Source organism: Moschus berezovskii, chromosome 4 (genome assembly GCF_049115385.1).
Source record: "Moschus berezovskii isolate FMDL1 chromosome 4, NW_MosBer_1.0, whole genome shotgun sequence".
NCBI lineage: Eukaryota > Metazoa > Chordata > Mammalia > Artiodactyla > Moschidae > Moschus > Moschus berezovskii.
The window spans coordinates 111,715,275-111,776,222 of NC_142463.1; the positions used below are offsets into that span (position 1 = coordinate 111,715,275).

Genomic DNA, 60,948 nt, shown 5'->3' on the forward strand with positions numbered 1-60,948 from the left:
TCAAGAGGCAGGTCAGGTGGTCTGGGATTCCCATCTCTTTCAGAATGTTCCACAGTTTATTGTGATCCACACAGTCAAAGGCTTTGGCATAGTCAAGGAAGCAGAAATAGATGTTTTTCAGGAACTCTCTTGCTTTCTCCATGATCCAGCGGATGTTGGCAATTTGATCTCTGGTGCCTCTGCCTTTTCTAAAACCTGCTTGAACATCTGGAATTTCATGATTCACAGCCTCCAAACTCAAATTGCCTGTGGGTTCTCAGTCCCTCTGCCAGATCCCCAGGTTGGGAAATCTGTTGTGGATCCTAGAACTTTCTTAACAGTGTAAGAATTTATTTGGTATAGTTATTATGCAGTTTGTGCATCATCTGCTCGGCAGCTCTATGGTAGGGGTTACTGGCGGTCTCCTCCAGGAGGGTTTATGCCACATGCTGTGTTACCCAGGTCTGGTGCACCCAGAGCACCTGTCCCTGTGACAGGCCAGTGCTGTCCTGTCCCTCTGCAGGAGACACTCTAACACTCAAAGGCACGGGTGGCTTAGTCTCTGTGGGGCCTCCGGGTCCTGGTGTACACAAGGTTTTGTTTGAGTCCTCTGAGCATCTAGGGGGTGGGTATGGGGTTTGATTCTAAACGTGATTTTGCCCCTTCTACCATCTTGCTAGGGTTTTTCCTTTGCTCCACCATGGCCAAGATGTTGGAGTAGAAGGCGTGCACTCATCTTCTCCTGCTGCTGCTGCTGCTGCTTCTAAGTCACTTCAGTCGTGTCCGACTCTGTGTGACCCCATAGACGGAAGCCCATCAGGCTCTCCCTTCCCTGGGATTCTCCAGGCAAGAACACTGGAGTGGGCTGCCATTTCCTTCTCCAATGTGTGAAAGTGAAAAGTGAAAGTGAAGTCGCTTAGTCATGTCCGACCCTTAGCGACCCCACGGACTGCAGCCTACCAGGCTCCTCCATCCATGGGATTTTCTAGGCAAGAGTACTGGAGTACACTCACTGCTGAGCAACCATTGACAGGAGAATGTTGCATCTTACCAAAAAATCATACCCCACATCCAAGGGCAAAGGAGAAGCAAAGAAGACATAACAGTTTTAAATATTGCACCCAACCTGGGAACACCTTATACAAAAGGCAAATACTAACAGACATAAAAGGGGAACTTGACAATAACTCAGTAATATTAGGGAAATTTAACACCCCACTTTCACCAATGGACAGATTATCAAAACAAAAAATTAATAAGGAAACACAAGCCTTAAATGACACATTAGACCTGATGGACATGATTGATATCCTCAGCAGATTCCATCTAAATGCAGAATACACTTTCTTCTCAAGTGCACATAGAACATTCTCCAGGATAGACCACATCTTGGGTCACAAATCAAGCCTCAGTAAATTTAAGAAAATCAAAATCATATCAAGCCTCTTTTATGACCACAGTAGTAGGAGTCTAGATTTCACTTACAAGGAAAAGAATAATAAAAAACCAAAGACATAGAGATTAAACAATACACTTCTAAATAGTAAATGGCTTACTGAAGAAATAAAAAGGGAAATAAAAAAATTCCTAGAAACAAAGGACAATAAAACACGATGATGAAAAACCTATGGGATGCAGCAAAAGCAGTTCTAAGAGGAAAGTTTATAGCAATACAATTCTACTTCAAGAAACAAGAAGATCAACAGGTAGACATGCAGATGGCTATTAAATAAAAGAAGAGATGTTCCATATTGCTCATTATTGGAGAAATGGAAATCAAAACTATAACTACAAAATCACCTCTCACTGGCCAGAATGCCCATCATCAAAAAATCCACAATCAATAAATGCTGGAGAGGGTGTGGAGTAAAGGGGACCCTTTTACATTGTTGGTGGGAATGTAAATTGATACAGACACTATGGAAGACAGTACGGAGATTCCTTAAAAAGACCTAGGAATAAAACTATCATGTGTGCGTGTGTAAAGTTGCTTCCGTTGTGTCCAAATCTTTGCAACCCTATGGACTGTAGCTCTCCAGGCTCCTCTGTCCAGGGAATTGTCCAAGCAAGAATACTGGAGTGGATTGCCATGCCCTCCTCCAGGGGATCTTCCTGACACAGGGATCGAACTTGCATCTCTTACATGTCCTCCATTGGCAGGTGGGATCTTTACCACTAGTGCCACCTGGGAAGCCCAATATGACCCAGGAAGCTCACTACTAAGCTATACCCTGAAGAAACCAAAATTGAAAAAGATACATGTACCCTAATGTTCACTGCAGCACTATTTACAGTAGCTAGGAAACGGAAGCAACCTAGATGTCTGTCAACAGATGAATGGATAAATAAGCTGTGGTACATTAATACAATAAGATATTTCTTAGATACAGAAAGGAAAGCATTTGAGTCAGTTCTAATGAGATGGTTGAACCTAGAGCCTATTATACAGAGTGAAGTAAGTCAGAAAGAGAAAAACAAATATAGTATATTAATGCATGTATTTGGAATCTAGAAAGATGGTTCTGATGAACCTATTTGCAGGACAGCAATGGAGAGGTAAACATAGAGAACAGACCTGGATGGGGGGTGGGGAGGGGTGAAAGGAGAAGGTGGGACAAATGGAAAGAGTAGCATGGAAATATATACACTATCATATATAAAATAGATAGCCAATGGGAATTTACTGTATGATTCAGGGAACTCAAATCTGAGCTCTGTAAACCTAGAGGGGTGGGAAGGGGTGGGAAGGGGTGGAAAGTAGGAGGGAAGTTCAAGAGGGAGGAGACATATATACGCCTATGGCTGATTCATGTTGATGTATGGCAGAAACCAACACGATATTGTAAAGCAATTATCTTTCAATTAAAAATAAATAAAATAAGAAGAGGAAGAAAAAAGAATATGCTTTTTTCCCCAATACTTAAAAAAATTTATTTATTTTAATTGGAGGCTAATTACTTTACATTATTGTATTGGTTTTGCCATACATTGACATGAATCTGCCCCGGGTGTACATGTGTTCTTCATCTTGAACCCCGCTCCCACCTCCCTCCCCATCCCATCCCTCTGCTTCATCCCAGTATACCAGCCCCAAGCATCAATGGCACTGAAACATATATATTATCATATGTGAAACGAATCAGGAGTCCAGGTTCGATGCATGATACAAGAATATGTTCTTGCCAGAAATAGCTCCTACTGTGGGCTGAAACCATCCACATACTTAGATCTGCCTCTGAGTCTCGTCAAGCCTCTGAGTCTCTTCAAGCTTGTCAAGCGAGCTGGCCTTTGTGCACTCTAATAATGTTACTATGTGACACCGTTTAGCTTTTTGTTCTCCTGAGCCTTCTGCTAGGGAATATATGGAGGAGGGAAGTCGAGTCCACTCCACAGTCTCTGTAGGGTTGGTGGATCTAAGAGTATTCTTTTATCAAAATCTAGGCAATTGATCAACATCTCCATCCCCACTTGTAAAACATATCTACCACTAATTGTTCTGCCTGGATATCACTATATTTTGGCTTTTGGAATAGTTTTGATCCATATTCTAAAACTAGCCTCACTAAAAGCCAAAAAATTGCAAGCATATCTGTGCAGAGAGTGCAGCTGGTGGGCAGAGGCTGAGGCGTGTGTGGCCTTTGGGGTTTCTCTCCTTGCACCCTAGAGTGGGCACCACTGTGGGCCCTTCAGGTGGGCACCAGTCTCTGGGAGCTGCGAGTTGGGGGCAGACCGTCGAGGATCCAGGACCATGGAGCTGCACACCTAGGCACTGTGCCACTTCAGGTGGAAGAACTTGAACGTGATCTTGTTGTGGGAGGATGAGGTGCTGAGCTTGTACAGCTAGTGGGACATTGAGGGCTGGCTCAAGGGGATCAACAGCCTTGGGGACCCGGGTTTCTTCTTGGCCTCGTACGTGAAGGTGATCCATGCCCCTTAGCCTGGCCTAACAGGTGACGGCGGCCTGGGCCTAAAATTGCCTTCAATGCAGATACCTAGGAAGCCACTGGTGAGCTCTCAGAGCAGGCCAGGAAGTACCTGGACACCATCATGGACATGTTAGTGCTGTATCAGAGGCACTTGGTCAATTTCCCTGACATCATCCAAGTTCAGAAAAGAGCTCTTACCAAAGTAAAGGAGAGTTGGCAACACTTGGAAGAAGGAAAGATAGAGGTGCTGATGGCCTTGAGTATTGCTGTTACACTGTTTCTTTTTGCCACTTTGGCTGAAATCATCACTTTCATCAAATTCCAATAAAAGACTTTAAACCACAGCTGCAGCATTTCTTACAACAACACATATTATTTTTCCCAAAAGTGACACAGAAGTTAGAAGAGACTCTTCATAAATATGGTAGTATTTCATGACTGGACTTGTATTGTAGACTGTTTTCCAGTTCAAGGATAACTTCTACAGTAGAATAAAATCTGCTATCAAAGAGCTATTACCAGCTATCAGCAGTGGTACAAGGATGAATAGATAATTATGTAGGAAAAAATCAGTTAATATGTTTATATAATAGAAACGGTACCACACATTGTAACTGAATTATACTGTGCATGCCTACACCACTTTTGCAACTTTCAGAATAATGATTATACTATTTGTCTTATTGCTTTTTGAAGTAAGGTGCATACTTTGTAGACTTCAAAACCCATGGAGGGTCTCAAAGAAGCTGGCTGGTTAAAAGCCTACTGTGGATGCGTTTTTACTCCCACCAGTTCAGTTCAGACGCTCAGTCATGTCCGACACTTTGCGACCCCATGAATCACAGCACGCCAAGCCTCCCTGTCCATCACCAATTCTGGGAGTTCACCCAAACTCATGTCCATCGAGTTGGTGATGCCATCATCGCATTCTCTGTCGTCACCTTCTCCTCCCTTTCCCAATCCCTCCCAGCATCAGAGTCTTCCAGTGAGTCAACTCGTTGCATGAAGTGGCCAAAGTATTGGAATTTCAGCTTTAGCATCAGTCCTTCCAATGAACACCCAGGATTGATCTCCTTTAGAATGGACTGGTTGGATCTCCTTGCAGTACAAGGGACTCTCAAGAGTCTTCTCCAGCACCACAGTTCAAAAGCATCAATTCTTCAGCGATCAGCTTTGTTCACAGTCCAACTCTCACATCCATACATGACCACTGGAAAAACCATAGCCTTGACTAGATGGACCTTTGCTGGCAAAGTAATGTCTCTGCTTTTTAATATGCTATCTAGGTTGGTCATAACTTTCCTTCCAAGGAGTGCCTTTTAATTTCATGGCTGCACTCACCATCTGCAGTGATTTTGGAGCCCCCCAAAATAAAGTCTGACACTGTTTCCACAGTTTCCCCATCTATTTCCCATGAAGTGATGGGACCAGATGCCATGATCTTTGTTTTCTGAATGTTGAGCTTCAAGCCAAACTTTTCACTCTCCTCTTTCACTTTCATCAAGAGGCTTTTGAGTTCCTCATCACTTTCTGCCATAAGGGTGGTGTCATCTGCATATCTGAGGTTATTGATATTTCTCCTGGCCATCTTGATTCCAGCTGGTGCTTCTTTCAGCCCAGCATTCCTCATGATGTACTCTGCATAGAAGTTAAATAAGCAGGGTGACAATATACAACCTTGATGTACTCCTTTTCCTATTTGGAACCAGTCTGTTGTTTCATGTCCAGTTCTAACTGTTGCTTCCTGACCTGCATACAGGTTTCTCAAGAGGCAGGTCAGGTGGTCTGGTATTCCCATCTCTTTCAGAATTTTCCACAGTTTCTTGTGATCCACACAGCAAAAAGCTTTGGCATAGTCAATGAAGCAGAAGCAGATGCTTTTCTGGAACTCTCTTGCTTTCTCCATGATCCAGCGGATGTTGGCAATTTGATCTCTGGTGCCCTTGCCTTTTCTAAAACCTGCTTGAACATCTGGGAGATCGCGGTTCACATATTGCTGAAGCCTGGCTTGGAGAATATTGAGCGTGACTTTACTAGTGTGTGAGATGAGTGCAATTGTGCGGTAGTTTGAGCATTCTTTGGCATTGCCTTTCTTTGGGATTGGAATGAAGACTGACCTTTCCCAGTCCTGTGGCCACTGCTGAGTTTTCCAAATTTGCTGGCATATTGAGTGCAGCACTTTCACAGCATCATCTTTCAGGATTTGAAATAGCTCAACTGGAATTCCATCACCTCCACTAGCTTGTTTGTAGTGATGCTTTCTAAGGCCCACTTGACTTCACATTCCAAGATGTCTGGCTCTAGGTCAGTGATCACGCCATCGTGATCATCTTGGTCGTGAACATCTTTTTTGTACAGGTCTTCTGTGTATTCTTGCCACCTCTTCTTAATATCATCTGCTTCTGTTAGGTCCATACCATTTCTGTCCTTTATCGAGCCCATCTTTGCATGAAATGTTCCCTTGATATCTCTAATTTTCTTGAAGAGTTCTCTTGTTCTTCCTATTTGGTTGTTTTCCTCTATTTCTTTGCATCAATTGCTGAGGAAGGCTTTCTTATCTCTCCTTTCTATTCTTTGGAACTCTGCATTCCGATGCTTATATCTTTCCTTTTCTCCTTTGCTTTTCACTTCTCTTCTTTTCATAGCTATTTGTAAGGCCTCCTCAGACAGCCCATTTTGCTTTTTTGCATTTCTTTTCCATGAGGATGGTCTTGGTCCCTGTCTCCTGTACAATGTCACGAACCCATCAGGCACTCTATCAGATCTAGTCCCTTAAATTTATTTCTCACTTCCACTGCATAATCATAAAGGATTTGATTTAGGTCATATCTGAATGGTCTATTGGTTTTTGGCAATAAAGAGTTCATGATCTGAGCCACAGCCAGCTCCTGTATAGAGCTAACTGTATAGAACTTCTCCACCTTTGGCTGCAAAGAATATAATCAATCTGATTTTGGTGTTGACCATCTGGTGGTGTCCATGTGCAGTGTCTTCTCTTGTGTTGTTGGAAGAGGGTGTTTGCTATGACCAGTGCGTTATCTTGGCAGAGCTCTATTAGCCTTTCCCCTGCTTCATTCCTTGCTCCAAGGCCAAATTTGCCTTGGAGCACCTGTTTCTGCAATGGTAAATGGGGTTAATTCCTTAATTTCTCTTTCTGATCATTCATTGTTAGAGAATAGGAATGCAAGGGATTTCTTTATACAAATCTGTATTCTGTGACTTTACTAAATTCATGGATTAGTTCTAGTTGTTTTCTAGTGATATTTTTAGGATTCTCTTTACATACCACAGTCATTGGCAAACAGTGGTAGATTTATTTCTTCTTCTTTGTTATTTTATTTTTTTTCCAATTTAGGTTTTTTTTACTTTTTTTTTCTTTTCTGATTGCTGTGGCTTGGACGTTCAAAACTATGTTGAATAATAGCAGTGAGAGTGGACACCCTTTTCTTGTTCCTGATCTTAGAAGAAATGCTTACAGTTTTTCACCATTGAGAATGTTTATTTTGTTTACTTACCCCTCTCCCCGGAGAAGGAAATGGCAACCCACTCCAGTACTCTTGCCTGGAAAATCCAATGGACGGAGGAGCCTGGTAGACTGCAGTCCATGAGGTCGCTAGGAGTCGGACACGACTGAACGACTTCACTTTCACTTTCATGCATTGGAGAAGGCAATGGCAACCCACTCCAGTGTTCTTGCCTGGAGAATCCCAGGGATGGGGAAGCCTGGTGGGCTGCCATCTATGGTGTCACACAGAGTCGGACACGACTGAAGTGACTTAGCAGCCGCAGCAGCACCCCTCTTCCAAGGTAAGGAGCAGTGGCTGTGCTTTGCTGGAGCGGCCGTGAAGGGATACCCTTAATCAAGGTAAGAGAAACCTAAGTAAGACGGCAGGTGTTGTGAGAGGGCATCAGAGGGCAGACACATTGAAAGCATAATCACAGAAAACTAGTCAATCTGATGACAAGGACCACACCCTTGTCTAACTCAATGAAACTAAGCCATGCCCTGTGAGGCCACCCAAGATGGGAGGGTCATGGTGGAGAGGTCTGACAGAATGTGGTTCATTGGAGAAGGGAATGGCAAACCATTTCAGTATTCTTGCCTTGAGAACCCCATGAACAGTATGAAAAGGCAAAATGATAGGATACTGAAAGAGGAGCTTCCCGGGTCAGTAGGTGGCGAATATGCTACTGGAGATCACTGGAGAAATAACTCCAGAAAGAATGAAGGGGTGGAGCCAAATCAAAAACAATACCCGGTTGTGGATGTGACTGGTGATAGAAGCAAGGTTTGATGCTGTAAAGAGCAATATTGCATAGGAACCTGGAATGTCAGGTCCATGAATCAAGGCAAATTGTAAGTGGTCAAACAGGAGACGGCAAGAGTGAATGTCGACAATCTAGGAATCAGCGAACTAAAATGGACTGGAATAACTGAATTTAACCTAGATGACCATTATATCTACCTGTGGTCAGGAATCCCTTAGAAGAAATGGAGTAGCCATTACGGTCAACAAAAGAGTCTGAAATGCAGTACTTGGATGCTATCTCAAAAACGACAGAATGATCTCTGTTCATTTCCAAGGCAAACCATTCAATATCGTGGTAATCCAAGCCTATGCCCCAACCAGTAATGCTGAAGAAGTTGAAGTTGAATGGTTCTATGAAGACCTACAAGACCTTTTAGAACTAACACCTTAAAAAGATGTCCTTTTCATTATAGGAGACTGGAATGTAAAGTAGGAAGTCAAGAAACACCTGGAGTAACAGGCAAATTTGGCCTTGGAGTATAGAATGAAGCAGGGCAAAGGCTAATAGAGCTTTGCCAAGAGAATGCACTGGTCATAGCAAACACCCTCTTCCAACAACACAAGAGAAGACTCGACACATGGACATCACCAGATGGTCAGCACCGAAATCAGATTGATTATATTCTTTGCAGCTAAAGATGGAGAAGCTCTATACAGTTAGCAAAAACAAGACCAGGAGCTGACTGTGGCTCCAATCATGAACTCTTTATTACCAAATTCAGACTTAAATTGAAGAAAGTAGGGAAAACCACTAGACCATTCACGTATGACCTAAATCAAATCCCTTATGATTATACAGTGGAAATGAGAAATAGATTTAAGGGACTAGATCTGATAGACAGTGCCTGATGAACCATGGATGGAGATTCATGACATTGTACAGCAGACAGGGACCAAGACCATCCCCATGGAAAAGAAATGCAAAAAAGCAAAATAGGCTGTCTGAGGAGGCCTTACAAATAGTTGTGAAAAGAAGAGAAGTGAAAAGCAAAGGAGAAATGGAAAGATATAAGCATCTGAATGTAGAGTTCCAAAGAATATCAAGGAGAGATAAGAAAGCCTTCCTCAGTGATCAATGCAAAGAAATAGAGGAAAACAAGAGAATGGGCAAGACAAGAAATCTCTTCAAGAAAATTAGAGATACCAAGGGAACATTTCATGCAAAGATGGGCTCGATAAAGGACAGAAATGGTATGGACCTAACAGAAGCAGAAGAGATTAGGAAGAGGTGGCAAGAATACACAGGAGAACTGTACAAAAAAGATCTTCATGACCCAGATAATCACGATGGTGTGATCACTCACCTAGAGCCAGACATCCTGGAATGTGAGGTCAAGTGGGCCTTGGAAAGCGTCACTACGAACAAAGCTAGTGGAGGTGATGGAATTCCAATTGAGCTATTTCAAATCCTGAAAGATGATGCTGTGAAAGTGTTGCACTCAATATGCAAGCAAATTTGGAAATCTCAGCAGTGGCCACAGGACTGGAAAAGGTTAGTCTTCATTCCAATCCCAAAGAAAGGTAATGCCAAAGAATTCTCAAACTACAACACAGTTGCACTCATCTCACATGCTAGTAAAGTCATGCTCAAAATTCTCCAAGCCAGGCTTCAGCAATATGTGAACCGTGAACTCCCAGATGTTCAAGCAAGTTATAGAAAAGGCAGAGGCAGCAGAGATCAAATTGCCAACATCTGCTGGATCATGGAGAAAGCAAGAGAGTTCCAGAAAAACATCTGTTTCTGCTTCATTGACTATGCCAAAGCCTTTGACTCTTTGGATCACAATAAACTGTGGAAAATCCTGAATGAAAGGGGAACACCAGACCACCTGACCTGCCTCTTGAGAAACCTGTATGCAGGTCAGGAAGCAACAGTTAGAACTGGACATGAAACAACAGACTGGTTCCAAATAGGAAAAGGAGTACATCAAGGTTGTATATTGTCACCCTGCTTATTTAACTTCTATGCAGAGTACATCATGAGGAATGCTGGGCTGAAAGAAGCACCAGCTGGAATCAAGATGGCCAGGAGAAATATCAATAACCTCAGATATGCAGATGACACCACCCTTATGGCAGAAAGTGATGAGGAACTCAAAAGCCTCTTGATGAAAGTGAAAGAGGAGAGTGAAAAGTTTGGCTTGAAGCTCAACATTCAGAAAACAAAGATCATGGCATCTGGTCCCATCACTTCATGGGAAATAGATGGGGAAACAGTGGAAACAGTGTCAGACTTTAATTTTTTGAGCTACAAAATCACTGCAGATGCTGATTGTAGCCATGAAATTAAAAGACACTTACTCCTTGGAAGGAAAGTTATGACCAACCTAGATAGCATATTAAAAAGCAGAGACATTACTTTGCCAGCAAAGTCCGTCTAAATAAGGTATGGTTTTTCCCGTGGTCATGTATGGATGTGAGAGTTGTACTGTGAAGAAAGCTGATCGCCGAAGAATTGATGCTTTTGAACTGTGGTATTGGAGAAGACTTTTGAGAGTCCCTTGGACTGCCAGGAGATCTAACCAGTCCATTCTAAAGGAGATCATTCCTGGGTGTACATTGGAAGGACAGATGCTAAAGCTGAAACTCCAATACTTTGGCCACCTCATGCGAAGAGTTGAGTCATTAGAAAAGACTCTGATGCTGGGAGGTATTGGAGGCAGGAGGAGAAGGGGACGACAGAGGGTGAGATGGCTGGATGGCATCACCCACTCAATGGACATGAATTTGAGTGAACTCCAGGAGTTGGTGATGGACAGGGAGGCCTGGTGTGCTGCAATTCATGCGGTTGCAAAGTATCAGACACGACTGAGGTATTGAACTGAACTATGTTTTAAATATGACCTTTATTATGTTTAGGTAGGTTCCTTCTGTGTTCACTTTTGGAGAGTTATCTGTAATGGGTATTGAATTTTGTTGAAAGATTTGTTGCTTTTGTTGAGATGATCACATAACTTCCATTCTTTAATTTGTTAATATGGGGTATCACATTGATTGCTTTGTGTACATCAAAGAATCCTTCATCCCTGCCATAAATCCCACTTGATCATGGCATATGATCCTTTTAATGTGTTAATAGATTCATCTTCTAGTATTGTATTGAGGATTTTTGTGTCTATCTTCATCAGTGTTGTTGGCCTGTAATTTTTTTGTTTATGATATTTTTGGTCTTGCTATAAGGGTGATGGTGGTCTTATTGTATGAGCTTGGGAGTTTTCCTTTTTCTGCAATTTTTGGAAGAGTTTGAGAACGATAGATGTTATTTGTTCGCTAAATGGTTGACAGAACTCACCCGTGACCATCGGGTCCTGGACTTTTGTTTACTGGATGATTTTAAATCATAGTTTCAACTTAATTATATTTGATTGTTCTGTTGGGATTTTCTATTTCTTCCTGGTTCAGTGCCTTTTTAAGAATTTGTCCATTTCTTCCACCTTTTCCATTTTATTTTCATACATTAGTGGTGGCAAAGCTCATAGGAGTCTTTTATGATCCTTTGTATTTCTGCAGTGTCAGTTGTAACTTCTTTTTCATTTCTAATTTTATTGATTTGCAGCTTCTCCCTTTTTTCTTGATGAGTCTTGGTGATTTGTCAATTTTATATATCTTCTCAAAAAATCAGCTTTTAGTTTTATTGATCTTTGCAATTTTTTTTTCATTTCCATTTCACTTATTTCTGCGCTAATCTTCTCAATTTCTTTCCTTCTACTAACTTTGGGCTTTGTTTGCTCTTCTGTTTCTAGGTGCTTTAGACATAAGGTTAGAGTGTTTAGTTTGGATTATTATTGTTTCTTGAGATAGAACTGTATTGCTATAAACTTCCCTTTTAGAATTGCTTTTGCTGCATTCCATAGATTTTGGTTCATTGAATTTACATTTGTTTCTAGGTATTCTTTTATTTCCTCTTTTATCTCTTCAGCATTCTTTTGGTTTATTAATAGCACATCATTTGGTTTCCATGTGTTTGTGTTTTTTACATTTTTTTTCCTGTAATTAATTTCTAATCTCATAGTGTTGTGGTCAGAAAAGACGTTTGATATGATTTCAATATTGTTTATTTTACCAAGCCTTGATTGTGACTCAAGTTGTGATCTATCCTGGAGAATGTTCTGTGGGCACGTGAGAAGAAAGTGTATTCTGCTGCTTTGGAATGGAGTGTCCTGTAAACACCAATTAAGTCTATTTGTTCTAATGTGTCATATAAGGTTTGTATTTGCTTGTTAATTTTCTGTCTGGATAACCTATCCATTGGTGTAAGTGGAGTGTTAAGGCCCCTCATTATCATTGTGCTACCATCAGTTTCCCCTTTTATGGATATTAGCATTTGTCTTGTATACTGAGGTGTTCTTATATTAGATGCATAAATATTTACAACTGTATCTTCTTCTTGGATTGATCCTTTCATCATTATGTAGTGTCCTTCCTTGTCTCTTTTAAAGAGACAAAACTCATAAAGATATGAGTTTTGCTACTCCAGCTTTCTTTTGATTTCCCTTTGCATGAGATATCTTTCTCCATCCCCTCTCTTTCAGTCTCTGTGTGTCTCTAGGTCTGAAGTGGGTCTCTAGGAGACAACATATATACTGGTCTTTTTTTTCGTATACATTTAGCCAGTCCACTTCTTTTGATTGGAGCATTTCATCCATTTAAACTTAAGGTAATTATCAATATGTATATTCCTATTACCATTTTCTTAATTGCTTTTGGTTTGTTTTTGTTGGTCTTTTTCTTCTCTTGTATTTCCTACCTAGAGAAGTTCTTTTAGCATTTGCTGTAAAGTCGGTCTGGTGGTGCTGAATTTGCTTAGCTTTTGCTTGTCTGTAAAGCTTTTTATTTCTCTGTCAAATTTGGATGAGAGCTCAGCTGGATGGAGTAATCTTTGTTGTAGGTTTTCCCCTTTCATCATTTTAAATATATTCTGCCACTTACATTTGGCCTGTAGAGTTTCTGCTGAAATATTAGTTGATAACCTTATGGGGATTCTCCTGTCTGTTATTTGTTGATTTTCCCTTGCTGTTTTTAATATTTTTTCTTTGTATTTATTTTTTGATAGTTTGATTAATGTGTGCCTCAGCATGTTTCCCCTTGGGTTTACCTTGTATGGACCTCTCTGTACTTCCTGGACTTGATTGACTATTCTCTTTCTTATGTTAGGGAAGCTTTCTACAATAGTCTCTTGAACTATTTTCTCAGATGCTTTCACTTTGTCTTCTGGGAACTCTATAATTTGAATGTTGGTGCATGTAATGTTATTCCAGAGGTCTCTGAGGCTGACGTCAATTCTTTTTTTCTTTTCTTTTTTTTTCTGCTCTGTGACAATTATTTTCCCCTTCTATGTATCCATCGTTTTATTCAGCTCATTCATTCTACCTCAATTATTCTGCTATTCGTTTCTTCTAGTGTATTTTCAATTTCAGTTATTGTGTTTTCATCACTGATTGTTTGTTCTTTAGTTTCTCCAGACTCTTGTTAAATGTTTTTAATATTTTCTCCATTTTATTTTCAAGATTTTGAATCATGTTTCCTATCATTACTCTGAATTCCTTTTCAGACGAGTTGCCTAGTTCCTCTTCATTTATTTGGCCTTGTCAGTTTTTACCTTGTTCCTTCATCTGCAACATATTTCTCTGTCTTCTCATTTTGTCTAACTTATTGTATTTGAGGTCCCCTTTCTAAAGCCCACAGGTCAGTAATTCTTTTTGCCTCTGGCACCTCATTCCAGTGGGTGAGACTGGTTCAGTGGCTTGTGTAGGTCCCTGGTGGGAAGGACAAGAGCCTGTTTTCTGGTGGTTCAAACAAGATCTTTTCCCTCTCAAGGGCAGGGCAATATCAGAGGGTGTCTTTTGGGGTGTCTGTGGATTTGTAAGCAGCCTGTCTGCTGATTGTTGTGTTTGTGTTCCTATCTTGCTTGCTGATAGCATGGGACATTTATCACTGTGCCTGAAGATAGTTGGGTGGATCTTGGAGTTGAGATGGAGACTTCTGGCAGGGCTCTCACAGATTAATATTCTCCGTGGCTTGAAATTCTCTGGTGTTCCAGTGTGTTGGACTCAGTGCTTCCACCTCAGAGGCTCAGGCTGGACCCCTGGCCTGGGAACCATACGTGGAAAACTGCACAGCTTGGCAAAGAAGGGAAAAAGGAAGATAAGTATGGGATTAAAACAAACAAAGTCCAAGACAAATAGCAAAGACAAAAATAAGCAAACAGGAATGATTAAAAATAAAAGAGACAAACAATACCCCAGAAAAATGGTAAAAACAAAAGCAAACAAAAGCAAAAAAGCCCCAAAGAAACAGATGCACAGTCAAAATAAGAAACAAATATGAAAACCCCAAAATGAAATCAAATAATTAAAAACAAAATTATCAAAATAAAAAACAAAAACAGAACGCAAACTGAAGAAAAAAAGCAAACAAAGCAAAGCAAGCACAAAAATGATTTAAAAATAAAAGAGAGAGAGAGATAGGGATTTCCCTGGTGACACAACAGTAAAGAATCTGCCTGCAATGCAGAAGACCCATGGGTCAGGAAGATCCCCTGGAGAGGGAAATGGCAACTCACTCCAGTATTCTTGCCTGGGAAATTCCATGGATAGATGAGCCTGGTGGTTATAGTCCATGGGTCATAAAGAGTCGGACACCACTTAATAATTAAACAGCAATGACAGAAACACATAGGACAAAGAAAAAAGATATAAAACAAAGTAGAACAAAAGAAAGAAAAAAACAAGGAAAAACTCAGATGAACTAAAAAGTAACATTGAGATAGAAATATAGAAAATATATTAAAACTTAAAAAACTAAAAGTAAAAACAAATAATGATAAATATCAATAATATAGCAAAGCAAAACATGAAAAGGCAATAATTATATTTTCCTGGTATCTTACTGTCAGTGTACTTGTCCCCACAGTGAGTCACAGTCAACCTTTGTCTCCCCAGGAGGCCATCCAAACCTCTAGGTAGGTCTCTGGTCTCTCTGTGTGCATTACAAGGGCAGCTTAGACCTGGTCCTACTCCCACATGTACCAGTCCCCCAAATCCACAGCTGCTAGAGTTAGATTGGTTTCATTTGTGGGGGCACTCATTGTCTGTTCAGATATTCCAAGGATGTAAGGTTTACTAAGGTGATTCGGGAATTTAAGCTGTGGTTTTTGCAACTGCACAGAAAGATTTTTGTTCCTCTTCCTTAGTCACTCCACCCCTGGGGCTCAGCTCTGGTTTTAACCCCACCTGTGTATGGGGCCCAGTCACAGAAGTCTGCTCCCAAGACCGTCCTGGAGCAGTCTGCTCTGGTGAGGACAGGATGCAGGAGTGGCATGACTGCTTGGGTCATGGGGCCTCAGTGGCAATAGGTGTGCAGGAAAACCAGCAGCTATGGGTGCAAGAAATCTGGTCCTAGGGGGAGACTTTCCTAGATCCTGGCAGCCAGCACCAGAAGGCCAGACATGGTGGGGGCTTTTCCTAGCACCTGGTGGGTCAGGTGGCTGTAATGTAGGGAGAGTGGGGCTGCAATGATGGCTCCATCCCCTGCATGTGATGTCATTCAGCAGTGGTGCCTTGCTTCTGTGGCAGTCTGGGTTTCTTTCACAAGGATTCCTGGCTGTGAATTTCCTCCCTTTCATCCCCTCTGGCTGTCTCCTCATAGCTAATAGCAATCTTCCCCTTGAGTTTGGTCTCAAATCCCCATGTTCCAGCTTTCAGCCCCCACTGTGAACTGGCAAACACATGTCCCAGTCTTGGTTGTACAAGGCTTTGGCACAGATTGTCTGTAGGTCTCACTCTGTTCTGTCTGTCACAGATCAGCTGTTTCATCCTCCTTCAGTAGCTTCAGATGCTCCCCTCTGTCCCAACTGATTTCCTCATCAGTGAGGGGGCTTCCCTGGGTGCAGGATCCTCTCTTACACTTCAACTCCTCACAAGGGGAACAGATTCTGTCCGGCTTCCTCTCCTTTCTTTCTCTCTTCTCCCTTCAGTGTTGATTTCCTTTAGGACTGACTGGTTTAATACCCTTGGAGTCCAAGTGACTTCCAAGAGTCTTCCCCAGCACCACAGTTCAAAAGTATCAATTCTTTGGCACTCAGCCTTCTTTATAGTCCAACTCTCACATCTGTACATGACTACTGGATGAATCATAGCTTTGACTATACAGACCTTTTTGGAAAATTGGTCTCTGCTTTTTTTTTTATTTTAGGAATGCTAATATCTTTTATTGGAGGCAAATTATTTTACAATATTATATTGGTTGGTTTTGCCATACATTGACATGAATTCTCCCCGGGTGTACATGAGTTCTCCCTCCCGAGCTCCCCTCCCATCTCCCTCCTCCCCCTATCCTCCCTCTGGGTCATCCCCGCACGCCAGCCCCGAGCATCCTGTAACATGCATCGACCCTGAACTGGTGATTCATTTCACATATGGCAACATACATGTTTCAATGCCATTCTCCCAAATCATCCCACCCTCACCCTCTCCCACAGAGTCCCAAAGACTGTTCTACACATCTGTGTCTCTTTTGCTGTCTCGTATACAGGGTTATCATCTGCATCTTTCTAAATTCCATATATATGCTTTAGTATACTGTATTGGTGTTTTTCTTTCTGGCTTACTTCACTCTGTATAATAGGCATCAGTTTCATCCACCTCATTAGAACTGATTCAAATGTATTCTTTTTAATGGCTGAATAATACTCCATTGTGTATGTGTACCAAAGCTTTCTTATCCATTCGTCTGCAGATGGACATCTAGGTTGCTTCCATGTCCTGGCTATTATAAACAATGCTTCAATAAACATTGGAGTACATGTGTCTCTTTCAATTCTGGTTTCCTCGGTGTGTATGTCCAGGAGTGCGATTGCTGGATCATATGGCAGTTCTATTTCCAGTTTTTTAAGGAATCTCCACACTGTTCTCCATAGTGGCTGTACTAGTTTGCATTCCCACCAAAAGTGTAAGAGGTTCCCTTCTCTCCACATCCTCTCCAGCATTTATTGCATGTAGACGTTTGGGTAACAGTCACTCTGACCGGTGTGAAATGGTATCTCATTGTGGTTTTGATTTGCATCTCTCTGATTATGAGGGATGTTGAGCAATTTTTCATGTGTTTGTTAGCCATCTTTATGTCTTCTTTGGAGAAATGTCTGTTTAGTTCTTTGGCCCATTTTTTGATTGGGTCATTTATTTTTCTGGAATTGAGCTGCAGGAGCTGCTTGTATATTCTGGAGATTAATCCTTTATCAGTTGCTTCATTTGCTATTATTTGCTCCCATTCTGAAGGCTGTCTTTTCACCTTGCTTATAGTTTCCTTTGCTGTGCAGAAGCTTTTGATTTTAATTAGGTCCCATTTGTTTATTTTTGCTTTTATTTCCAATATTCTGGGATGTGGGTCTTGGAGGATCCTGCTGTGATTTATGTCGGAGAGTGTTTTGCCTAAGTTTTCCTCTAGGAATTTTATAGTTTCTGATGTCTCTGCTTTTTAATACACTATCTATGCCCCAACCAATAATGCTGGAGAAGCCGAAGTTGAACAGTTCTATGAAGACCTACAAGACCTTTTAGAACTAACACCCAAAAAAGATGTCCATTTCATTATAGGGGACAGGAATGCAAAAGTAGGAAGTCAAGAAACACCTGGAGTAACAGGCAAATTTGGTCTTGGAGTACGGAATGAAGCAGGGCAAAGGCTAATAGAGTTTTGCCAAGGGAACACACTGGTCATAGCAAACACCCTCTGCCAACAACACAAGAGAAGACTCTACACATGGACATCACCAGATGGTCAACACCGAAATCAGACTGATTATATTCTTTGGAGTCAAAGATGGAGAAGCTCTATACAGTTAGCAGAAACAAGACTGGGAGCTGACTGTGGCTCAGTTTATGAATTCCTTATTGCCAAATTCAGACTTAAATTGAAGAAAGTAGGGAAAACCACTGGGCCATTCAGGTGTGACCTAAATCAGATCCCTTATGATTATACAGTGGAAGTGAGAAACAGATTTAAGGGACTAGATCTGATAGATAGAGTGCCCAATGAACTATGGATGGAGGTTCGTGACGTTGTACAGGAGACAGGGATCAAGATCACCCCCATGGAAAAGAAATGCAAAAAAGCAAAATGGCTGTCTGAGGAGACCTTACAAATAGTTGTGAAAAGAAGAGAAGTGAAACACAAAGGAGAAAAGGAAAGATATAAGCACCTGAATGCAGAGTTCCAAAGAATAACAAAGAGAGATAAGAAAGCCTTGCTCAGCGATCAATGCAAAGAAATAGAGGAAAACAACAGAGTAGGAAATACTAGAGACCTCTTCAAGAAAATTAGAGATACCAAGGGAATATTTCATGCAAAGATAGGCGTGATAAAGGACAGAAATGTTATGGACCTAACAGAAGCAGAAGAGATTAGGAAGAGGTGGCAAGAATACACAGAAGAACTGTACAAAAAAGATCATGACCCAGATAATCACGATGGTGTGATCACTGACCTAGAGCCAGACATCCCGGAATGTGAAGTTAAGTGGGCCTTAGAAAGCATCACTACGAAGAAAGCTAGTGGAGGTGATGGAATTCAGTTGAGCTATTTCAAATCCTGAAAGATGATGCTGTGAAAGTATTGCACTCCATATGCCAGCAAATTTGGAAAACTCAGCAGTGGCCACAGGACTGGAAAAGTCAGTCTTCATTCCAATCCCAAAGAAAGGGAATGCCAAAGAATGCTCAAATTACCGCACAATTGCACTTATCTCACACACTAGTAAAGTCATGCTCAAAATTCTCCATGCTAGGCTTCAGCAATACGTGAACAGTGAAATTCCAGATGTTCAAGCTGGTTTTAGAAAAGGCAGAGGCACCACAGATCAAATTGCCAACATCCGCTGGATCATGGAAAAAGCAAGAGAGTTCCAGAAAAATACCTGTTACTGCTTTATTGACTATGCCAAAGCCTTTGTCTGTGTGGATCACAATATACTGTGGAAAATTCTGAACGAGATGGAAATACCAGACCACCTGACCTGCCTCTTGAGAAACCTGTATGCAGGTCAGGAAGCAACTGTTAGAACTGGACATGGAACAACAGACTGGTTCCAAATAGGAAAAGTAGTACATCAAGTTTGTATATTGTCACCCTGCTTATTTAACTTCTATGCAGAGTACATCATGAGGAACGCTGGGCTGGAAGAAGCACAGGCTGGAATCAAGACTGCCGGGAGAAATATCAATAACCTCAGATGGCAGAAAGTGAAGAGGAACTCAAAAGCCTCTTGATGAAAGTGAAAGAGGAGAGTGAAAAGCTTGGCTTAAATCTCAACATTCGGAAAGCTAAAATCATGGCATCTGGTCCCATCACTTCATTGGGAATAGATGGGGAAACAGTGTAAACAGTGTCAGATTTTATTTTTTTGGGCTCCAAAATCACTGCACATGGTGATTGTAGCCACGAAATTAAAAGACGTTTACTCCTTGGAAGGAAGTTATGACCAACATAAACAGCATATTAAAAAACAGAGGTATTACTTTGCCAACGACGATCTGCCTAGTCAAGGCTATGGTTTTTCCTGTGGTCATGTATGGATGTGAGAGTTGGACTGTGAATAAAGCTGATCGCCGAAGAATGGATTCTTTTGACCTGTAGTGCTGGAGAAGACTCTTGAGAGTCCCTTGGACTGCAAGGAGATCCAACCAGTCCATTCTAAAGGAGATCGATCAGTCCTGGGTGTTCATTGGAAGGAATCATGCTAAAGCTGAAACTCCAATATTTAGCCACCTCATGTGAAGAGTTGACTCACTGGAAAAGACTCTGATTCTGGGAGGGATTGGGGGCAGGAGGAGAAGGGAACGACAGAGGATGAGATGGCTGTAATGCTTCACCGACATGATGGACATGAGTCTGAGTGAACTCCTGGAATTGGTGATGGACAGGGAGGCCTGACATGCTATGATTCATGGGGTCACAAAGAGTCGGACACGACGGAGGGACTGAACTGAACTGAACTGAACTGATGTTTGACATAGTTTTTTTTTTTTTAAGAGATTTTCTTTTTAAAAAATTTTTATTGGAGGCTAATTATTTTACAGTATTATATTGGTTGGTTTTGCCATACATTGACATGAATCAGCCCCGAATGTACATGAGTTCCTGTCCTGAACCCCCTTCCCACCTCCCTCCTCCCCTTATCCTCCCTCTGGGTCATCCCCATGCACTAGCCCTGAGCATCCTGTAACAGGCATCGACCCTGAGCTGGCGATTCGTTTCACATAGGATAATATACATGTTTCAATGCCATTCTCCCAAATCATCCCACTCTAGCCCTCTCCCATAGAGTCCCAAAGACTGTTCTACACACCTGTGTCTCTTTTGCTATCTCGTATACAGGGTTATCATTTCCATCTTTCTAAATTCCATATATATGCGTTAGCATACTGTATTGGTGTTTTTCTTTCTGGCTTACTTCACTCTGTATAATAGGCTTCAGTTTCATCCACCTCATTAGAACTGATTCAAATGCATTCTTTTTAATGGCTGAGTAATACTCGAGTTTGTCTTTTAATTTCATGGCTGCACTTACCATTGCAGTGATTTTGGAGCCCAAGAAAATAAAACCTGCCACTGTTTCCACTTTTTTCTCATCTATTTCCCATGAAAAGATGGGATCAGAGTCAATGATCTTTGTTTTTTGAATGTTGAGTTTTAAGTCAGCTTTTTCACTCTCCTCTTGATAGCTTACTGTGAATGACGTAGGATTCACATCTCTGAAGAAGATTTATCTTTGGGGCTAGGGACCAGGCTTGATCACTAGAGGACTTTTGTGTAGCAGAATTTTATTTAAGTGAAAACTTCTGACACAGACATCAGAAGGGCTACAGAGAGTGCCCCTCTCTAGTCCTAGCAAGGGAACTATATACTTTTTCAATTGGTTATTACAATAAATGAAAAGAGTGTCTCAAGTTTGTAAAGGTCTTACCAGACCCACTTCCACAATATACATTTTAAGACAACAGGATTAATGCTAAGAATAGCAAGATCTTACCAGACTCACTTCCATGCTATACATTTTAAGATGACAGGATTAGTCAGAAGTTTCTCAAGATGGAGAAACATGTCCTCAAGCAGCATACATTGTTGTTATATAATCATTGGTACAGAGTTTAAGGGAAAACACATCCTTGAGCAAGATTAGTTGTTTTGTTGTGCAATCATCAGCTCTGGGCTTATTGAAAAAAAAAAGTTTGTCCTTTTCTCCTCCTTTAGAACTCCAGACCCCTATCTCTTCCTCAGGAGCCCCGGACTGGTTTCTCCTCCTTTGGGACCCCAGACTTCTTATCAACCTGCCTAGGAATTGATTGTCTCACCTTTCATCTCCATCAAGAGGCTCTTTAGCTCTTCTTCAACTTCTGCCATTAGAGTGGTATCTGAGGTTGTTGATACTTCGCCTGGCAATCTTGATTCCAGCTTGTGATTCATCCAGCCTGGCTTTTAAACGATATACTCTGAACAGAAGTTAAAGGAGCAGGGTGACAATATACAGCCTTTTCATACTCCTTTTCCAATTTTGAACCAGTCAGTTGTTCCATGTCCGGTTCTAACTGTTGCTTCTTGACCTACATACGGGTTTCTCAAGAGACAATAAGGTGATCTGGTACTCCCATTAATTTAAGAATTTCCCACAGTTTGTTGTGATCCACACAGTCAAAGGCTTTAGTGTAGTCAACGAAGCAAAGGTAGATGTTTTTCTGAATTCCTTTGCTTTCTCCATGATCTGATGAATGTTGGCAATTTGATCTCTGTCTCCTTTCAAACACTGTAACTCCCCAGTTTTCCCTTATAAGAGTTTAATTAGTCTATAGTTTGCATTAACTGTTATTCAGTACTTTGGACAGCTCAAAGGAATACCCCTTGTTAGGGCAAATACAGATTTTTTTGAAGTGGGATCCTCAGGAATACCAACAGGTATGTCAAATCATGACAGATTTATTGGGAATGAAACTCTGAAATGGCTCTCTCTGGTGGTTGCAAGATTTCTGTGTTCACCAAGAATACAGGCTATTCTTCTTCAGGTGAATTGTGCCACTTGAGAACATAGAGCAAATTAAAACACCACAACATTTCCTGTCCTTATTGAGATTCTGTTGTTTTTCTTAAATAAATGCCCCATCAGATTACTGTGTGTCATAGTTATTTTCCAGAGTTCTGAAAAAGTGATTTTCAAGGGGAGTCATTTTTCTCATTTATTTTATAAAGGAGAGAATTTTATTACTGTGAGATTTTATACCTTTCATAGTTTATTTTATTTTTTTGGTGTCTCCTGCACTGGCAAGTAGATTCTTTTTTTTTTTTTTTAATTTTTATTTTTATTGGAGGCTAATTATTTTACAATATTATATTGGTTGGTTTTGCCATACATTGACATGAACCCGCCCCGAATATACATGAGTTCCCCCTCTCCAACCCCCCCCCACCTCCCTCCTCCCCTTATCCTCCCTCTGGATCATCCTCACATACCAGCCCCCAGCATCCTGTAACATGCATCGACCCTGAGCTGGCGATTCGTTTCACATATGATAATATACATGTTTCAATGCCATTCTCCCAAACCAGCCCACCCTCACCCTCTCCCACAGAGTCCCAAGACTGTTCTATACATCTATGTCTCTTTTGCTGTCTCATATACAGAATTATCATTTCCATCTTTCTAAATTCCATATATATGCGTTAGTATATTGTATTGGTGTTTTTATTTCTGGCTTATTTCACTCTGTGTAATAGGCTCTAGTTTCATCCACCTCATTAGAACTGGTTCAAATTCATTCTTTTTAATGGCTGAGTAATACTCCATTGTGTATATGTACCAAAACTTTCTTATCCATTCATCTGCAGATGGACATCTAGGTTGCTTCCATGTCCTCACTATTATAAACAATGCTTCAATGAACATTGGAGTACATGTGTCTCTTTCAATTCTGGTTTCCTCGGCGTGTATGCCCAGGAGTGCAATTGCTGGATCATATGGCAGTTCTATTTCCAGTTTTTTGAGGAATCTCCACAGTGGCTGTACTAGTTTTCATTCCCACCAACAGTGTAAGAGGGTTTCCTTCTCTCCACACCCTCTCCAGCATTTATTGCATGTAGACTTTTGGGTAGCAGCCACTCTGACCGGTGTGAAATGGTATCTCATTGTGGTTTTGATTTGCATTTCTCTGATTATGAGGGATGTTGAGCATTTTTTCATGTGTTTGTTAGCCATCTGTATGTCTTCTTTGGATACATGTCTGTTTAGTTCTTTGGCCCATTTTTTGATTGGGTCACTTAGTTTTCTGGAATTGAGCTGCAGGAGCTGCTTGTATATTTTGGAGATTAATCCTTTATCAGTTGCTTCATTTGCTATTATTTGCTCCCATTCTGAAGGCTGTCTTTTCACCTTGCTTATAGTTTCCTTTGCTGTGCAGAAGCTTTTGATTTTAATTAGGTCCCATTTGTTTATTTTGCTTTTATTTCCAATATTCTGGGATGTGGGTCTTGGAGGATCCTGCTGTGATTTATGTCGGAGAGTGTTTTGCCTACGTTCTCCTCTAGGAGTTTTATAGAATCTGGTCTTAAATTTAGCTCTCTAATCCATTTTGAGTTTATTTTTGTGTATGGTGTTAGGAAGTGTTCTAGTTTCATTCTTTTACAAGTGGCTGACCAGTTTTCCCAGCACCACTTGTTAAAGAGACTGTCTTTTCTCCATTTTATATTCTTGCCTCCTTTGTCAAAAATAAGGTGTCCATAGGTGCATGGATTTATCTCTGGGCTTTCTATTTTGTTCCATTGATCTATATTTCTGTCTTTATGCCAGTACCATACTGTCTTGATGACTGTGGCTTTGTAGTAGAGCCTGAAGTCTGGTAGGTTGATTCCCCCAGTTCCATTTTTCTTCCTCAAGATTGCTTTAGCTATTCGAGGTTTTTTGTATTTCCATACAAATTGTGAGGTTATTTGTTCTAGTTCTGTGAAAAATATCGTTGGTAGCTTGATAGGGATTGCATTGAATGTATAAATTACTTTGGGTAGGATACTCATTTTTACAATATTTATTCTTCCAATCCATGAACACGGTATATTTCTCCATCTATTAGTATCCTCTTTGATTACTTTCACTAGTTTTTTTTAGTTTTATATGTACAAGTCTTTTGTTTTCTTAGGTAGATATATTCCTAAGTATTTAATTCTTTTCGTTGCAACAGTGAATGGAATAGTTTCCTTAATTTCTCTTTCTATTTTCTCGTTATTAGTGTATAGGAATGCAAGGGATTTCTGTGTGTTGATTTTATATCCTGCAACTTTACTGTATTCATTTATTAGCTCTAGTAGTTTTCTGGTAGAGTCTTTAGGGTTTTCTGTGTAGAGGATCATGTCATCAGAGAACAGTGAAAGTTTTACTTCTTCTTCTCCAATTTGTATTCCTTTGATGTCTTTTTCTGCTCTGATTGCTGTAGCCAAAACTTCCAGAACTATGTTGAATAGTAGTGGTGAGAGTGGGCACCCTTATGTTGTTCCTGACTTTAGGGGAAATGCTTTCAGTTTTTCACCGTTGAGGATAACGTTTGCTGTGGGTTTGTCATATACGGCTTTTATTATGTTGAGATATGTCCCTTCTATTCCTACTTTCTGGAGGGTTTTTATCATAAATGGATGTTGTATTTTGTCGAAGGCTTTCTCTGCATCTATTGAGATAATCATATGATTTTTATTTTTCAGTTGGTTAACGTGGTGTATTACGTTGATTGATTTGCGGATATTGAAGAATCCTTGCATTCCTGGGATAAAGCCCGCTTGGTCATGATGTATGATCTTCTTAATGTGTTGTTGGATTCTGATTGCTAGAATTTTGTTAAGGATTTTTGCATCTATGTTCATCAGTGATATTGGCCTGTAGTTATTTTTTTTTGTGGGATCTTTACCAGGTTTTGGGATTAAGGTGATGGTGGCCTCATAGAATGTGTTTGGAAGTTTCTCTTCCTCAGCAATTTTCTGGAAGAGTTTGAGTACAATAGGTGTTAGCTCTTCTCTAAATTTTTGGTAGGATTCAGCTGTGAAGCCGTCTGGACCCGGGCTTTTGTTTGCTGGAAGATTTCTGATTACAGCCTCTAGTTCCGTGCTTGTGATGGGTCTGCTCAGATTTTCTATTTCTTCCTGGTTCAGTTTTGGAAAGGTGTAGTTTTCTAGGAATTTGTCCATTTCTTCCAGGTTATTCATTTTATTGCCATATAATTGCTGATAGTATTCTCTAATAATCCTTTGTATTTCTGTGTTGTCAGTTGTGATCTCTCTATTTGCATTTCTAATTTTATTGATTTGTTTTTTCTCCCTTTGTTTCTTGATGAGTCTGGCTAGTGGTTTGTCAATTTTATTTACCTTCTCAAAGAACCAGCTTTTGGTTTTGTCGATTTTTTTCTATGGTCTCTTTTGTTTCTTTTGCATTTACCTCTGCCCTAATTTTTATGATTTCTTTCCTTCTACTAACCATGGGGTTCTTCATTTCTTCGTTTTCTAGTTTCTTTAGATGTAAAGTTAGGTTATTTAGTTGACTTTTTTCTTGTTTCTTGATGTGTGCCTGTATTGCTATGAACTTCCCCCTTAGCACTGCTTTTACAGTGTTCCAGAGGTTTTGGGTTGTTGTGTTTTCATTGTCATTCATTTCTATGCATATTTTGATTTCTCTTTTGATTTCTTCTATGATTTGTTCATTATTTAGCGGTGTGTTGTTCAGCCTCCATATGTTGGCATTTTTAATGGCTTTTCTCCCGTAATTGAGATCTAATCTTATTGCATTGTGGTCAGAAAAGATGCTTGGAATGATTTCAATTTTTTTGAATTTACCAAGGCTAGATTTATGGCCCAGGATGTGATCTATCCTGGAAAAAATTCCGTGTGCGCCTTAGAGAAACGTGAAATTCATTTTTTGTGGTGAAATGTCCTATAGATATCTATTAGGTCTAACTGGTCTATTGTATCATTTAAAGTTTGTGTTTCCTTTTTAATTTTCTGTTTAGTTGATCTATCCATAGATGTAAGTGGGGTATTAAAATCTCCCACTATTATTGCATTGTTGTTAATTTCCCCTTTCATACTTGTTAGTAATTGTCATACATATTGCGGTCCTCCTATGTTGGGTGCATAAATATTTATAATTGTTATATCTTCTCCTTGGATTGATCCTTTGATCATTATGTAGTTTCCTTCTTTGTCTCTTTTCACAGCCTTTGTTTTAAAGTCTATTTTATCTGATATGAGTATTGCTACCCCTGCATTCTTTTGGTCTCTATTTGCATGGAATATCTTTTTCCAGCCCTTCACTTTCAGGCTGTATGTGTCCCTCGTTTTGAGGTGGGTCTCTTGTAGACAACATATATGGGTGGTCTTGTTTTTGTATCCATTCAGCCAGTCTTTGTCTTTTGGTTGGGGCATTCAACCCATTTACGTTTAAGGTAATTATTGATAAGTATGATCCTGTTGCCATTTTCTTTATTGCTTTGGGTTCGAGTTTATACACCCTTTCTGTGTTTCCTGTCTAGAGAAGATCCTTTAGCATTTGTTTAAGAGTTGGTTTGGTGATGCTGAATTCCCTCAGCTTTTGCTTGTCTGTAAAGCTTTTGATTTCTCCTTCATATTTGAATGAGATCCTTGCTGGGTACAGTAATCTGGGCTGTAGGTTATTTTCTTTCATCACTTTAAGTATGTCTTGCCATTCCCTCCTGGCCTGAAGAGTTTCTGTTGAAAGATCAGCTGTTATCCTTATGGGAATCCCCTTGTGTGTTATTTGCTGCTTTTCCGTTGCTGCTTTTAATATTTATTCTTTGTGTTTGATCTTTGTTAATTTGATTAATATATGCCTTGGAGTATTTCACCTTGGGTTTATCATGTTAGGGACTCTCTGGGTTTCTTGGACTTGGGTGATTATTTCTTCCCCCATTTTAGGAAGTTTTCAACTATTATCTCCTCAAGAATTCTCTCATGGTCTTTCTTTTTGTCTTCTTCTTCTGGGACTCCTATGATTCGAATGTTGGAGGGTTTAACATTGCCCCAGAGGTCTCTAATATTGTCCTCATTTCTTTTCATTCGTTTTTCTTTTTTCCTCTCTGTTTCATTTATTTCTACAATTCTATCTTCTAGTTCGCTTATCCTGTCTTCTGCCTCTGTTATTCTACTGTTTGTTCCCTCCAGAGTGTTTCTGATCTCATCTATTGCATTATTCATTGTATATTGACTCTTTTTTATTTCCTCTAAGTCCTTATTAAACCTTTCTTCCATATTCTCAATCCTCTTCTCCAGGTTATTTATCTGTGACTCCATTTTGCTTTCAAGATTTTGAATCATTTTCACCATCAAAATTTGAAATTCTTTATCAGGTAGATTCCCTATATCTTCCTCTTTTGTTTGTGTTGGTGGGCATTTATCTTATTCCTTTACTTGCTGGGTATTTCTCTGCCTCTTCATCTTGTTTATATTGTTTTGCTTGGGGTGGCCTTTCCCTCTTCTGGCAGTTTGTGGAGTTGTCTTTATTATGTAGTTTCCTCGCTGTGTGTGGGGTTGGACGGGTGACTTGTCAAGGTTCCCTGGTTAGGGAAGTTTGTGTCAGTGTTCTGGTGGGTGGAGCTGGATTTCTTCTCTCTGGAGTGCAATGAAGTGTCCAGTAATGAGTTATGTCAGTAGGTTTGGAGTGACTTTGGGCAGCCTGTATATTGAAGCTCAGGGCTATTTTCCTGTGTTGCTGGAGAATTTGTGTGGTATGTCTTGCTCTGGAACTTGTTGACCCTTGGGTGGTGCTTGGTTTTAGTGTAGTTATGGAGGCGTTTGATGAGCTCCTATCGATTAAAGTTCCCTGGAGTCAGGAGTTCTCTGGTATTCTCAGGATTCGGGCTTAAGCCTCTTGCCTCTGGTTTTCGGTTTTATTCTTAGAGTAGTCTGTAGACTTCTCTATCTGTCATTTCCAAGGTGGTTCCCTCTGTTTTAGCTTCTGTTTGCTGGTCTCTTCAGTGTCTAATTTCTGCCCTTATACTAGGGGACGGGTGGACAGTTTTAAGGCTCAGTTGTTCAGTCCTGTTCTGGGAAGGGAGGAACGCTGCAGACAAATATCTCTGGCGTCTGTGGGGAGTGCTCGTAGCGTCTTGGCCACACTGGGTTTGACCCAACTCACAGCGCGTGTGTTGTCCCAGTCTACACTGCCCAGGCTCTAGGTTTCTCTGCCGGGAACTGTCCGAGGCCGGCGCTGGGTTGTATGTACTTCCCAGGTCTGAGCGGCTCAAGTTCAGTTTCTCGGGTACTCCACAAAGGTGCAGACTTGGTTGGGCCTGCGTTTTGTGCCTTCCCCCGAGGAGCTCAGGTGACCAGGTGTTTGACGGGCGCGGTCGCTGTGACCTATCGCCTCCCCAGTCCTTGCCACCTGGTTTTATGGGTGTACAACCGGCGCACCTTCTCAGGCAGATATCGACTGGCCCGAGCCCAAAAAGTCTTGATTAGCAACAAGACTGCCTGCAGTTTGTATTGGATGCCTTTCTGGGGCTGCGGTTGCCCCGTCTGGCTCTGGCTGACCTCCCTGTCTGTCTTGGAGGGGGATGGGGGATGGGTCAACTTCAGCTGGCTGGATCTGCTCAGCCCTTTTTTCTGTGAGTGGGGCTGGCGGAGTCTTAGGTTAAAGCTTTCCGCCTTTTTGCGGGGAAGCTATCCCACAGTCTGCTTTGCTATCCCCAGTTCTCTCAGATTGCCCTCGCGGCATTCAAGTCCAGTTCTCTCTCTAAGCAGTTCATCCGGCTTCTCCCTTCTCAGCCCCCGCTTGCTAATGGCGTATGCAGGCGTCTGCCCTGCTTCTCCGCTGGGAGTTACCGTTTGTCGGGCAATCTGTGGGTTTTAATTGTTTTTTTTTTTCCCTCCCGGTTATGTGGCCCTCTGAGGTTCCAAGGCTCGCCACAGATTCATCAGTTAGAGTGTTTCCTGGTGTTTGGAAACTTTTCTCTTTTTAAAGCCTCCCTTCCCAGGACAGAGCTCCGTCCTTACCTCTTTTGTCTCTCTTTTTATCTTTTATGTTTTTTCCTACCTCCTTTCGAAGACAATGGGCTGCTTTTCTGGGTTCCTGATGTCCTCTGCCAGCATTCAGAAGTTGTTTTGTGGACTTTACTCCACATTCAAATGTTCTTTTAATGAATTTGTGGGGAAGAGAGTGGTCTCACCGTCCTATTCCTCCGCCATCTTGTTCCTCCCCTCCTTTCACATTTTAATATGCATGCTGAATTATTCATTGTTTTCTATTTATGGCTATAGTTGCTCAGTATTCACCTACTTTTCCCTGAATGACTCATTGAAACCACCCATCATCCTCTTAATAATTTAAAAATTTTTAGTGTTTTTTATTTTTCATTAAAAAATTATATATAATTTTAAATTGGCAAATTATCAGTTCTATTATAAAGGAAGAGAAGAGGAAGGGAAGATTACTGATGTCTAGTCTCTACCTGCTGCTGTCTGCTTCTCCTGCCAGCCCAAATCTAGGGCTTCTCTGCTGTTCTGTGGTAAACCATGCATGGCTGGTTTGATGCCTCTTGTCTTTCACCCAGGAAGGGTGATTGTAGAAAAGACTAATCAGATGCTCTACCCCAAATTTTCCTTTACATAGGCTACCTAAACCTTCTCCCAGAGCTGCAGTTTCCTTCCATATAAGGAAAGAGCCAACCTGTAACTCCTCAGGCCTTTCACAGTAATGATGTAAGTTCCTCAGAGATTACACCCTTCTGAGCATGTCCATGGCTGGATTGATGTTGATGCTTGTGAGAAATTTGTCATTTACCTAAAACACAACCTTGAGAAAGTTATTTAATCTCTTTGTAATTTCAGGATGACCTTCATTAGATGCATGTAATGCTTAGGTAATATCATGTTATGAGGATTTAATTAAGCATGTATTGTAGATCTTTTCAAGAAAATTAAAGATATCAAGGGAACATTTCATGCAAAGATGAGCTTGATAATGGAGAAAAGGTATGGACCTAACAGAAGCAGAAGATATTAAGAAGAGGTGGCAAGAATACACAGAAGAACTGTACAAAAAAAATCTTCATGATGAAGATAATCACGATGCCATGATCACTCACCTGGAGCCAGACATATTGGACTGTGAAGTCAAGTGGGCCTTAGAGAGCATCACTACGAACAAAACTAGTGGAGGTGATGGAATTCCAATTGAGCTATTTCAAATCCTGAAAGATGATGCTGTGAAAGTGCTGCACTCAATAGTTCAGCAAATTTTGAAAACTCAGCAGTGGCCAAAGGACTGGAAAAGGTCAGTCTTCATTCCAATTCCAAAGAAAGGGAATGCCAAAGAATGCTCAAACTACCGCACAATTGCACTCATCTCACACGCTAGTAAAGTCATGCTCAAAATTCTCCAAGCCAGGCTTCAGCAATATGTGAACCATGACCTTCCAGATGTTCAAGCAGGTTTTAGGAAAAGCAGAGGAAAAAGAGATAAAATAGCCAACATCCGCTGGATCATGGAGAAAGCAAGACAGTTCCAGAAAACCATCTATTTCTGCTTCCTTGACTATGCCAAAGCCTTTGACTGTGTGGATCACAATAAACTGTGGAAAATTCTGAAAGACATGGGAATCCCAGACCACCTGACCTGCCTCTTGAGAAACCTGTATGCAGGTCAGGAAGCAACAGTTAGAACTGGTCATGGAACAACAGACTGGTTCCAAATAGGAAAAGGAGTACGTCAAGGTTGTATATTGTCACCCTGCTTATTTAACTTCTATGCAGAGTACATCATGAGGAACGCTGGGCTGGAAGAAGCACAAGCTGGAATCCAGATTGCTGGGAGAAATATCAATAACCTCAGATATGCAGATGACACCACCCTTATGGCAGAAAGTGGAGAGGAACTAAAAAGCCTCTTGATGAAAGTGAAAGAGGAGAGTGAAAAGTTTGGCTTGAAGCTCAACATTCAGAAAACTAAAATCATGGCATCTGGTCCCATCGCTTCATGGGAAATAGATGGGGAAACAGTGGAAACAGTGTCAGACTTTATTTTTTGGGCTCCAAAATCACTGCAGATGCTGATTGCAGCCATGAAATTAAAAGACGCTTACTCCTTGGAAGGAAAGTTATGACTAACCTAGATAGCATATTAAAAAGCAGAGACATTACTTTGCCAACCAAGGTCTGTCTATTCAAGGCTATGGTTTTTCCCGTGGTCATGTATGGATGTGAGAGTTGGACTGTGAAGAAAGCTGATCGCCGAAGAATTGATGCTTTTGAACTGTGATGCTGGAGAAGACTCTTGAGAGTCCCTTGGACTGCAAGGAGATCCAACCAGTCCATTCTAGAGGAGATCAATCCTGGGTGTTCATTGGAAGGGCTGATGCTAAAGCTGAAACTCCAATACTTTGGCCACCTCATGCGACGAGTTGACTCACTGGAAAAGAGTCTGATGCTAGGAGGGTTTGGGGGTGGGAGGAGACGCGGACGACAGAGAATAAGATGGCTGGATGTCATCACCGACTCAATGGACATGAGTTTGAGTGAACTCTGGGAGTTGGTGATGGATAGAGAGGCCTGGCATGCTGTGATTCATGGGGTTGCAAAGAGTCGGACATGACTGAGTGACTGAACTGATTGTAGATAAGTTTTTAATGTGTAACTTTTGCACATAATTATGTATAATAATAATGTGCAATTAATTTTAATGTGGAATAAAAAACATAGAATAGATATTCAGTAAACGTATTCTTCACATAACTCATCTCTCCATTGGAATAGCTTGCTTTCGGAAATTCAAATAAAAATAGTTGTGATCACCCGTCAATTTCCTTGGACATCCAGAGTTCCTGAAAATTTCTGTTCATTCTCAGGGGCTTAATTTCTCCTGGTCATCTCTCGTCTCTGTTTCCTGTACTCTTCACATCATTGGACTCTACTCTTACCTCCTATCTGATCTTCCTGACACACACATTATGTAGATCCAAGTCTGTCTTCCTTTAATTCCCCAAAGATTCCTGGCACCAAGTGTTTGTGTTTAGTAAACTCTTTGCAAGGTTTCTGAAGTTGGTATGTGTGCTTGTTTATATGTTATGCCTAGTACAGGATGGTTAGTATGTTGAATATGAAATAGGATACCTCGACTTAAGTTCTAGGTGTTTTGCCAGCATATAAATTCTACTGTGTGGCTCTCTCCCAGTGTCCGTTGCTTGTACCACGTTGCTGATTCTTTCTCTCTAGTCTCCTCCTTCCCAACCCCTTAGCAAATGATTTTCAAAACCAAACATCTCGCACACAAAGATTGCTCATAACAGGTGTAGGGATATGACAGAGAAGGACCTACCAGCCTCATAGCCTCATTCAACTTCACCCTGAGAATGACCAGTGGTTAAGCTGCCTGGATTTTGACTGCATACAGAAATTAGTGACCACAGGACCCTTGGACCAGCTTTTGAAGTAATTTCCTCAATAGTATATTGGGCTCGAGGGAATGAGCCTGGTGGATATCTCTTGTCTGAGATGTTACAAAGCAGTTTAAGGGAGCAGAAAATGGACTCTTGTGAGTTGTTTGAGGCCACAGAGTGGGATGGGACAGTGGCTGTGATGTAGTGAAATTTTTTTCTAGAGTTTGTTGTTGAGAGTACACACCTTACCCTTCATTCACTCTGTGATTCTTTGCAGGTCATGCAGCCACTCTTGATCTTGGTTTCCACATTCACAAATGGGTTTAATGCACCGTTCCATGAGTACCTTGAGTGCATGATCGTGGGGCCTGAGGAGAAAGCCTCAGTGGGCAGGAGAAGGAGGCATGGAGCAGGAGTTAGGTAGATGGGGCTGCTCCTGTGGAGTGTGGGATGAGACAGTTCTCAGGTGTGGGGACTCAGTCTAGGGAGAAGACACCAGAGCCTGAGCCTCAGTAGGTGGCAGTGAGTCTGAGGCAGCTGAGGCTGTGGCCAGAAGGAGTATAGGTATCTACCCCTGCCTCTCTGTGATAACAGGAGCAGGGCTGGCAAAGGATGAAAGGGAAGTGATGGGTGTGATGCAAACAAGAACCTATCAGAGACCATGGGGTCTGGCTTTGCCTTCTGTGTAGGAAGGATAACTGCTACTAGTGACAAGTAAGAAAACGAGAAGAGTGCAAGGAACAGATATGTGCTAATATTTGTACTGGGCATGTGGGAACTTGACACTTTTCACAACAACCTTTAGTTTCTTTTGGTGATGACTTCTTACTTGGACAACCGATAGTTGAAGTTCACAGAAAATCAAACAGGGAATTTATTTCATTAAATGGTATAAAGAAGAAGATATCTTGCTCATCCTGGCTGTAATAGTGTAATTTATGTGCTGGACCATAGGTTAATACTAGTGACCAAGGATGCCTGTACTGAGCTGTTAACCAGGGGAAACTAGTAAAGGGATTATAATGGAGGTAGGGGTAAGGGGTGTACGATCACCAAACTAACATGGCCACAGGAATGGGGTGCCTTGCCAATACAGTACAGGTATATCATAAAGTGGAGTTGTTTATATATTTATTCTGAAATTTTTTATTGAGGTCCTATTGTAGGTTCTGGGGATAATATGAAACATCTGAATGGCTTATTCTAGCCCTGTGAGCTGATATCCAGAGCTAACTTTTTAGCCCCACCCTTGGGGTGGGGAAGAGCCCAAGGACTCTTTGGAGTGAAGCCTTTCCCGCTCTCTTGCTGCTCCCCCTGTTTCCTCTGCAGCTGCATAGGCTGGCAGGCAGCCTGAGATGGAGACCTTCTCAGAAGACCCCCACCTCTGCTGGGCCACCTGGCTCCTGGGACTCACCAGCCTCCTCCTCAGTGAGTAGCCTGGGCTCTTTGTGGTGGGGGGAAATATTCAGGGACCCCTTCTCTCTCTGATGTTAGGTTGTATTGAGGCTGGGATCCCTGATGGGAGGCAGTCTTGGTTAGAGTAAGGGAACCATTACTAGGGAGGTGAGGTCGCTACTGTTTCAATAACAGGGAAGCCAACAGAGTCTGGAGCTACTTGGGGAGAGGAATAGAGAGAGATACAGAAGCAGCTTCTGGGGACCAAAGGAGTGCTCCCCAAAGGAACAAGGTCCCCCTGACCTGACAGAGGGATGTAACTCTCCGATGGAGAAAGGGCAGACCTAGAACCCTGGGCCTAAAATGAAGGAAGCAACTGGAGTCTAGTTTTCTTGGGCTGATGCAGGATGTTGAATACAGTAAAATTCTAATTTTGTAAAAGGAGGAGCAGCCTCCAAAATTCAAGGGTGTCTGTATAGCCACATGCTGTAAAAGAATGAAGAAATCATGGAAGGAACAGTAAACTGCTAAGTGGGTTCCAGGAAGGGGTGAACTTGGAGAATAAAGAAAGGAGGGTGAAGCAGAGAGGATTGGGAATGAAGCAAAAAGGGAACTTAAAGAATGACTGTCATGAGAAAGCTGTATATCTCATTTATTTATTTATTTTAGCTTTCTATTTATTTTTTACATTGAAGGATAATGGGTTTACAGTATTTTGTTGTTTCCTGTCAAACTTCAAGATGTATCAGCCATAGATATACATATATATCCTCCCTCTTGAAACTCCCTCCCATCTCCCTCCCCATCCCACTCTTCTCGGTTGAAACGGAGCCCCTGTTTGAGTTTCCCAAGACATACAGCTAATTCCAGTTGTATATCTATATTACATGTGGTAATGTATGGCAAGCCACTCCAGTACTATTGCCTAGAAAATCCCATGGATGGAGGAGCCTGGTAGGCTGCAGTCCGTGGGGTCGCTAAGGGTCGGACACGACTGAGCGACTTCACTTTCACTTTTCACTTTCCACTTTGACACATTGGAGAAGGAAATGGCAACCCACTCCAGTGTTCTTGCCTGGAGAATCCCAGGGACGGGGGAGCCTGGTTGGGCTTCCGTCTATGGGGTCACACAGAGTCAGACACGACTGAAGTGAGTTAGCAGCAGCAATGTAAGTTTCCATGTAGCTCTCTCCATACACCTCACCCTCCCTTCCCTTCTTCCCACGCCTGTAAGTCTGTTCTCTGTGTCTGTTTCTCCACTGCTGCCCTGCAAATAAACTCTTTGGTACCATCTTTCTAGATTCCATATATATGCGCTAGTATATGATACTTATCTTTCTCTTTCTGACCCACTTCACTCTGTATAATAGGCTCTGTGTTCATCCACCTCATTAGAACTGACTCAAATGCATTCCTTTTTATGGCAAAGTAATATTCTATTGTGTATCTGTACCAAAACTTCTTTATCCATTCATCTGTTGATGGACATTTAGGTTGTTTCCATGTTCTAGCTGTTGTAAATAGTTCTGAAATGAACAAGGGGATATGTGTGTCATTTTCAATTTTGGTTTCCTCATGGTATATGCCTAAGAGTGGGATTGCTGCGTCATATAGTGGTTTTATTCCTAGTTTTTAAAGGAATCTCCATACTGTCTTCCTTAGTGGCTGTATCAAATTACATTTCCACCAACAGTGCAACTGTTTCCTTTTCTCTACACCCTCTCAGCACTTATTGTTTGTAGACTTTTTGATGATGGCATTCTGTCCAGTGTGAGGTGACTGTAGTTGTACGAGTGTACTGTCTCATTGTAGTTTTGATTTGTATTTCTCTAATAATGAGCGATGTTGAGCATCTTTTTAGGTGTTTGTCAGCCATTTGTATGTCTTCTTTGGAGAAAAGTCTATTTAGGTCTTTTCCCCTTTTTTTTGACTGGGTTGTTTGCTTTTCTGGCATTGAGTTGTATGAGCTGCTTATATATTTTGGAAATTATCCTTTGTCTGTTGTTTCATTTGCTATTATTTTCTCCCATTCTGAGTGCTGTCTTTTCATCTTGCTTATTGTTTCCTTTTATGTGCAAATTTTTAAAGTTTAATCAGGTCCCACTTGTTTACTTTTGTTTTCACTTCCATTACTCCAGGAGATGTGTCATAGAGGATCTTGCTTTGATTTATGTCACTGAGTGTTCTATGTTTTCCTTTAAGAGTTTTATAGTTTCTGATCCTAAATTTAGGTATGTAATCCATTTTGATTTTATCTTTGTGTATGGTGTTAGTACTGTCTAGTTTTCTCAGCACCACATATTAAAGAGGCTGTCTTTGCCGTATTACATATTCTTGCTTCCTTTGTCAAAAATAAGGTACCCATAGGTGCCTGGGTTTATTTCTGGGCTTTTTATCTTCTTCCATTGGTCTATATTTCTGTTTTTGTGCCAATACGATACTGTCTTCATGACTGTAGCTTTGTAGTATAATCTGAAGTCCAGAAGATTGATTTCTCCAGCTCCGTTCTTCTTTCTCAAGATTTCTTTGGCTATTTGGGGTCTTTTGGGCTTCCACATGAATTGAAAAATTTTTTGCTTTAGTTCTGTGAAAAATGCCATTGGTGATTTGACAGACAGACATTGAATCTGCATATTACATTTGGTAGTATAGTCATTTTCACAATATTGATTCTTCCTATCCAGGAACATGGAACATCTCTCCATCTGTTTATGTCATTTTTGATTTCTTTCATCAGTGTCTTATAATTTTCTGTATACAATTTTTTTGTCTCCTTCAGTTCACTTCAGTTCAGTTGCTCAGTCGTGTCCGACTCTTTGCGACCCCACGAATCATAGCATGCCAGGCCTCCCTGTCCATCACCAATTCCCGGAGTTCACTCAAACTCATGTCCATAGAGTTGGTGATGCCATCCAGCCATCTCATTCTCTGTCGTCCCCTTCTCCTCCCGCCCCCAATCCTTTCCAGGATCAGAGTCTTTTCCAGTGAGTCAACTTGTCGCATGAGGTAGCCAAAGTGTTGGAGTTTCAACTTCAGCATCAGTCCTTCCAATGAACACCCAGGATTGATCTTTAGAATGGACTGGTTGGATCTCCTAGCAGTCCAAGGGACTCTCAAGAGTCTTCTCCAGCATCACAGTTCAAAAGCATCAATTCTTTGGCAATCAGTTTTCTTCACAGTCCAACTCTCACATCCATACATGACCACGGGAAAAACCATAGCCTTGTTTAGATGGAACTTGGTTGGGAAAGTAATGTCTCTGCTTTTTAATATACTATCTAGTTTGGTCATAACTTTCCTTCCAAGGAGTAAGCGTCTTTTAATTTCATGGCTGCAATCAGCATCCGCAGTGATTTTGGAGCCCCCCAAAACAAAGTCTGACACTGTTTCCACTATTTCCCCATCTATTTCCCATGAAGTGATGCGACCAGATGCCATGATCTTCGTTTTCTGAATGTTGAGCTTCAAGCCAAACTTTTCACTGTCCTCTTTCACTTTCATCAAGAGGCTTTTTAGTTCCTCTCCACTTTCTGCCATAAGGGTGGTGTCATCTGCATATCTGAGGTTCTTGATATTTCTCCCGGCAGTCTTGATTCCAGCTTGTGCTTCTTCCAGCCCAGCGTTCCTCATGATGTACTCTGCATAGAAGTTAAGTAAGCAGGGTGACAAAATACAACCTTGACCTACTCCTTTTCTTATTTGGAGCAAGTCTGTTGTTCCATGTCCAGTTCAAACTGTTGCTTCCTGACCTGCATACAGGTTTCTCAAGAGGCAGGTCAGGCGGTCTGGTATTCCCATCTCTTTCAGAATGTTCCACAGTTTATTGTGATCCACACAGTCAAAGGCTTTGGCATAGTCACTGAAGCAGAAACAGATGTTTTTCTGGAACTCTCTTGCTTTCTCCATGATCCAGCGGAGGTTGGCAACTTGATCTCTGGTGCCTCTGCCTTTTCTAAAACCTGCTTGAACATCTGGAAGGTCATGGTTCACATATTGCTGAAGCCTGGCTTGGAGAATTTTGAGCATGACTTTACTAGCATGTGAGATGAGTGCAATTGTGCGGTAGTTTGAGCATTCTTTGGCATTTCCTTTCTTGGGATAAGTTTATTCTTAGATATTTTATTCTCTTTGTTGCAATGGTGAATGGAATTGATTCCTTAATTTCTCATTCTGATTTTTCATTGTTAGTATGCTGCTGCTGCTGCTGCTAAGTCACTTCAGTCGTGTCTGACTCTGTGTGACCCCATAGATGGAAGCCCACCAGGCTCCCCTGTCCCTGGTATTCTCCAGGCAAGAACACTGGAGTGGGTGGCCATTTCCTTCTCCAATGTGTGAAAGTGAAGAGTGAAAGTGAAGTCGCTCTGTCGTGTCCAACTCTTAGCGACCCCATGGACTGCAGCCTACCAGGCTCCTCCATCCATGGGATTTTTCAGGCAAGAGTACTGGAGTGGTTTGCCATTGCCTTCTCCGATTGTTAGTATAGAGGCATGCAGATGATTTCTGTGTATTGATTTTGTATCCTGTGACTTTGGTAAATTCACTGATTATTTCTAGAAATTTTTTGATACTATCTTTAGGGTTTTCTATGTACAGTATCATGTCGTTTGCAAACAGTGAGAACTTTACTTCATCTTTTCCAATCTTGATTCCTTTTATTTCTTTTTCTTCTCTGTTTGCTTTAGCTAGGACTTTCAAAACTATGTTGAATAATAGGGGGGAAAGTGGACACCCTTGTCTTGTTCCCAATTTTAGGGGGGAATGCTTTCAGTTGTTCAACATTGAGAGTAATTTTTGCTGTGGGCTTATCATATATGGCCTTCCTATGTTGAGGTAGGTTCCTTCTATGCCCATTTTTTGAAGAGTTTTAATCATAAATGGGTGTTGAATTTTGTCAAAGGGTTTTTCTGCATCTGCTGAGATTATCATATGGTTTTTATCTTTCAATTTGTTAATATGATGTATCACATTGATTGATTTGTGTTTATTGAGGAATTCTTGCATCCCTGGAATAATAAACCCAACTTGATCATGGTGTATGAACTTTTTAATGTATTTTTGAATGCTGTTTGCTAAAATTTTGTTGAGTATCTTTGCATCTGTGTTCATCAGTGATATTGGCCTGTAGTTTCCTTTTTCTGTGATGCCTTTGTCTGGTTTGCTATCAGGGTGATGGTGGCCTCATAGAATGAGTTTGAAAGTGTTCCTTCCTCTGCAAGTTTTTGAAAGAGTTTTAGAAGGATAGGAATTAGCTCTTCTCTAAATGTTTGATAGAATTCTGTGAAGCCATCTGTTACTGGGCTTTCATATTTTGGGAGAATTTTGATCACAGCTTCTATTTCGGTGCTTGTAATTGTGTTGCTCATAATTTCTATTTCTTCCTGGTTTAGTCTTGAAGGTTGAGTTTTTCTGAGAATCTGTCCATTTCTTCCAGGTTATCCATTTTATTGCCATATAGTTGTTCATAAGAGTTTCTTATTATAATCCTATGTATTTCTGCATTGTCTGTTTTAACCTCTCCTTTTTTATCTCTAATTTTGTTGATTTGATTCTTCTCTCTTTTTTCTTGATGATCCTGGCTAAAGGTTTGTCAATTTTGCTTATATTCTCAAAGAAGCAGCTTTTAGTTTTATTAATCTTTACTGTTTTTTCTTTCATTTCTTTTTCATTTATTTCCACTTTGATCTTTATGATTTCTTTCCTTCTGCTAATTTTGGGATTTTTTGGTTCTTTTCCCAGTTGTTTTAGGTGTAAAGTTAGGTAGTCTATTCAAGGTTTTTCTTGTTTCTTGAGATAGGATTGTGTTGCTATGAACTTTCCTCTTAGAACAGCTTTTACTGCATCCCATAGGTCTTGAGTTGTCGTGTTTTCATTGTCATTTGTTTCTAGGAAGTTTTTAAAAAGTAATTTTATTTATTTTTTATTTATTTTAATTGGAGGCTAATTACTTTACATTATTGTATTGTTTTTCCATGCATTGACATGAATTTGCCCCGGGTGTACATGTGTTCCCCATCTTGAACCCCCCTCCTACCTCCCTCCCCATCCCATCCCTCTGGTTCATCCCAGTACACCAGCCCCGAGCATCCGGTATCATGTTTCTAGGAATTTTTTGGTTTGACAAATGGCAGTTACAAAATCAAGAAAGTATTCATTTAAATAATGGAATACATGCATATACATATACACCCCTAAGCAAAATCAAAACAAACAAAAATAAAGTACAATAGATTGACTTGGTGAACAAAGGAAACCAAAAATGATATCTACCAGTTAAGAACACAACTAACTGAAGCAGACAGTGGAAAAAAAAGCCAAAGCAAGGTGCCCCTGGATTTCACTTGTAAAACCCCCTTGGCTCCACCCCCGATGCATGACTCAGCACTATTGCCTTGCTTCCATGGCTGCTTGACTTTCCTCTACAGGCATGTCCCACCACAACCTGCTGCCTCATGTCCCCTAGGTCTGCCTCTCTGCAGTCGATAGCAGCCCTCACCCTGGGATTGTCCCACAATTCCTGCACTCCAGCTCCCAGACACTGTGCCTTCTAGGGGACCTGTGTCCCTGTCTGGGGTATGACTGTGGCAAGGACTGTCTGATCCTCCTTCCATTTAGGCTGCCACAGATCAGTTGTTTCACTCTCAGCCTTAAATGTTTCTCCTCTAACCCAGACAATTGCCCTGATGTGGGGTCAGACCCCTGCTTCATTTCCCCCAACCGCTGAGGGCAGGTCCATTCCTACTAACTGTTTTTCCCCCTAGTTCCTTTTTCCTACCGAGTTTTTCATGCTTCTATATATTCTTTTCCAGCGACCAGGTACTCTTGTCTGTTCTCAGGTGGTGTTCTGCAAGCACTTCTGTGTCTGAAGGTGCATTCCTGATGTATCCGTGGAGGGAGATGTGCTCTGCATCTGCCTACTCCTCAACCATCTTGTTCTCTGTATATCTCATTTATGACTTCATCACAGATTATGTGTTTATAATGAAATTAAATAAAAACTGATGAGAAATAATAAGACCCAGTGAAGTATCAATTCTGAAGAAAGTTTGGAAAACTTTGTTTTAATTTTTGGATTTAGTATCCCAGTCATTAAGTGAACTTGTCAGAGTTATATAAAATTCAGTGGATTAGAGAGCATTTGTAAACATTCATTCTAAGTTGCTTCAGTTGTATCTGACTCTTTGTGACCCTATAGACTACAGCCCTCCAGGCTTCTCTGTCCGTGAGATTCTCTAGGCAAGAATACTAGAGTGGACTGCCATGCCCTCCTCCAGGGGATCTTCCTGACCTGGGATCACCAGACCTAGTCTTGCACTAGGGTCTCATAGGGGAGTGAGGTGTGGAAAGAAGGGACAAAAGAAGAGCTCTGAGGAGCCAGACAGGATATATGGATGAGTGAATACCTTTTACTCTCGTGGACCACTTTCCCTAATGATACATGTTGTGAAGCCTTTTGACCAGGGACTAAAAAGTCATTAAGCTCAAAAGTCATTAAATGACTAAAATGTCATTAAGGGTCTGTAAGAGGGTCTGTGAGTTCTGTAAGAGGAGCTGAAAGGACTGTGGTGAAAGCCTGATCTTGAGGAAAGGCCTTATTAAATGATTAAGTGAATACAAAAATATCTGAAACACCCGTGCATATGAATGCTGGAACGAGCTATTCTCTGCTTCCAGTGAGACTAGGAATGGGTATTAGTACAGCAGGAGGGAGGTAGGTTTGAGATGAGAATGTACTGATTTGGAGAGAAGACTATGTCCCCGGCAGTCAGAGCCCCAACCAGACAAATCTTGACATGCCGGAAGAAGGAGATTGTTTTTCTTTTCAGGATAAAGTTATTCTGTGGCACTTTCCCTGGCCCTGTACTGTCCTACCCTGATTCCCTAAAAGGCAGAGGGTATCAGGCCCCTGGAACTTAAGCCGCAAGGGGGAAAATAAGCTCTGGAGTAATTGGCCCTGAGGGGAATATGTCAACTGGTCACAGTTCTGCAGTAAAGTGTCTGAAGAAGGCCCACTGTGATCTCTCAGGGACTCTTTGGGAAGTGCTGACTTGGTGGCAGGGACAGCAAAGTTCACTAAATGCTCACTTGCTCCCTCTCATTCTAGTCACTGGCAGTTAGCCAGGGCCTTGTGACCAGTGCTGGCAAAAAAAGCAAAAACAGAAATCACACCATTTCTGGACAGAAGCAGGGAAACCCTTGGGTGATTCTCCTGTCTCCCCTCCCTGCTGTGGGCTGGGAGCCTGTGAGGATGCTGTGAGCTCCATGGGTGCAGCTAAAAGGAGGTGGCACCTCCTCCATGTGTGATAGAACTTCTCTCTCACTGTCTTTTGGGACCTGGGGTGGGTGATATAAACACCTCTTGTTCTAAGACCCTGAGGTATTATAACTGTTTTTCACACAGCACAGTCTATCTGTCCTGACTACTGTACTGCCTATAAAGAACAGGAAAGAGAGCAGGCTTCATATTTGTATTAGGTGTCTATTGCTGTATAACCTGTCACCCCAAAACTTAGTGCCTTAATCACCACCCAATATGGGTTCACAGTTTCCATGGGTCAGGGCTTAGGGGTAGTTCAGCTGGGTCCTCTTTGGCTCAAAGTGTCCCCAACTAAAATCAAAGTCTTGACTAGGGCTACATCAGCCCTAGGGTCATCTGAGAAGGGTCTGGTTCTAAGCTCACTTGTGCGATTGATGATGGGAGGCAGTTTCTGTGCCTGTTGGGTTGAGGACCTCAGTTCCTCCCTGGCTGTTAGTCAGAGGCTCCCTCAGTTCCTTGCCATGTGGGCCCCTCCTTAGGGCAGCTGACAACATGGCAGGTGTATTCCTCAGAGTGAGAAAGAGAGTGAAGGAGAGAAAGTGTGTGTGTAAGGAAGAGGGACCCTACTGTCTTGTATAACCTAGTATCATGGAGTGACATCCATCTGTGTCTGTATTCTATTCCTTAGAAGCCAGTCACTAGGTGCAGCCCATATTTCAGGGGAAGAGGTGTCAAAAGGGTATGAACAGGAAGAAGGGGGGTCTTTGAGAGACACTTTGGGAGCTCCTGCTACAATTTCACACTTATATGTACCTGAAAATGTGATTCAGACCATGATCTCACATAATTCACACACATCATTATCAGCCAAGCAAGGAAAATCTGGGTTAGCAAGTTTAAGTAGCTTGTTCAAGGTTAGGCACCATTATAACCAGGATTAGATTCCAGAATTATTTCAAATTCATTGTACATGCATTCCAAGAATCAGGAAAGTATATTGGATGGATTTCATGAAAAAGATAAGTCCTGATGATTTCTCTTTTCTTCTTAACTGAAAATCTACTCACATTTTCTATCTCCAAAGTCCTAGGCATCTGCAGCACAGTGGCCCAGAATTCTGGATCACGTGGTTCTGAAGCTCAGGATCCTGGATTTGTTCCCATGCATGAGATACGAGGAGGTTCTGTGTTGTTTCATGTAATCAAGAAGCAAGAAGCTGACCCAGAGGAGGTCTCATGGGGCTTTGGTCCTCAGTCAAACTACAGCATCCTGCTGAGAATCCGCCATGGGGCAAACACCCCAGTCTGGGTCAGCCTCCAGGACAAGTATCAGCAGAGGGTCCAAGTGCCCAGTTTAATGTCCTTGAAGATTGAGAACCTGACCCTAGAGGACAGTGGGCAGTACCAGGCTCGAGCCAGCTTCACTGGAGGAGTAGAACTTACCCAGGTTTTCCACCTCACTGTCAATGGTAAGTGACACCTCCTCACCCCACACTAAGGCTTCCTTCCTGCATTTGTGCTAACAGTTTCACACAGGCCCTATTTTTCAGGATCCCTTCAAGACACCAGTCTTCATATCCTATTTTTTCATTCAGGATTAGAATAAGTAGGTTTACCACAAATGGACAGAACTGAGATTCAAACCAGGGATAAAATCATTTCAGCATTTTGGAAAAGGAGAAAGATAATTTGGTGTAAGTGTATTTATCATCAGTTCAGTTCAGTTCAGTTCAGTCACCCAGTAATGTCTGACTCTTTGCAAGCCTATGGACTGCAGCATGCCAGGCTTCATTGTCCATCAGCAACTCCCAGAGCGTGCTCAGACTCATGTCCAATGAGTGGATGATGCCATCCAGCCATCTCATCCTCTGTCTTCCCCTTCTCCTCTTGCCTTCAGTCTTTCCTAGCATCAGAGACTTTTCTGATACTGGGAAGAGTCAGTTCTTCACATCAGGTGGCCAAAGTATTGGAGCTTCCACTTCAGCATCAGTCCTTGCAATGAATATTCAAGACTGATTTCCTTTAGAATTGACTGGTTGGATCTCCTTGTAGTTCAAGGGACTCTCAAGAGTCTTCTCCAACACCACACTTCAAAAACATAAATTCTTTGGTTCTTAGCTTTCTTTATGGTTTAACTCTCACATCCACACATGACTACTGGAAAAACCATAACTTTGACTAGATGGACCTTTGTTGGCAAAGTAATGTCTCTGCTTTTTAATATGCTGTCTATGTTGGTCATAGCTTTTCTTTCAAGGAGTAAGTCTTTTAATTTAATGGCTGTGATCACCATCTACAGTGATTTCGGAGCCTTAGAAAATTAAGTCTGTTACTGTTTCCATTGTTTCCCCATATATTTGCCATGAAGTGATGGTACTGGATGCCATGATCTTAGTTTTTTGTTGTCGAGGTTTAAGCCAGCTTTTTCACTCTCCTCTTTCACTTTCATCAAGAGGCTCTTTAGTTCCTCGTTTCTCTCTTTCATAAGTGTGGTGTTATCTGCACATCTGAGGTTATTGATATTTCTCCTGGCAATCTTGTTTCCAGCTTGTGCTTCATCCAGCCCAGTATTTCATGTGATGTACTATGCGTAGAATTTAAGTAAGCACGGTGACAACATATAGCCTTGACATACTCCTTTCCCTATTTGGAACCAGTGTGTTGTTCCATGTCCGTTCTAACTGTTGCTTCTTGACCTGCATACAGATTTCTCAGGAGGCAGGTAAGATGGTCTGGTATTCCCATCTCTGTAAGAATTTACCACAGTTTGTTGTGATCCACACAGTCAAAGGCTTTAGCATAGTCAGTGAAGCAGATGTAGTTGTTTTTCTGGAACTCTCTTGCTTTTTCTATAATCAACAGATGTTGGTAATTTGATCTCTGGTCCCTTTTCCTTTTCTAAATCCAGCTTGAACACCTGGAAGTTCTCAGTTCAGGTACTGTTGAAGGCTATTTTGGAGAATTTTGAGTATTACTTTGCTAACGTGTGAGGTGAGTGCAATTGTGTGGTAGTTTGAACATTTTTTTCATTGCCTTCCTTTGGGATTGGAATGAAAACTGATCTTTTCCAATCTTGTGGCTTAAGAGGAAAATTTAAAACTTACACTCAGTTAGGAATAACTTCATGCTCATTCTGCTTCTGTTATATATTCTTGCTGGGCCAAGATGGTACACGATGACCTAGCAATCAACTATTACCATAAGATATTCTGATAGGTATGGCATGTTCTGTTCCTGCTTCTATGAGTTTCTGTTTGGAAATTCCTGCATGTAACCCATAGCACGGAGAAGGCAATGGCAAGCCACTCCGGTACTCTTGCTTAGAAAATCCCATGGATGGAGCAGCCTAGTAGGCTGCAGTCCGTGGGGTCGCTAAGGGTCGGACACGACTGAGCGACTTCACTTTCACTTTTCTCTTTCACGCATTGGAGAAGGAAATGGCAACGCACTCCAGTGTTCTTGCCTGGAGAGTCCCAGGGACAGGGGAGTCTGGTGGGCTTCAGTCTATGGGGTCACACAGAGTCGGACACGACTGAAGTGACTTAGCAGCAGCAGCAGCAGCAACCCATAGCAACTCCTGTGCTCTGTAATCGCCCATAACCCATACCAATCAGGTAACCAATCAACCAGTGCCAACTGTAATTATGTGTACTGACCCTATAAGAGTAAAGCTCACCCTGAGCTCGGGCCCCCAGAACCTAAGAGGGTTAGCTCATCTGGGACCACTGGCTTAATAAACCTGAGTTCTCCAACCCTCCAAGTGTGGTGCTTAGTTTCTCAATGGTCTGACTTCTGCAACATTTCTGGTAGCCCCAGGGAGATTCCAACCACACTGGCCCCTTGAGAAACTGCACCGGTGGCTAGGCCAGTCCAAGTGGAGGAACTCCAAGACAAATGGGGAGGATTGTCACTTGATGGTTTTCTGGGTTCTCTTTTGGACTGGCATTCTGACTCTCCATATGACTGAGCCCTGACTGGACTCATTGGAGGGATGGACCAACTCACCAGGCAAGACTTCTCAATAAGGTAAGGCCCCAGAGCCTGTCCCCAGTCATGTCCTACCTCAATGGATAGAAGAGGAGATTGATCATCTCCTTGAGCAACAGTTAGGGAAACCTGGGAACTATGGAGAAGGGAGGTGTTGTGATGACCTCTGGTCTGAATGTGTGTGTGAGTGAACGCCCTGGCTTGTCCTCGTTCCAGGGTGATTGTGTGGCTACATGGCCCTCATGGCTTTGGATTCTGAGTGGGCCCTAACCTGCGGTTCCTTGGTGACCTTATATGGCTCAGGGCAGTGTCTGTCTCTGGGGGACCCAGTCCCTCCCTGTGAGTCAGATCCTGGTCAGGGGCTTATACTGACCTGCCAAAGCTAAGAGGTACCTAAGTTCCCCATGGGGACATGGCCTGGTGGGCACCTGAATGGCCTTCTTTTGGAGGGGGTACCCACACTTGTTTGTCTTCATGCCATCAACACAGTGCAGGATACACAGGGAGGGGACAACTGGTTACTGATTTGATTTAGAAGTTGTGTATGTCCAAATGGCTCTTTTGCCCTAGGATCCTCTGCCAAAATTATTTTCTTAAAAATTTGAATGCTCATTTTCCCCTTCCATCAGCTGACTCTTTGAGCCAACTTATTGAGAAATTGAGTTTTCCTCAAAAAACTTGCCTCTTTTGCCAGGCAGTTCTGTACCTCCCTTTTTCTTGGTCCCTTGAGCCATCTTGTGTGGAGGGGCACACTCTGACATGCTCCTGCATACTTTTGGATTCTCATTACAAGGCTTCCTTTCTCTTTCACCTTTGATTCCTTGACTCCCCAAGGGTTTCAGGCCCTTCACCTAGTCAAGGAGTATGCATACTGCTCTCTCCACTTGCTCAGTGTCTTCGAGAGGCTCAATCACCCCAGACCCCCTCCGGAGCCCCACCTGAAATTATTCCTCCATGAATCCCATTACAAGGGATTACCTCCTTTCAGTCCTGTCTCCCTGAGGCATTTAGCGATCAGGGCCATCTTCAAGGAGACCCGTAATTTCACTGTGTGGGAATACTGGGCTTTCCAGGAGTGGTGATGTCAGTGTTACCTAGGCTATAAGGCCCTAGGACAAGGCCCTTCCCGTGTGCACCCCTCTCCTTCATGGTCAGAGAAGTAGATTACATTTGTCAACATGGGGGAAGCTACTCTAAGCCAACTGTTTTAGATTGTTCAGTTCAGTTCAGTTCAGTTCAGTTGCTCAGTTGTGTCCGACTCTCTGCGACCCCATGAATCACAGCACGCCAGGCCTCCCTGTCTATCACCAACTCCCAGAGTACACTCAAACTCATGTCCACAGTCGGTGATGCCATCCAGCCATCTCATTCTCGGTCGTCCCCTTCTCCTCCCTCCCCCAACCTTTCCTAGCATCAGAGTCTTTTCCAGTGAGTCAACTCGTCACATGAGGTGGCCAAAGTATTGCAGTTTCAGCTTCAGCATCAGTCCCTCCAATGAACACCCAGGATCGATATCCCTTAGAATGGACTGGTTGAATCTCCTTGTGGTACAAGGGACTCTCAAGAGTCTTCTCCAACACCACAGTTCAAAAGCATCGATTCTTCGGTGATCAGCCTTCTTCACAGTCCAACTCTCACATCCATACATGACCACGGGAAAAACCATAGCCTTGACTAGACGGACCTTTGTTGGCAAAGTAATGTCTCTGCTTTTTAATATATTATCAAAGTTGGTCATAACTTAGATTGTAAGATGAAAAATTTTAAGAAAAATTTATCTGGAGACTATGGGGTTAGATGACCTCAGGAAAGCTCTGCACCTTGTGTGAAACAGAATGGCCCACCTTCAGGGTTGGTTGGCCTGCAGAAGGTACTCTAGATCTTCCTATGGTTAGAGCTGTATACTGAGCAGTGACAGGGACCCCCGGGCACCCAGACCAGTTTCCATACATAGACTCCTGGTTGCAAATCACCAAGCAGCTAACTCCTTAGGTCCAGTTCTGTGCAAACCAGCAGGGACAGTGTAGGATCTTTGTGGCCCAGCTGGCTCCAAGAAAAGGCAAAGAAGGGCCAAAAAAGATTATCCACAAAGGGGACCCTGAAGAAGAGTCCCCTGTGCCTCTGCCCTATATTACAACTGCTCTGCCAGTTCTTATTCAGCCTCCTCACCCTTTACCAGACAGCCCTCCACCATCTGTGTCTCCATCACCTCCAAATCCAGAGCACCCTCCAAGCCCACAGCAGCTTTGCTCATACAACCAGCCAGCTTAACAGACCACAGCCCTGCTTATGCCTTTATGAGAGACCTGAGGCCCTCCCCAGATTAATGAGGATGACTCTATCCAGCTAGGATACACAATCCTTTATTACCAACCCTTTACCACTACCAACCTCCTCAACTGGAAACACCCCTCTCCATCTTACTCAGAGAAACCGCAGGCAATGATTGATCTTTTTGAGTCTATTTTTCACACCCACCAACCTACCTGGGACAACTGTCACCATCATCTCCTGACTCTCTTCAACACTGAGAAATTCTGCTGAATCCTTTCAGAGGCTCAGAGATGGATCCAAGGGCAGCCTCCAGCTGGTACAGTAGATCCTGCAGCCTGTGCCCTGGGGGCTACACCGGACGTTTGGCCCAACTGAGACTTTAATGGCCTGGATGGGAAGGACTTCCTCGACAAGTACTGGCAAGCCCTGCTATAGGAAGTGAGGATAGGAGCCAGAAAACCAAACAATATATCTAAGACAACAGAGGTGCACCAGAAGCCAGGTGAATCACCCATGGAGTTCTATGAGAGACTGTGTGAAGCATTCTGGGTGTATACCCCTTTTGACCCTGAAGCATGAGAAAACCAACACACGGTCAACGTGGTGTTTGTGGCTCAGTCTTACACTGACACCTGACATAAGCTCCAGAAACTTAAGGGCTTCACTGGGATGAATGCCACTCATCTGCTGGAGGTGGCAAACAAGGTCTTTGTGAGCCACTACTGAGAAGCCCAACAGATGGCTGACAAGCAAATGAAGTAGAAGGTGTCGCTGCTGGCTGCTGCACTGGGGAACCCAGATCCAGTGAAACAGACTGTTCCCCCATGGAAAGGGGAAGTCAAGGAGAGACCACTACTAAATGTTGACCAGTGCCCCTATTGCAAAGAGACCAGACACTGCAAGAATGAATACTCCCATCACAGAAGGTTGTGTGAATGATCAAAGAAGTTCAATCAACTCAGCAAAGGAAGGTACCAGTGTGAGTCACTCATCCAAGACCTTACCAGCCTGGCAGGAGCAGAATCAGACTAGGAAGGACTGGGCACCCTGACCCTGGTCCCCTGGGAGCCTATGGTGGCAATAAAAGTAGGGGGGCAATCAATGACTTTTATGGTGGACACCAGAGCTGAACACTCTGTGATAATAACACCTGTGACTCCCCTCACAGGTCAAACAGCAACTATCATCAGGGCCACAGGGGACAGGACTGCCCACTCATTCTTCAAGGCCAGCTCATGCCAGCAAGGGCCCCTAGTGACTCATATATTCCTGTACTTACTGGATGACCCAGTGCCCCATTGGCACTGGAATGGTGCCCCATTCCCCTACTGGACAGAGACTTACTGACAAAGCTTGGAGTGCAGATTACCTTTGCCCCCAGGAAGCATGTGAGCCTCATCCTGTGGAGCCAATCAGCTCTGATGATGGCTGTGACCGTGCCCCGGGAAGATGAAGTGTGCCTCTATTCTTCAGAGAGAGAACAGACAAATCCAACCAACCTGTTAAAAGAGTTCCTTGCTGTCTGGGCAGAAAAGGGCCCCCCAGTTTTGACCAAAAACCATGCACCCATCAAGGTAGACATGAAGTCAAGGGCAACTCCTGTCAGAGAGGCAATATCCGGTACCACAGGAGGCATGCCTGGGAATTTGAGACCACATACAATGCCTGCATGGCACCAAAATTTTGATTGTCAGTTTCCCTTCAACACTCCGCTCCTACCAGTTAAGAAACCTGGAGGGAACGACTGTCTCCATATCCAGGATCTCCACACCATCAACAACACAATGATCATTATCCATCCAGTGGTCCCAAACCGTTACACACTCCTGAGACTCTTACCCAGCTATGCAAGCTGGTTCACCTGTCTTGATCTTAAGAACACCTTCTTCTGTCTCTGCTGTCACGGGCCAGCCAGCCCTTTTTTGCCTTTGAGTGGGAAGACCCACACACCAGGAAACAGACACAGCTGACTTGGACCCGACTGCTGCAAGGCTTCAAGAACTCACCGACCCTGTTTGGTGAAGTCTTGGCTGTGGATCTTGCTGCCTTCCCCAGAGAAACTTTGAACTGCACCCTACTCCAGTACATAGATGACCTGTTGCTAGCCAGTCAAACCAGAAGGGACTGCTGGAAAGTCGCCAAAGCACTGCTGGCTCTACTCTCCAAAACGGGGTACAAGATGTCATGGAAAAAGGTTCCTATCTGCAGACAGGAGGTCAGTACCTTGGATTTGTCATCTCTAGAGGCCACCGGGCACTTGGGCATGAGAGGAAACAAAATATCTGCTCAATACCTCAGCCAAAGCACAGAGAAATGTTTGTGAGTTCCTTAGGGCTGCTGGATTTTGCTGGATCTGGATCCTGGGTTTTTCTGAAATTGCCAAACCATTGTACAAAACCACAGCAAGGTCTGGTAAGGACCCCCTAGAGTGGGGGCCTAAACAAGAAAAAGTCTTCAGGGAGATAAAGAGACTTTTGACCAGCACTCCAGCATGAGAGCTGCTAGATGTGACATGGGACTTTAACCTCTTTGTGCATAGAAAAATCACACTGCACTGGGGGTCTTCACACAGTTGGGCCATGGCAGTGCCTGGTCGCATACCTGTCTAAACGACTGGATCTTGTGACCACGGGGTGGCCTCCATGTCTTCAGGCATTAGCTGCCACTGTGGTCCTGGTCAGAGAAGCAGGTAAGCTTACACTAGTACAAAATATAAATGCAAAATTTCCCCATGATGTTACTTGTGCCAAGGGCACAAGTGGCTCACCAACACCAGGTTGACTCATTATCAGGGACTACTCTGTGAAAACCCACGGGTCCACCTCGAGGCTGTGCAGATGCTGAATCCCACTATCTTCTTACCTAAGCAGGCAGGAACCCCTGATCATAACTGCGAAGAGGTCATAGATGAAATTTACTTCAGGAGGCCAAATCTGGTGGATGTTCCCCTTCAAAACCCAGAACTGAAACTGTTCACTGATGGAAGCAGTTTCATCAGGGCAGACAATACACGGCAAGCTATGCAATAGCAACAGACAAGATAGTAAAGTCTTAGGCCTTGCCACAATGGTGGGCAGCTCAACGGGCTGAGCTGTGGGCACTTATCCAGGCACTAAGGCACACTGAAGGACAGTGAGTCAATATCTACAGTAACTCAAGCTATGACTTTGTTGCTTTACATGTTCATGGAGTCATTTATAAGGAAAGGGGACTACTGACAGCAGGGGGAAAGGAGATCAAAAACAAAGAAGAAATCCTTCAGCTGTTAGAGGCAGTTTGAAAGCCTTCCCAAGTGGCAGTCATCCATTGCAAAGGCCATCAAAGAGGAACTGATCCAGTTAGCAGAGGGAATCGGTTGGCCGACCAGACAGCCAAGAAGGCAGCAAACCAACCAAGACCCTCGGTAGGCCCTGAGCCAATTTCTAAGGTACTCTTGGCACCAGAATTGCCTCCATCCCTGAGATATACCAAGGAAGAAGATCAATGGGCTTTAGATGAGGGAGGAACAAAAGAAAAATAGGGCTGGTGGAGACTTCCAGACCAAAGGGTCTTTGTCCAGCTGGTGAAACAGCACCATGAGACAACTCACTTAAAGAAAACTGCGCTGGAAAGTTTACTGAGCTGCTACTATTTCATTCCTAAGCTCCCGACCCTGTGTCCCCAGGTCAGTGCTAGGCATGTGACTTGTGCACAAAACAATGCCAGCCAAGGACCAAGATCCAGCCCAGGGGTTCAGATAGTTGGGACACTTCCCTTTGAAGATTTAGATATTGAATTCACTGAAGTCAAGCCCTACAAGTGTTCTGAATATTTACTTGTGGTAGTCTGCACCTACTCGGTATGTGCTGAGGCCTATCCCAGGCACACTAAACAGGCATGCGAGGTGGCCAAGACCCTACTAAGAGAGATAATCCTGAGATATGGACAACCTCTCTTCATAGGATATGACAATGGGCCAGCCTTTGTGTCTGAGATAATCCAGACTTTGTCCAAGACACTGAGAGTCAAATGGAAGTTCCACACCACTTACAGGCCACAAAGCTCAGGGAAAGTTGAACACATGATTCAGACCCTCAAGACTACGTTAGTTAAGCTCTGTCAGGAGACCCAGTTACCTTGAGTCGACATGCTACACCAGCCTTGCTCTGAGCCCAGTGCACCCTGAGGTCCTCAGGCTATTCTCCCTTTGAGATCTTATATGGGAGACCACCCCCAGTGATAGGGAAGCTTCAGGGAGACTCCCAACAACTAGCTGACCTGAAGATGTCCTGACACCTCCAGGCCCTGGGAAGAGTCTTCCACCATATCACTCGAGAAACCTTAGAAAGGACTCCTGTTCCTTTGGGCAATTGGGTTCATTCCTATAAGCCAGGAGATGAGGTAAGTGTTAAAGATTGGAAATAGGAACCACTTCAGCCAGTCTGGACTGGCCCTCAAACAGTCGTCCTGGCGATTCCTACTGGTGTTAAGTTACAAGTGTCACTCCTTGAATTCACCATACCTGGGTGTAGATAGCAGCACCTCTAGAAGGGTGAGAGAACTGGACTGCCGAGGCTCATCTGAACCAGCAAGTTTGGGTCTTCCTTCATAGATACCCAAATCCTGCCCAAGATCTTCAACCCTGCTCCAGTAACTCCAGGGTTGGCTGGTCCACAATTGGTGGAAACTTGAGGAATTTGACGAGGGACATCTGAGAGTCAGGGTTACGATGACACCTTGCCAAGAAGGGACTGGTTGCACCACTGGCCTTGATGCTTTCTGTGGGTCAAACATGAGGGGTTGCTTTGGCTACAGTCTACCCCAAAAGTAATGGGATTATTAAGTGGAATCAAATGTTTTGTATAATAGCAGTTTATATCCTGCTGAACTATAGTGTGTTAGAAAGTAAAGCAGACCCCACATGTACTCCATGCATTCACATGATTAGATCAGTTCAGAGGGTCACTTGGACCTTGCTTCATCATACTCACTTCCCCTGCCAAGGAAAGGCCCAAGAAACCTGTGTTCATAACAAGGCATTCTTGTTATTCTATTTGTCAACAGGAAGGCCAATATATTTGTTTTGATCACCAGATTGTCCCCTAATGAAGATTGGTTAGAGGTTCAGCATCAAGAAGGAGGGCTTCTGATTAACCAGACGTTAATTACAAATTTAAAACTTCTGGTGTCGGTACACTTTGATGTGTGTGCTGCTATTAACAGAAAACCCTGGAATACTATAAAATATGGGGCTTATCATGGGAACAAGAGTATGCGTTCAATGACAAATATATATGTGAATTAGCACCCACCCACTCCTCTTGCTATGGTGATTGCTGGGCTTACTGCCCTCACTGGAGCTGTGTCACATGGACAACCTGGAAAAAATAAAAGAAAATAACTGTCCTTCAAAAGGGAACTGTTGGCCCCAATTGTGAACTAAGGATGTATAATCCTGTCAGTTTCACTATCTTCAATCCTGGGGACTCAAAAAAAAAAGAAAAGAAAAAAGGTCTCAAAATCAGTATTTATATCAATGGGAGAGGTGCTGACCCAGGAACTATGTTGGATCTCTAGAGTATTTCTGTTCCATTCCTGGCATCTGCACACAAGCTCTTCCATTATTTTTATGAAGAGATAGAAAGTAGTCCCCCTCCTATTTCAGTCAAAACTAAAAACCTGTTTTTAGCTCTAGCAGAGACCATAGACCAGATTGTAATGGTTATTTCTTGCTATGTGTGTGGGGTAACTAAGATGGGAGAATAATGGCCCTGGGAAGCTAAAGAATCAGACCCCCAGAGACCCTTCAATAACTCAGGGGAATTCAAGAAAACCAGGGTCAGAATTTGGCATTTAAAAACTTCCATAATTGGCAAGAACTGTCTGGCACTGAGGGGTCCAATATTTAACATTCTGGTAGGAAGCCTCACTTGTCTTGGCCAAAGATATTATAATGCAACTACTCACACCTCTGATTGGTGGGAAAACACAAACTATATAGAGCCTAATCCTCACCCTCTAGAAAGCTTCCCCAATTTAAAGACCAGATGGGATGACTTGTCCACTGAAGGCCATTGGCCTTCTCCAGAAGGATTATTATATTGGAGTTGTGGGGCTAATGTATATTCAATTTTTCCAGCCAACTTGGCAGGGGGCATGCTTATTGGGGACTATCCATCTCTCTTTTTTCCTACTTCCCCTAGCCCAAGGTGAATCATTGGGAGTCCCAGTTTATAAAGACAGAGGCCTCATCAAAAAGTACAGATCTCTACAGATTGGAAATTGGAAAGATGATGAATGGCCTCCTGAACGCATAATCCTATACTATGGGCCAGCCAATTGGGCAGAAGATGGGCCCTGGGGCTACCAAACCCCAATTTACATTCTTAACAGAATTATCTGGCTCAAGGTGGTGGTTGAGATCTTTACTAATGAAATGGTCAAGTTTCTTAACTTATTGACAGAACAACAAACCAAGATGCATAATGTTATTTATCCGAATCACCTGGCTGTAGATTACTTACTGGCTACAGGGGGTGGGGGGGCATCTATGGGAAGTTCAATCTTAGCAACTGATGTCTACAGATAGATGATAAAGGCAAGGTCATAGAAGAAATAACCAGGGAAATGACTAAAATAGCTTATGTCCCAGTCCAGACTTGGAAGGAATGGAAACCTGGAGAGCTACTTGAGGGATGGTTTTCTTATCTAGGAGGATTCAAAACTCTAGTATGAATAGTCCTACTTTTCCTTGGGACCTGCCTCCTCTTATTGTGCCTTTTGCCATTAATCACGAGGTCAGTTTCCAGTCTAGCAGAAGCCGCCGCAGACGGAGGGCACCACACACCTCCTAGCCCTGAGAGATTATCAGCCCCTGGGCCAAGAAGATCAAGAAGTTGATGCCTTATAAGATTTAAGGGGCTTCAAGAGGGGAGACTGAAGAGGAAAATTTAAAACTTACACTCAGAAATAACTTCAAGCTTCTGTAAAATATGCTTGCTGTGCCAAGATAGGAACAAGATGACCTAGCGATCGACTATTACTATAAGATGTTCTGATAAGTATGGAATGTTCCATTCCTGATTCTATGAGTTTCTGTTTGGCAATTCCCTGCACATATCCCATAGCAACTCCCATGCTCTGTAATGGCTCGTATCCCATAGCAACCAGGTAGCCAATCAACCGGCGCCAAGTGTAATTGTGTGTACTGAACCTATAAGAGTAAAGCTCACCCTAAGTTCGGGCTCCCAGAACTTCAGAGTGTTAGCTCATCTGGGACCACTGGCTTAATAAACCTGAGTTCTCCAACCCTCCAAGTGTGGTGCTTGGTTTCAACAGTCAGCTTTTTGCAACATGGCCACTGCTGAGTTTTCCAAATGTGCTGGCATATTAAGTGCAGCACTTTAACAGTATCATCTTTTAGGATTTGAAATAGCTCAGCTGGAATTCCATCACCTCCACTATCTTTGTTTATAGTCATGTTTCCTAAGTCCCACTCGACTTCATATTCCAGGATGTCTGGTTCTAGGTGAGTGATCACACCATCATGGTTATCTGGGTCATTACGATCTTTTTGAATAATTCTTCTGTGTATTCTTGCCACCTCACTTAATATCTTCTCCTTCTATTAGGTCCATACAGTTTCTGTCCTTTATTGTGCCCATCTTTACATGATAAGTTCCCTTGATATCTCTAATTTTCTTGAAGAGAACTCTAGTTTTCCCCATTCTATTGTTTTCCTCTATATCTTTGCATTGGTCACTGAGGAAAGCTTTCTTATCTCTCCTTTCTATTCTTTGGAACTCTTCATTCAGATGGATATATCTTTCTTTTCCTCCTTTGCCTTTCACTTCTTTTCTTTTCTCAGCTATTTGTAAGGCCTCCTCAGATGACCACCTTGCCTTTTTGCATTTCTTCTTCTTAGGGATGATTATGAGCACCACCTCCTGTACAATGTTATGAACCACCATCCATAGTTCTTCATTAGTATTTGTCATAATAATTATCGTTCTTTATAAGACTCAATTTATTTGATTTATGTATTAATTTTCTATTGCTTCTATCACAAATTAGTATAAAGTTAGTGGCTTAAAACACAAAAGTATTATTTTATCTTTCTGGAGATCAGAAGTCAAATAGGGGTCTCACTGGGCTAAATCAAGTAGATTTAAAAAAAATAGTCGCAACCTAGAAATTGAGAATTATGTTTTATTCAGTGGACATTTTTAGGACTTCAAGCCTGACAGACAGCATCTCAAGTAACCCTGAAAGAACTGCTCTGAGGAGTCAGGGGGAGGAGTCAGGTCATATAGAAGTTTGCAACAAGTGGCAGGTAGTCTGAATATCAAAATACAATTGTTAATTAAAGAAAAACAGATATCTCAAGGAATTTAGCACTTTTCTATGTGTGGGAAGGTGTAAAAGTCTGGGCTTACTGAAATCACTCCTTTCATATTCATCTCAGCTCTCTGGGGCTTTTTCACACCCCTCCTGCCCCCACCACCCCAACTCCTCAGTAATCACCATGGGAAGTGACTGAAAGCTGCAAGATAACAGGCACTGTTCTTCCCGGGCCCCTTCTGAGCTCAGAGATTCATATTTGGGGGCTGGGATCACTGATGGCTGTGACATCCTTGTTTGTTGCTATGGCAGGAGATGTTCCGTTTCTCAGTGCTGCTGGGGCTGTGTGCCTTCCTGGAGGTTCCAGAGGAACGAACATTTGCTTTCTCCTTGTACCTGTTAGTGGCTGCCTGCATTCTTTGGCTCATGGTCACACTTGTCCATCTTCAGAGCCAGTAATGGAGGGACAATTCCTTCTCACATTGACCTCTCTGACCTCCTCTTCTTCCTTCTTCTTGTAAGGACCCTTGTAATTACCTTGGTTTGAACCAGATATTCTGGAATAATCTCCCTATTTGAAGGTCAATAAATAAATATCCTTAATTCATCTGTTACTTTCATTTCCCTTTGCCAAATAACCTAACGCATTCAGAGGTTCTGGAGATTGGGGCACTATTCATCTACCACAGTTTGGAAATCCATATGCAGGTAGTCCTCCCTGTCCTTTCTCTTCTTACCAGCCAGGGGTATCAATTCAGTTCAGTCCCCCAGTCGTGTCTGACTCTTTCCCACTCCCTGGACTGCAGCATGCCAGGCTTCCCTGTCTGTCACCAACTCCCGGAGCTTGCTCAAACTCTGGTATGAAAAGGCCAGAGATATAATTGCTCACAAAGACCTCTCACATCTAGCTCTCAAATCCTCAGTAGATATAGGAGAAAATTTACACAGAGATACATCTTAAGAGCCTCAACTCTTTTTTTCCCTAAAGTTTCTGTTGCATAGGGAAATATATGCTATGAAAGTGACTTTGATAGCTTTAGTTTCCCATGTGATATCTATGACAAACTTTTCACTGACTTCTCTGCCTGTGTGGGCCTCAAGTTTAGTGGCATGTTCTAACCACACTTGGTTTATAGTTGCTGGTCACTACCACTGCATCTCTCAGAAGTGTCTCTACTTTTGGCATCCCAGCACAGACCATATGTCAATGCTCCATAAAGGCTGTGCAGTCCCAGGCATCATCTAAACAGGAGAAGCAGGGCAATGGTTCTGGACCAGGTCAAGTCCTTCCTTCCCTGACTTCTTCCCCTGGAAAGAAGGAAACATCCCAATTTCTTATATACAATGAATCCTGGAAGGTGAGGTCCAGCATATAGTTTTTCTTTTTAATGGAAGAATTTTAAGGCTTGGTAATCTAGTAAGATCACATAGGGCTTACCTCAATTGTTTCCTTTCTTATTATCATTGCTGCATATTTGGGTTTTGGGAAAATAGTGTTTCTTCTGAAAAATGCATTCACCATCCTGAGAGGGAGGTTACCAGAGCTTCAGTGAGATAACGGATAAGAAAATGTGAAATGCCATGTTCTCCACTCATGTGATGCTCCGTTCTTTTGTCTCACCTGCCCCAGAGCCCGTGATCCTTCCTGAGATCCTGGTCAAGTCATCATCCATCACACCAGGCTGGTGCAATGTCACTCTGGAGTGCAAGGCCCCAGGAAACAGAGAAGACCTGAATGTGACCTGGGAGAGCGAGGGTCTTCCCAGGGAGCTGGAGTGGAGTGGGACACCAGAACTAGCCCCCAACTCCTGGAAACTGACTATGAACTTGTCCCTGATTCAGCCCAGTTCCAGCCTCACCTGTGTGGTCAGGAACCATGTGGACAAGAAAACTGCCTCTGTAGACTTTGTGCAAGTCTGTTCCCATGGTGAGTGCAACCGGCCAGAGAGGAGGGACACTCCCGGAGTTCAAGCATCCTGGGGTGAGAGCTCTGGGCTTTTTTCCCCGCTCTATTGTTAGCACCACCTTCCACCAGGGTCACCCGATACAGGAGCCTGGGAAGCACAACCAATTTGCTTCTGCTTTTAAATTTCTCTCACATCCATGCTCTCCTCTCCACCTCTTGCCATTGTTGGTCCAGGCAGTAGCTTTTCAGTATCTCTTCCCACAGGCATTCATCATTCATTGTGTGTTTAGTGTGGTCTTTAGAAAAAGTGAGTTGGATTGTATCAACTGTGTCATCTGAGGGACTTGACCTCCAGTGTCTCCCTGTATGATTCAGGGCTCAAATGCTTCTCTGCCCATGTCTCTCTTCTCATGTGTTTCACACTGGGTTGTTTAACTAGAGACTCTGACTGAGTCTTGTTATTACAAGCTTCCAACCCTCTGGAAATGCTGTTTCCTCTACTATCAGTCCGCCAGAGGGAGGATAAAGGGAGGAGGAAGGTGGGAGGGGGGTTCAGGAGGGGGAACTTATGTAAACCCGGGGCGAATTCATGTCAATATATGGCAAAACCAACCAATATAATATTGTAAAATCATTTGCCTCCAATAAAAAATAAATTAATTACTTAAAAAAAAATAAAATAAAATAAAAGGGGGAAAAAAAAAGAGCCCTTCACTTTCTTACTTACTCCTGTCGAAGGATGTCTCTCAGTCAAGGCCAGCTTCATGGGGGAGTGATCAATATGGTTACACAGGGTCCTGTGCTTGGTTATGGTTCTGCTCTTAATAAAGTTTGCAGAAAAGGAACCTCCATCTCATTTGGTACAGGGTCTTGCAGGTGCTGTAACCTTCCAGCACAGACATTATCTTTTTTAAGGAGAGGTCCAAGGCCACCCCACACTGAGTTAACAATACTGTTTATGGACTTGTCTCCTGTGTAACTTAGAACACCTTGAGGGTAGAGGCCATGTCTTGTTTTCTTTGAATTCATGTCCCAAGCAAAGATTCTGGCAATGTTCGCTCACATTCACTGTTTCATTGAATCATGAATGAATATGTGTAGTTTGCCCTTCTAACCCATCCTCCACAAGGGAGACCTGATCTGCTGGAGATATCTGATATGTCAGCATCACTTAAACCCCTATTACCCTCCCCTCAGCCTCATCATGGACTCTCAGATAAAATAAACATTCAGCAAGACCCTTGGGAAAGAGATTCTTTCTTCCTCTTATCCTCTTTATCTGGCTCCCTCTCCAGCTTGCAGCGTGTGGTGATGGCAGCCCCCAGGGCTGATGATCTGACAGTAACATTCCCTAAACATGGTACTCCTCCTTTCTGAAATTCTGTGCCCACCTTGAATATCTGGGGAACTCCTACTCCTCCCTCAAGACTCAGTTTATGCATCACCTCCTCTGGAAGGCCCTCCCTGAAGTCATGTGTACAAGGTGGTATTTTCTCTGAAGGCATGTGTACAAGGTGGTATTTTCTCAGTTCAGTTATGAATGAACCCTCTGCACTCTTACCTCTTCAACTTCTGAACCAGGACTTTAGACTTCTCCATGTGTTTTCTCTCTATCTCCCTATGGCAATGGGTATTTAAAATTCTGTCTTCCCTTAACGATTCTCTATTCTCTCTGTGTGAGGGTAACAGGTTCTCACAGACAGACGATTGCTGGCCCCCTTGGAGGCATCCTATGGACCATCATGGTTGTGCTATTCTTCCTGGGAACTTCACTGTGCTTTTGGAAAATATATAAGAGGGAAAGGAACATGGATACTGGAAGAGGCAAGTTGCACTTCTTTTTCCTCCTCAGATAACTCCTCTCTTCCACCGAAATCCTTTCTTCTTCACTTTGCTGCTCAGAGATTTCCCCCTGCAAAAGGGCTGGTGGATGTGATAATGGCTTTGGGGTCACAACCATGGAACTGGGTACAGGTTTTTGAGACTGAGATTCAAGCTCCACTCTATGTATGTGTGTGACTCAGGAGAAGCATTGCAGCAGGACCATAGGAACCATGATGATGGCAACGGGACAGATCAGAGTTAAGAAGAGTATCAAGAAGCCATGTACCAGGTGAGAGGCGGGAGCTGTGATCATCATGGGCTGTACCAGGTTCCTCTGCACTTACACTTGTGCTTATCAAACCTAG

At 42.6% G+C, this 60,948-nt stretch overlaps 1 protein-coding gene across 1 annotated transcript; it reads left to right on the forward strand.

The window, feature by feature from the left end:
• Window positions 1-33,834: 33,834 nt before the first annotated feature.
• LOC148778210 (SLAM family member 9-like) lies at window positions 33,835-60,615 on the forward strand. Its single transcript, XM_088835908.1, has 4 exons — window positions 33,835-34,053; window positions 43,359-43,742; window positions 58,484-58,780; window positions 60,449-60,615. The coding sequence occupies exons 1-4, from the start codon at window positions 33,981-33,983 to the stop codon at window positions 60,613-60,615; spliced, it is 921 nt and encodes a 306-aa protein (XP_088692034.1). The 5' UTR covers window positions 33,835-33,980.
• The last annotated feature ends 333 nt before the right edge of the window (window positions 60,616-60,948 follow it).

What these genes read in the sequence shown, in the direction of transcription:
- LOC148778210 (XM_088835908.1), top strand. Translation starts at nt 33,981, where the DNA reads ATGGAGACCTTCTCAGAAGACCCCCACCTCTGCTGGGCCACCTGGCTC. An exon ending in ACTCACCAGCCTCCTCCTCA is followed by an intron (nt 34,054 to 43,358) that starts GTGAGTAGCCTG and finishes CTATCTCCAAAG; the next exon opens with TCCTAGGCATCTGCAGCACA. An exon ending in TTTCCACCTCACTGTCAATG is followed by an intron (nt 43,743 to 58,483) that starts GTAAGTGACACC and finishes CACCTGCCCCAG; the next exon opens with AGCCCGTGATCCTTCCTGAG.